Raw genomic sequence first — 70,962 nt, 5'->3', positions numbered from 1 at the left:
AGACACATGCCCCGTCGACTCATTGAAACTAGGTGCATGTGTCGACGTGCTAGGCGGCCTCATTCACATCGGCATCGGCAGCAGTGCCAAAGACGCTTGCTGCCCTATACTCGGAGGTTTGCTGGACTTGGACGCAGCCGTCTGCCTTTGCACCAGCATCAAGGCTAAGCTTCTAAACATTAACATCATCATCCCAATTGCTCTTCAAGTCCTCATCGACTGCGGCAAAACTCCGCCCTCCGGCTTCCAATGCTCCGCCTAAGCTGCCATCTCTTTGCACGAACTAACACACTCTTTTTCCCAAGAATCTTCACCTTGAGATGTTTGACGAAACCCTTTGCTGATCGACAGGTTTCCAGTCATTGGTGGAGAATTAATTCCAGAGCATGCAGAATGATCATTCTGAGAAGGGCTAATTTTCATGATCTTCGTTTGTAATTTTCAGTTCCAAAATGTTTGTTCAAGAACCATATGTGGAATAAATTTTTGCTCTTAATTATTGTGGAATGGATGAAAGGAGTTGGCTCTGTGCTGACACAGTTTGATTGTATAATAGGAACTACTCATCATGAAACAAATCCCTTTTTAGGTGACAATTTTAAATTTTGTGACAAAACATATATATTAAGTGATACTAATTTTGATTTTCTAGTAATATAATTATTAGTGAATAGAATTAATTATGCCATAATAGGTATATCAACAACTTATTGGCAAAATTTCAGTTTTTGTTCTGTAACTATAGATGTGTTGCACTTTTCGTTCTATATCTTTCAAATAAATATATTTAGTCTTGGAGAAAAATGCAATTTAGTCCTTTGTGATATTGCAAATATGCAAATTAGCTTCTATAAAAAAAATTAGCAATACAGCAATTTAGCCCCTTGTGTTTTTTAAATTTAAGCAATTTACCTCCCTAAATAGGGGGGGGGGGGGTAAATTGCTTCAATACAGGGGGATAAATTGCTATTGTTTTTTCATAGGGGATAATTCGCTCATTTATAATATGATAAGGGGTAAATTGCATTAAACCCTTTAGTCCTATAATTTTGATACTTTTGACACATTAATTTCTGCAATTATTGACAGAATAATTTTACTTCTATATGTATTTTACTAAAATACATTTAGTTCTATAATTTATAAAAATCAACACTTTTAGTCCTACTTTGCCAGCGAGTGACATATGGTACCGGAGAAAAAATACGTATTTTCATGCATTAATTACTAAACACTACCATACGTTTTAATTCATTATCTTTGCCCTAATTCATTATTTAAGATTAATTTCCCCAAACCTGCAAATTATTACACAATAACTAACATAAATTATAGAAACAAAATCATAGGCTAACCCCATAACTTTCACATGTGAGTGAATCTTCTTGGATTATCATTTGTCCAAAGTGTCCTCAGCCGACTAGGTCTTCCGCAGTTGAAATTGAAGAATTTTCAGACATTTTCGGTTACTTCGATCACTCACAGAACCTCCTTTTTTGGGTAAAAATGACACCTTTTAAGACGGATTAAATATGGGGTAGAAGTGAATTAGACAAATTTTGTCTCGATTAATGAAAGGGACAAGAATTGGTGGATTTGGGGTGAAAAATTAGGGTTTCAAAGTGGGAAGGGGAAGTTGGAATCTTAGTTTAAGAATGTGTGGGATTCTAGTGAATAAAATGCATTTTCTTGAATCTAGCTTATTACCGGACTGGGGAACCTCCTCCGAAAGAGGAGTCGAGAGCTTATTCGAAGAAGAAGCTCGAAGCTAACATCTTGAGGAGATCGGTCCGACCAGCGCTATTCTGACTGCAAGGAAGAATAGAGTGAGCTGGTCTACTGCTCTAATCTCGAGCTGCCTATTCCGAACAGAGAGAGGAATAGAATAGTAGCTCTACTGATCAATCCTCCATGAATTATGAGCTAGATGTTATGAGTTGTCCTTCTGAGTTCTTGAGTCCTTGAGTTATTGAGTTCCTTCTTTATGAGCTTTCTCTGTCCTACGAGAACACTATTCTATTTTCCACAACAAACAACCAGCATCTTCCTCGAGTGAGCATCACGCAATTTTTTTCAGCAATCCTTTTATTTTATTTTATCTTTTTTTTTTATCAAAAGTAGAACTAAAAGTGTCAGTTTTTATAAATAATTACTGGACAAAATGTGTTTTAATAAAAGACATACAGACTAAAGTTATTCTATTAATAGTTACAGGAATAAATGTCTCAAAAGTATCAAAATTACATAACTAAATGTATTTATTCAAAGGATAAAAGACAAAAGGTACAACATAGGCCTATTAAAACACATTTTTGGGAGAAGGCGTCTCCTCAATCATCTCGCAGAAAATTCGAAAAGGCATCCTTATCTCTAAAAGATACCTTTATTCGCAGCCGACTCCAACCGCTCCTGAGAATTGCGGGTTTTTAACCCCCAAGAGATAGCCCTCCACTAAATCCAGGGAATCCTCCACCGCTAGAGATCCTCCATCTTATCCATGGATGCCATTTATAAACACTTTGAGATCATGCTCCACCAAATTCGTAGTGTCTTCTCCAATCGGTTGACGGTTGCCCATAAATAGAGAGGTCTCTCAATTGGAGGAGGCCATGTTTTGGACTTGAGCTTATATATTACAACTTTTACATTTATACTACCACTTTAGTTGAAAAGAACATTGTAATTTCATAGTTAGTGATTTACTTCAATATCAATCTCTATTTTGTATACGAAAAATGAGGAATAATACTCCCAACTCACTCATTTACTCTCTTTTATTTTCTACTAACTTTATTTCACTATTTTCCACTCTTAGTGGACTCGAACACCATTTTATTTTTGTTCGCATCAGGTACATTCGTTTAACATTTATCTGTTTGATTTACAAGTTGCTATAATCCTATCAAACTTATAGCATATCAATATGGCCATTTTTTTTCCTTTTTTAATTTATTAAAAAACACAACAGTCATGATATGTATTTCGGCAAAATAGTAATTTTCATCCCATAAGATAGGGGTCTACACTTTCAATTCTTTGCTTTATGTGAATTTGAAAATTATTTAAAATTAATTTTTTTCGATACATTTAGTCCTACCCCCTAGCTTCCGTAAAAAAATAGACGCCGGCCACACATGACATGCATGTGGCCATTAGTGTTTGACCAAAAAAACCTTTGGGACCAAAAGTATCAAAACCCCCTGATCGTGCAAGTCCTTTTTTATCAATTGACTTATTAAATGAAACAAGTCTTTATTTAATCATCAAAAGATAGTCGCGACGTAAATGATCTTAAACAACATTATCGATCCATGTATCTGTAATTCTTTTCTCATTGAGTAAAATGGATCTTATAAGTCCCTGACAGAGTTAAAAGATAAAATAATTTACAAAAGGCATGATATCTAGATCTTTTTTAAGCTTGAAAAAATTAAAACAATGATGTGGTCAAGATTTTTACGAAGGGATAAAATTGAGAATTTTACCCGCGACATGATAACTCACTAGGTGAAAATACGATTTTCGACGGAGTTTTTTAGTAAGAGTTGTCACTATCAATGAATAATGGTTAGGTTTAAAAAATAATATTTTTGGTATTTATAGTAGTGTTGGGAGTTATATTGTGCGGTGGGTTGCATTTGTTTAACATGTGCCTCATATATGTTTAATTTATTTTTTACCCTCGTAGGTTAATATTTTTTTACTAATATACATCAAACAGTCAACGAAGAATGACTAAGAAGGAAAAAAACTTTTATTTGGTCCCACGGAATGGGGGGTCAACACTTTTGGTCGTGACATAACTATAATTATTTTTTTATGAAAGTTGGGCACCAGACAAAATATGCCGAGAAAATCCAATTTAGGACTTTCCAAAAGAATTCATAAAGCGAAGGACCAAAATTGTAGATCTCTGTGTTCTATGGGACTAGAAAAGCAATTTTACCTATATTTTTATATATTTTGTATTTTAAACTTTTTCATTCTTTATCTTTTTCATTATTATAGTCTTTCTTTTCTCTTATTTTTTTATATACGGCTAGATATATTTAAAAAATTGATCTATATATTTAATAAAATGAATTGTTTGGAAGTAATCTTCATCAATGGCATAAAAATACACCTGGCCCAAAGAGGTGGCCCAACTCACAATGCGGCCCATAGGGGCATAACCCTCAGCCCAAAAACCCAATAGTGGTCGTTGGAAGAAACGGACCAATATTCATGTAAAGCCCAGAAGAAATGATGACACGTAGACACCAACATCTTCTTGGCGGATGCCCACTAGACCACCCAGAGGAAGCCCAACAACACAACCACCCCGTTGAAAAATTCGAGTTCGAGCTTAATCCTCTCTGTTCATTAGTTCGGGAGTCGGCTCGCTATCTTTTTATATATATATATATATATATGTTTATTTTAAAGTTTTTTATATATTTAATTTCATACTCAATGCTTTATCAATTTTATATTCAAAATTGAATATATATTATAATTATTAATCAATTTCATATATTTTATATTGGATAATAATGAATTATGATACTTTTATTTATAGACTCAACTTTATACAAAAATAAATTTAATCAAAAACTTAGTAAATTATAATATTTTTTTTATAATTAAAAATATTATTTAATATGACACATATAAATTTTATATCATATTTCAGTATATATTTGTATTGTGTTATATTTTTTTTAATTGATAGGTAATTCACTTATAATTTTTTTTTATCAATTTTTGAGTTTTATATTTATAAAACTACTGAGTGTAACAGAGGGCCACTCCAAGTTTTACTTTTGATTTATTTCTAAGAAATTTAAAATGAAATTTGGTCTTGAAATGCTGGGTTTCGAAATTAGAGATGGAATACTTTCGTTACTAATATTTAGCCACTGGGCTTTCAGCCATATAGTGCGGCAATGAATTTTTCCGCCGCTATTTCATTTCACAGACGAAAATCATAATTTCAGATACAGGAATTTTCCATCTCTGATACCCCTATTTTCTAATAGTGAAGGGAAGCTTTGAAAATATCCTCAATTGTTTATATTTTGGAAGGGGGCAAATTGGGTAGGAATTAATATTATATTTTTCTACATTTAAACGGAATTTATATAAAATAAAGGAAATAAAGGGAAAAGTACACTGACCTTTCTTAATATTTAATATACTTACATGTAAATCTATTTATAGTTTGAAAAATTATATCTAGCACTATGGTGTTTGTTGCCATCTAACAAATAGATGCATCTGTCAGTAAAATTCATGGAATTTGCTGATTTTAGCAAAAAAAAATTGATGAAAATTCATGTCTTCTCGATTGACTTAATACAAAGTTATTACAGGTCAAACATATTCGTAGTTTGGGCAGAAAATATTTGTTTGACCTACATTAAGTCTGTAATAAGTCACGATTGTAAACGAAAATTGTATTCAATTTTTATGTTAAAATCAGCAAATTTCATGAATTTTATTGATAGATGCATCTATTCATTAGATGGAAACAGGCGTTAAGAGTGCTCGGTATAATTTCTCAGAACGTAGAAAATATATGTGTAATTTAACCAAATTTAGGATAAAGATAGTGAAATCATCCTAAAAAAATAAGCTAAAATTATATTTTCTAAGAAAGATCGAATATTGTCTTTATTCCCATAATAAGGGGAGTATTAGTTTGCAATGTGATAGTTTGAGAGCCGAAAAGTTTGAAATCGTTTTAAAAATAAAATTAACAAATCGAAAGAATCTGTTATTAAAAATTTGAAATTCATGTTATGAGATCCATCACGAAATCAATGAAATAAATTTTTATCTCAATTCCCAAGTTTTGAGAAATACTAACAGAATTTTACAGAAAATTTTAATATCTTTAACTATTATGGATAATTACTATTTCCACTCCTGAAATTTAGTGTAATTACACATGGGTTCTCATAATTTTAAAAAATTACATCTAGCATCCCTAAGTTTTGATTTCATCTAACAATAAGTCCCTTTATTTTGTTAAAATTCACCAAATTTGCTGATATTAATAAAAAGTCGGATAAAAATATATATTTACCTCCAATTGACTGATGGGAGTTGAGACCACTAAAAATAATCCCTACGAATACTTTTGTAGTAGTGGAAGTAGGGTTGAGTCACCAGGGATTGGCTTCAAATCGATTCCTTCAAAAATAGAAATAGTTGGGGGTAGGGCCGATTTTGATTTTAAAGAGTATAAACTAAATTAAATTAGAGAGCTAATAGGTTAGAAAAGGGAAATATAGGAGAAGACTTTTCCAATTAAGGTCGGATTCATGCTTGATTCTATTGGTTGATCATTGATGCAGATATAACACGTTTAAATAAATAAACAGTTATGGTTATTGGTAGGACCTAATAATGAACCTTCCTGATGATGAACAAGTGACCATATTATTCATAAAACAGATGTTTGTGATAAAAGTACAGAGAACAACATGAATACCTATTTTAACGAGAATAGTAAGCACGGATGAAGAATCAAGCAATCACCTTAACCTTAACCAGAAAATAAATCCTAACCTAACATGTTTATAGAAGAACACACTAAAAAGAAGTGGAATTCCATTAACAATTAGGTAATGTATTAAAGAGAATTCAAAAGATAGAATAGTTGATAGAATAATAGATGTCTCGTGGAGTTGAGATGTCCTCCTATTTATATTATAGGCACCTAACGAATCTAGACATTGGAGATGATTAGGTACATAATTGACTCTAAAAAGTTAATAAATCATTCTTTTACATAAACAAATATCCCAAATGATTGTTTCCAAGATCATAGAGCAATTATTCCTTTTTATTCAGCATAAATCGAATCTTTCTTTATTTTTATTTTTTTTTAATAGTTTGACCGGAGCATTAAGCATGGGCGCGTCTAATCGGATTAGCAAATCTGTCAGAATTTATTTCTTCCTTCGGTAAATGCCTTCAATTTCCAATTTCAGCTCAATTTTGCCATCTTTACTCATCATCATATCTTTTGAGTTGGAAATGTAATAAATTCATGTGATTAGGAATGTTTTAGCTTAAAAAAGAAGGTATAATCATCATCAAAATACTGTAAATTATGTACTCATCATTGACTTATTATTGATTTATTGTAGGATAAATAATTTTTTTATGATCAAATTACCATCATATGTCTTCACACGTTAATGCATGCGAAGAAGTATATTTTCACAATCCACGGATACTCTAAAAAATTGCCGATGCAGTGTTGGACACATGTCGGATACAGACACCTTGGACACGTATCAGACACGCAATCGGAAATTTTTTTAAAAAAAGGACATGACGTCGGACACGCAGACATGTTTTGGATTTCTTTTTATAATTTCAAAAGTCTTTGGGCTTTTTTTTTTCAATGAAAGAAGAATCTTGACTAATAAAACAATAAAAAGAATTAATTCACTCCTCCCAAACTAAAAGTTTAGAAGAAACTAATAAAAATTTAGGAGAGGGTTATGAAGATTAATTAATTTAAATATTAAAAATTTTTCATTGACTACTTTTTAAAATAAACTGATTATGTATATTTTTGAAGCTACATTTGATTAAAAATATAGATGTGAGCCATATTTATATTATATTTTATCTTGATATTGTCCTAATCTTTCTGTAGTTTTCGTGTTGTCGTGTCTGAGTCATATCTTGTTCGTATCCATGCATTATAGATTTCTACTGTAATAAGGGTAGTTTAGTCGAAAAAACTTTGTTTGACCTGCAATAAGTCAGTAATAATTCAATCAATAGAGAACATTAATTTCCATTCAGTTCTTTTCTGTTAATATCAATAAATTATGTGAATTTTCACTAACGGGGAGATTTATTTGTTTTACGGAAGCAAATCTAATAGGTACCAAACATAATTTTTCAAACCATATAAGATTTACATATAATTTCGTCAAATTTCAAGAAAAAGGAGAATAATATCCTTAACTATTATTTCAAAACTCCATATCCAAACAAATGGGTACTTAAAATTGTAAAACGGAGAAGTATAATATATAATTTGTAATATAATATTATGAATGAGTACAAATATAGTGAGAAGAATATTGAGGGTTTGCGGTCAAAATCTAGTGAAAATGTGTGTGGTGCCAAATCCCAAGTGGGGGGTGTCAGAAGCTCCACAGGGTAGATCTCTGCCCATAGCAAGTCAAGCTGATGCAGCAAAGTACACCTCCCACTCCTCTTTACATAACTCTTTCAACCCACAAAAATACCCTCCCCAAAATAAAAAATATATATTACCCCTAATCTTTACTAAATTTCATTTTAACCCCATAAATTTTATTTTTTACAATATGCAAGTACCTCAGGATTTATTCTGTCTATTTAAATCTCTGACTAAATACAAAATACTCTATAAATTATGGCACCAAATGTCCGTATTCTTATGCCAATAAATGATAATTATGTATAAAAATACGTTGATGTTACATATATAGTATTCAGCTTGAGGACTTTTGTAGTATATTTGTATGTATTTATGCTCGTTCATTAACATTTTAAGTTTGCTTTTAGGTTTCGCTACTTTTAGCTTAATCAACTGATATAATATATTAATATGTTATGTATATATATCAACAAATTCAGTGAACTTTGAGTAACGAAAAGACTTATTTGTTAGATAGATGTAATTTCTCAACTCACAAATGATTTATGTATAATTACATTAAATTTAAAAGGGACTGTAATTATTTCTTATTATATTTACTTTGTGATAGATTTGATAAAAAGAGAGGGTATGTTTGAAGCGGAGCAATAAGCATGAATATGGATAGTCACACTGTCATAGTAAAGTATATTAAACACCTTCACTCCGATTGGCCCTCTGTTGTTTTGTCACTCCTGTCCATTCTGCTCTGCACACACTCTCATACATTTCTCTCTCTCTTAGTCTTAGAGATATGGCCAAAGCTCCTCTGTTTCTACCTCTTGTCTTCTCCTTCATCTTCATCTCTACTCAATCAGCAATCTCTCTCATCCACCCTACTGATTTTGCCGCATTACGACTGATCAAGAACTCCCTCACCGACGTTCCCTCCTCCGCCCCCCGCTTCTTCTCCTCCTGGAACTTCTCCTCTGCTTCCGTCGACCCCTGCTCCTCCTTCGCCGGCGTCACCTGCTCCTCCTCTTCCTCCCGCGTCACCATCCTCACACTAGGCACTGGCCTGTCCGGCTCCCCTGGCCTCGCCGGCACCCTCTCTCCCGCAATTGCGCAGCTCTCCGAGCTCAACCAGCTCATTCTCTTCGCCGGCATTGTCACCGGGCCTATTCCGCCGCAGCTCTCCTCCCTCCGCAACCTCAAAGTCATCTCCCTCACCAACAACCGCTTGACGGGAGAAATCCCTGCCGGAATCTTCCGCCTGCCGAATCTCCACACCCTTGACCTCAGCCGCAACCAGCTCTCCGGCGCAATTCCGCCATCCATAGCCGGTTTGGGTCAGCTCAAAGTCCTGGTTTTAGCCTCCAATAAATTCTCCGGCCAAATTCCTCGCTTCTTCCCGAGCCAACTTCTGCACCTGGATCTCAGCGACAACTTCCTCTCCGGAACGCTGCCGCCGCAAATGCCGGCGCTGCTCCGTTACCTGTCTCTATCCAACAACCGCATGTGGGGCCCACTCAACGGCCTGGAATCGCTCTCCGAGCTGGCGTACCTGGACCTGAGCATGAACCAATTTGGTGGGCCCATCCCGAGATCCCTCTTCCGCCCCAGCATCACATCAATGCTCCTCCAACGGAACAATTTATCAGGCGGGGTCCCACAATCCCCGCCGTGGCCGCCCGCCGTGGGCTCCACCGTGGACCTCAGCCACAACTTCCTGACGGGGGAACTAACAACCGCGCTGATTGGGGCGGAGACGCTGTTCCTGAACAACAACCGCCTGACGGGCGGCGTTCCCGAGGAGTACGTGGAGAGCGTGGAGGCGGGCACCATGAAGACCCTGTACCTCCAGCATAATTACATCACGGGATTCCCGCTGGAGGTGGGGGCCGAGCTTCCAGACACGGCGGCGGTGTGCGTCTCCTACAATTGCATGGCGCCGCCGCCGCTGGGGCTGGCGGCGTGCCCGGCAAGCGCCGGGGACCAGCTTTCCAGGCCTGCTTACCAGTGCTCTACACTCCATAATAGTAGCGGGTCCAATTCCTTGGATTGATTATTGGTTGTCCACATAGTACTATACTTTTACATTTTTCTCCTCTTTTTTTTTTGTTTAATTAAAATTTCAACTTCTTGTATAATTTTTTTTGTAGTTATATAGAAAAAAGTTTGATTTAACATTTAATTGTCCTTTTATTTTTATTGTAATATGTACTAGTACGATTTTTATATTAAAAAGATCGGAATCTCATAGTTAAAAGATTACGATTCTAAATCTTATATATGTCTACTTTATTAAAAATTCTTATTTACTTATAAATTATTAATGTATTAAATCAGCCGTTTATATTTGAAACAATTGATATAATAATATTTGTTTTATATATACATAAACTTACTTTTTTGACTCTATTTTTTTCATATTCAAAAGTTGGTATAGTATATTTTTTGTTATTTTATTCAATATTATTAAAGTTTTGTAGAAAAAGAATGAGATTGGGATGGGATAATATATAGTATAATGTGGTTGCATCCATAAACATTAGCCCTTTACAGCACACAACAAGATTTGTTGCAATAATAAGACAAATTTTTGTGAGTTAATGGCTTAGAACATGCACCTTTCCTTCTCTCATTTAATTACAATAATGTATGTATATGTGCTGGCTAGAAATACAAGACTTTGTGCTTCTAACCTACCAATATAAGGATTTTTATTTTTATTTTAAAGTAAGAACGATCAATTATTATTAATTGAAATAAATTAATTATATTATTTTTAATATTAATATTTTACTATATATATATTTTTTTTGAATGGAATTTGGACTAGATTTCAAGTAAGACAACCTTGGTCATTCGGTAGTTTATAATAAAGATTGTCGTTGAGAAAGAGGGAAAAAGATCACTTCATATGGCGGCATGAGAGAGACGATACATAGAGATGAGGGGAAAAAAAATAGAATTGATGTAAGATGTATTATCTGTTCTGGGCATTTCTGTTGTTTTATCAAATTTTATTTTAGGGTAATTTACAACTACCTCCTCTAAAATTTGGCATAATTATAAACACCTCTATGTTGTTTAAGAAATTATAAATACCCACCTGATTTTAACATCCGTTTAATAACGAGCTCATTCTGTTAGTCTCCATCAAGTTTTCGTCCAATTCTTGTGATGAATTTATCAAAATATACTTTTGGATTATAAATTATTATTTTATATTCTCTATAGATTATTTTTTTACCCACTTTCAATTTTGTTTTATATTTTTTTCAAATACTTTCTTTTTATTATTTTTTAAGAAATATCAACAAGGGTAAAGTAGGATATCCACCTTCCCGTTTAGGGCTACATTATTTTTCATTTAAAGGGGGTTATTGTAATTTTTTAAACAATAATTATGTCAAATCTCAAAATATTTAGCTGTAATTTACCTTTTATGTTATTTTTTTTTCATTCTGTCGCAAGGAACGAGAATTTTTAAATACTTTTACACTTTTTTTTTTAATTTGGGTTGGTAATATTTTGCAACTTCAAGAAAATATTGGATCTGATTCTAAAAATAAGTTCATGAAGTGTTTGGATAAAATAAGAAGTTAAAGCTTATAAGATGTGAAAATATCTTATAAGGGTTACGGTGTTTATGGGCATGATATAATCAGAATCAAATAAATTATTATTTCTTGACATATTTTGATTTTTAAAAAATTTTAAAACACTTTTGTAAATAGTACACATTAGTTTAATTTCAAATAAAAATTTAATAGATAATCTTTTTATAATAATAAAAAAATAAATTATTGCCTAAATTTTTGAATAAAAATAATATATATTTACATTCATGCTAATCAAATAATAATATAGATATACAATTGATATTTTTTTTGTTAATGAAATGATTTTTTCTATGCCTTGAATTTATATTTTTCAATAAATATAACATCAATATGAATCTTATTTTTATTTAACTAAAATATATTAAATAATAAAGTATTTTCTCTTTTTCGAATGTTAGAAAAATTAAATAGTAAAAAATATTTTTTATATCCCAGAGAGAAAAAGAGAGTGTGTGTGCGCGCGCGTGTCTGTATGAATGACTATTATACTGTGTTTGGATTGATAAATTATAACAGTAAATTCACAAAAATTGTTTGCATAATTCTATGCGGCCAAGGGTTTGAGAATTTTCCATTCTTATTTTCAGTTACTGTATTGACACTGTAATGTAATTTAAATTCGTTTAATACAAAATAATTTTTTTAAAAAAATTCAAATTCCTCGTTCAAATTTAAATCCGATGATCCAAATGGACCCTTATGGGTTTTATTTTCTCAAAAAATTGGATGGAAGTACTAAATAAAGCATCAACATCACGTAAGTTTGACTGTTGTGTGGCACGATGTCCACTGTTTAGTATTTTCATACTCGATTCAGATTAAACAATTCTGTATTGAGTATTTTTGTATAAATTGATATGTAAAGTACGGATCAGTATCAATACAATACAATACAAATCTCGTTGGTATACATCATGAATTTACCCTATTTCATATTTTCATACTCGGTCTGTATATCTATACTAATATAAAACAGAAAGGTAATCTATACTAAAAAATGATAGTTAATGACACTGTTACACTAATTTTTAAATACGACAATTATACTCGTATTACAAATATGATTGAATGATCACTTCTTTTTTTTTCTTCTTCTTCTTTTTTTTCCCTTGAAATGCGATTTGTTAGTTTATATAATTTTATAAAATATTTTAATATAAATAAATTATTTATTATATGCACGTAGGGACGACTTGTCACAATGGCTAGCAATATATATATAAAAAAAAAATACTTTTTTCATTCACAGACTACGATTTATGATACTACTACACCATCTATTTTCAGTGTATCGATAATATTTTTAAAGTGATTTTTTTTTTTTGAAATTATGATGCTTTAATTTATATATATTTATTTATAATATAGTTTAAAAATATAAAAAATTATTTACGCCTAGCGAGTTAATAAGCGCATATATATACTACAATCATTTATGGGTGCACGCATTGCATCGGAGTGGTGCACATGCGTCGGTGGGTGCGGGTCCCACTCTCCGACTAGGATTTATTCGTTTTCAATAAGGGGTGATAAATAAATTTTAAGATCGCTCGAACCAAATGGAATCGAATCGTTTTTTATGGTTTATTTTTTTAATTTATTTATAATGTTTAGTTTTAACTGTGCTTCATTTTTTAGATGGGTCAAAATATGGATAATGTTTGTCTTGATTTGTTTAAAAAGTTTTGGTGGTGTTTTGAGATGTATTGAAACAGTGCCTTATTTGTTTTTTATCAAAATAAATTTACACTAATTATAGGCCCTACAACTAAATATATATATATATATATTCGTACATATATATAAATATGTATAAAAGAGATATGATTTGACAATGAACAGTAGTTTTTGTCTCCTACTAAACAACATCAAACATACCATACTTATTTTATATTATCTCCAAAAATAAATCTAAACATACACACTATTTCTAACACATACTTATTTATCTTTATTTTTCTCTCTATCTCCACAAAACATATCAAAATAAGTTAAAAATAAAACCAAACATAGCGAACACTTTTTGTTTTGTAATTTTGGATTTTTTTTATTTTTGATTTAATTGATAAGGATATTCTCATTTTTGGTCTAATAATGTACTTTTTCTTTATATTTTTATCGGAAATAAAATACGTGGTATTTAGAATCTTTACACTTTTTGTTCCATATATTATAGGATTATCACTTTTAGTCTTATAATTTTAAAAAATAGCACTTTTTTTGTCTCATGCACTTGACGGTCAGGTGGCCTTTTTCATTAAACATCTAACAGAAAGGCGTCATGGGACCAAAACTGTTATTTTTTTTTAAAATTATGAGAACAAAAGTGAGAATCACATAATCAATTGGGTCAAAAGTAGAAAGGCTCTAAGTTGGAGACGAAAAATGTTATTTCCCATATTCTTACATCCACAGGGAACTTTTCTTAATTTTTTTTATAGCTATGATTATATTATTTAATAATAAATTTGTATTGTAAAATAAATATTATAATTTTATACATATTATAAGATCCTTTTTAAAACATATAAAATGTTAGAATTGGTTCTAAAAATAAGTTGAAAATATTTGATAAAATAAGATTACGCAGTTTATAATATGTCAGTATGTTAATAATGATAATTTTTTATTTAACTGATTAAAAATAAAGAATTTTGTTAAAATTTTAGAAATAAACTCGAAATTTCTAAATATCCTTATAACATTATAATATCTTATTTTTTAATATTTAACAACAAATGCTCGATAACATCTTATAACCTTTAAGTATTTTACAAAACAATCTAAAGAACTTATAACTTCGAGCGTATGAACGAGCAATACGGATCTTTTATTTTTTAAAAAATAAGAATCATATAATCGTATGATATATCAGACATTGAAAGGGGATTTGATTAAATTTATTTAAAATATCTTATAAAATATTAAGTTTTATTTCCAAAATAAAGTTTTTAAAGTTTTCTGGACGAAATAAAATTATGAAGCTTATAAAATATTAGCAAGATAAATTTATAATTAGTTTTAATAAGTTTTTCGAAATCTTAAAAATAAATTAGGAATTTCTTATTATTTTTACAAAACCTTATAAACTATTAACATCTTATTTTTGGAGCTTATAAATTTTCTTTTCCGAAAAAAATATCAAATACTCTGAATATTTTATAATATATTTTTTAAAATTTCACTATAAAAAAATTGAGTTTTTGCTACACTATAAATGACCACAGTTTAAAAATATTAGCAAATTAATACTATTAACCACGGTTAAATAAAATCGAAGTAGAAACTTAAATATTTACCACAATTAATCAATATTCCCGATGGCGTTTAGCGATACCCAAAATATTTGTCATGATTTTCGCCACACTTACAGAAACAACGACTAATAATCATTGCGAAGCCGTGATTGATGATTTTTTTCTTTTGACTATAAAAATTAAATATAGTAAAAAATCATACTTTTTTTAGTATTTATAAGCTGACTTGAATACACTTTAAGTGTAACATTTATAACACCATAAAATTTAAATATGAAAAGAGATTAATGTGGTGCACATGGGAATTAGTGATCCGACCGTTGGGTTAATACTCGAATGGCACACACGTGCATTTTGACTTATAATTGTCCAAACCACTTTATGGTCAATAGCAATAAAGTTTCAATTCTTAAAATAAAAATTTTATTTTTTAAAAATATTAAAGTTATATTTTAAATTATTCTCTAAAACAATGATGATGCTGCTGAACAACTACATCATCTATGATGTGGTCGAGATTTTTACAAAGGGATAAAATTGAGAATTTTACCTACGGCACAATTATATACCAGGTGAACACGATTGTCGAGTGACGTCTTTTTACCAAAAAAATAGTCACTATCAATGAATAGTGCTTGGGTTTAAAAAAAATAATATTTTTGGTATTTATAGTAGCGTCGGGAGTTATATTCTGTGGTGGGTTGTATTTGTTTAACATATGCCTCATATATGTTAAATTATTTTTTTACTCTTTTAGATTAATATTTTTTTACCAATATACATCAATCAAAAAATTATGAAAATTAATTATTTAATATTTAATATCTATAACATACTCTTCTCTTACAAACTATATTCTTATTTGTTGTGGCGTGCGATGCAACGGGTGTCTCATTGTGCGAATATTATTTTTCTAGCTTCGTAACTTTTATAATTGTCCTTAGAAAGACATCTTGTTAGAGAGAGGAGATTTTAGACTTATAAGCCACTCAAGCTCTCTGTATGCAGTCAATATGATCAATATCTGATCCAAGAGGGTTGAGACGAACACATTACTTTGGTCCCATAAATAACGCCGAGATAATGTGTGCCTGTGACGAGATTGGTGCGCCGTCACGCCTCGTATTATGCATTCTAACTTTAAGGCCCTTATAAATTTGTCTTACAAATGCAATTTCTCGTCTGCAATCAACAGGAAATAAAGAGTAAAATTTATTCTGACATCGAGATTTTATTATTAATATCACTTTAATATATGAATAATTAGAAATGATTGAAAATATCATTTTAGTATCCGAGTTTCATCACTAATGTCACTTTGGAACCAAATTCATATCATTCTTATTATTTTTTCTATTATCTTTTTATGTAATGGCAATTTTACTTTTAAATATTAAATAAAAAATAATAAATACATCAAAGAAAGTTTGTATTAATTTCTATAGATATATTTAGTCTTTGTTTGAACCAATTCACTTTTATTTTCATATTTGGTTATCAAGATTATTATTTTTATTATTTTGATACTTCCACCATCTTTATTAATGAAATTAATAATATTTTTATCATTTTGATAATTTCTACCAATTGAAATTAATAATATTGATAAATAAAGTAAGTAAAAATAATAAATTAGTAAAACATTATTATCTACTATAATACTCAATTATAAGAAATAAAAGTCAAATGGCTCACACAAAGACAAAAACTGCATTGATTAATTTTAATTCAAACTTTTCTTTGGTATATTTATTATTTTTATTTGTTATCTGAGGACAAAATGATCATTACATAAAAAAGATAATACAAAAAAAAAAAAAGAATACCAGTCGGATACTAAACTAATATTAATAGTGAAACTCGAATACTATCAGTATGACATTAATAGTAAAACTCGGTACTAATTTTATCAATTGTAATTACTCGAGTACCAATATAATATTAATAACAAAACTCCAATATCAATACGAATTCTACTCTTAAAATAAATCATTTAATGCTTAAAATCATTTTTAGAGTAAGATGATCATTTTGAAATTAAATTCGATCATAACTAATTTTTGGTAAAAGAGAAACGAAATTTGTAACTTTTAATACAACTATATATTTTTTTTATTTTAATTGAATTGCCCATTACCCAAATTAAATAGTTTTTAAATTCCTTCATTAACCTTTAAATTTTAACTACAATTTGTATTAGCATCATTAATTATTAATCCAAAGGCCATAATATTTTTTCTAAATCAATTATCTTAAAATCAATTATACAACCACATGTCGACTGAGTGTAGATTAGAGTTCAGAATCTACAGTAATTTTTAGATAAATTCCATTACACTCCTTAAGGTTATGCTAAATTACGCAAAACACTCCCATATTTTACAAAATTATAGCACCCCCTGAAGGGTGTTAGTATAATCAATAATATTTTGGAAGGGGTGTTTGTGTAAGTTTTTGTATTTGAATAAAAGGTGTAGTTGTAGTTAGAACTATAACCTCAACAAGCGTAGCTGTAAATTTATAAAAAGTAGGAGGGTGCTTGTATAATTTAATATAATATCAGGGATGTCAATATAATTTACCCGTAACCTATTTATTAATTTAATTTGCAAGGTGTACCACATCAAAGGAAGTAAAAGTGTAAAGATGTCATTTTTTCCATTTTCAAGATTAGGGATTTTACTGGAAAAGGAAGAGTAGAGTGATGGAGAAGATGAGTCGTTGGTTGAATGCAGACAAGTGCTGCCCACTTGGGGTAGTAAGAAGGAAGGAATTGTAGTTATAGAAAGAACCATATACGATGTTGTCTTTTATCTCATATATACACACACCTAACGGTCCCAAAACATGATGGCTTCTCCTGTGTGGGGGCTGGGACCGTGATGCCTTCCCATTCACGGGTGCGCTAACAACCCTGCACATCTCAATCATAAACTGCTCCCACACTACCCTAATCATACGCCGAGACATTAACTTTTGGGCGCTCAAACGTTCCGATGAGTGGCAAATACTGTCAACGGCACACCATCAACATCCAACCGTAGGATGTGACGCCGGTTTAAGTTTTACTCGATTGAGAGTAATGTGTTGAGGTACAATACACTTATTCTATGGTAGATGAACAGTGATGGAACGTAAAGCTTGACCCGACATTATATACGAGTTCATTGGTTTTCCAAACGATCTAATTCAAATAGTTGATGGACGATATTTTATTGTAATATACGTGACGCTATCCCAGTAGAAACTAATCTTAAAAACTATACAAGTAGAGAAATTTTCCAGACAGGGTAAATCTTTAGGTCATATGTTTAACTTCTTTTCATATTTTCTACAAACATTTACGATATGTCAAAAAGACTTCATAGTATACAGTTTTAGGAGGGTGACAATCAAATGTTAAATACACAGCACCTAGCATGTATGGGTTGGATATAATCAAGGTTAATTACACTTACTCCCAACCTTTTCTTTAAAATTACACTTAAACCCCCTCAAAAAATTATCATTTTACACCTGAGCCCTTTTCGTTAGGATTTGAATAGAAAATACTGAAGTAAGCAAAAAAAATTACATAAATTTTTAATTTTGCCCTTCATTTAACATTCTCAAGTATATTTTTGCATTTTATAGAGATAAATGTAATATTTATATATATATATATATATATAAAAGAATGAAGCATCATTATATTTTTCCCTACATAAGTACAAAATTATTAAATAAAACATTAAATAAGGGATTGAAAATTTATGCAATTCTTTTTGCTCATGTCAGCATTTTTCATCCAAATTCTAACAAAGAAAATCAGGTGTAAACAAGGAATATTTGGATGGAGTATAAGTGTAATTTCAAAATTTCTTTGGTAAAAAGTGTAATTTTGCATTTTTAGATTTTTAGGGGGAGTCTAAGTATAATTCACCCTATAATCAAATCTAATTTTGACAAAAGGATTCCAATTCATACATGAACGGGTACGATCAACCTCAGACTAAGATTTCCATAACCCACGCACAACTTTTCATCGTCCACATCATTCTAACCGATAACAAACGTCACATTACCTGCTGTTGCTTAGTGGCAACTTCAGACAATTATACATAGCCCAGAACAAAATTTTGAACCTTAACTAAGCTTGAGGAAGACAACAAAGTTGGACCCCAATCTCCTAACGTAACGTGTTAGAAGTTGCATACACATAAGTTCATCGGCTTTTCAACAAACCTAAGTTTCTCAACCCGTCATATATTTCATGCTTGGGCATTAAACATTTAAGTGGTTTTAAGTTCACTTACTAGCCACCTGACCTTGAAACAAGGCACATTGCATGAGAAGCACCAACAGCAACTGAAACTACATTGTGATCCCCGAGCCCGTCATCCTCCAAGAGAAACTTAACCTCGATGGGTGATGACTGTACATCTCGAAGTCCAGGGACACCTAATTGACTATCTGCCGTATTCCCCCACATGTACAACTTCCCCTTGTCTGAAGAATTAAATAACAAAATTTGGTTATCTTCATATATCTGCGGGGCTGTATGGTAAACTGTTCAAGCAAAAAGAGAAAAATAACTTCACATGTGAAGGTTCTGCCTAGCCAAGGTCCACATACCCAACCTAAGACCAAATGGATGCTGTTCGGAACCCCCTAATATCAAACTTAATAATTCATAAATCATTTATATGCAAATGAAAATCGGGTTTTTTACCGGTTATAGCCGCTGATGATGAACCTCCACAAGCAATGTAAGAGATCCTCTCATTAGCTAAGGCCTCCACTGGTTCAGGAATTTTTCGACTATGAAGGGAAGAGTGGCCTAATTGACCATGTCCGCCATGACCCCATGAAAGAACTTCCCCTTTGTCTGACATAGAGCACAGTTAGATACATATAGATATTCTCTGATATCTGTAATGTGAACTACAGCACAATTAGATACATATAGATATTCTCTGATATCTGTAATGTGAACTACAGCACAGTTAGATACATATAGATATTCTCGACAGATTATACCTGTCAAAGCAAGAGAATGATATCCACCACTAGCTATTTGAACTATACGAACATCTTTGAGACTGGGAACAGGTTGAGGTTTCCAGCCACCAATTTTATCACCTCTACCAAGCTCATAGTTGGAGTTGGCTGTGGCAGAAACACATAGACAATACTAATAAGACTTGGAGCTTTGTTGATATTGGTTTCTTGTAACGCTCATTCTTATTCAGCAGTTTAACTTCTTCAACTTACAGCGTTGCAGTTCTGGTTAACTAGCATTAGAAGTTCCGATAATCTTGCCTTAATCATGATTTGTTATCTTGCTCTAACTAGAAAGGTCCAGCACCCAAGATTTTGGAGGTATTATTGGATGGAATATTTGATTGCAATGTTCTTAGAGCGCTATTTCATTTTCAAATTAACAAACATATTGCAATCTAGTTTGTCTATGATTCATAAGAGGCGTAAAGTTTCATCTTACTATATTTCAAAACGATCCTCGGGGTGAATTAGCTTATTTCTGAAATTTGAGATCATAAATAATGAATAACAGGGCATTTCTTACCACCCCAGTTCCAGAGTTGCCCCTCTTCAGACAACGCCATTGTAAAAAATCCCCCGCATGAAGCAGCAGCCACGGGTACAGGCAGTGCTTTTACTTCAGAAGGTGTGCTGTTACCACCTGCATGATCTGGGCCACAACCCGGGCCGAGGCCCAATCTACCATCCCCTTCATCTCTTCCCCAAATGTAAAGTTTGCCTTTATCAAAATATAATGTAAAAAATACAATGACAAACTAGTTAGAGAAATACAGCAATAAATTAAGTTGCTTCTGTATGTTCAAGCCAGGTATGACAAGAAAGTGGAATAAGGGAGTGTATATATACTATAGTTGAGAACAATTATCTCACAGTCAATACACAATAATAAGCACCAAATCTCAGATGATTTTGATACTAAGATAAACACAACTGAAATCATGCTACCATCTCCAGCAAAGCAAGTACCATTGAAACGTGTAAATCATCTATCTGTCAGTAATCAATTCCCCTCCATTAAGCAGTTTTCAAGTGGTATGCTAGTCCTACTGTATTCTTCATAATATCTACAGATTAAAACATATGGTTGGATTAGCAGAAAATATATTGACATGATACATGACCTTGAAGAAGTACCAAGTTCATTATGAAAGTCAGCTATGTCATTGAATAGCAAACAGAAGAATCAGTATGTTACTTTCCACTTTGACATAGTTTACGTACTCATTCTCCATAGATGGATTTTATTATATATTTTATTAAACCTTCATGTAAGATGTTACAATGTGGGCAATCAGCTTTAGGAACTTATAAAGAGACCTAAAAGCGGCTTCAAAACTTTTCCTATGTCAACTAATCCAAAAGGATAGAAAGATAATTTGTCTGCTTAAAGAAACAAAATATTGTAGCCAATAGATATCTAACCAGATTTGGTGATTGCAGCCGTATGGGTACCACTGGTTGCAATACAGCATATTTCTCCATCCCAAGATCCTTCTACCAATTTAGGTAACAGTTCTCTGTGATACACAGAATGTCCAAGAGCCCCAAATCCACCATAACCCCTGAAAACTTCATTTCGTAGAAAAGAAGTATCAAAATTTGCAAACAAAACCTTTATCCAAGTCAATGGCTAGAATATGCAATGCAAGTCTCAATGAGTTAATAACAAATATCAAATGCTACAAGGTAACTCTATTTGAGATCATGTAGAAGTAATGAAAGAAAGCATAATATGATTTAACTGCATACGGGTTTTAGTAAATTTGCCTCACCAACACTGACATATGGATTTTTTCATTCACTAATAAATTCTTATGCTTCCCATAATGATGCAAGTGCGTTGGCAAGAATGGAGCAGTTCCAAAATAAAGCAACATGATGCAACAATGCATGTCCGTGCATGCATACACATAAAGTGTTCACATTTAAGTAAACATAATTCTTGGTACAGACTTGATGTGAATTTGTATCTCATTCTACTCATTAGACCAAAGGAAACCAAGGGATTATGGAATTATGTTGCACCTCTCCTAGTGCTTGGTTGCACCTTACTTGAGCGAATTCTCCATTTTAATTACAAACAGTTATATCTCTTGTCTTGCCCAAACATACAAATCTAAAAGATGCAATAGAGAACTCAATACTTGAGTAACATGAACTTCTCATCCATAAAATCAAAAGAAGAATAATTCTACCACAAAAGAAAGCCTTCTACAGATGGTTCAACGGAAGTATATTGTCACGGACTCACGGGTATGGTGATTATGATTTAGCTGCTTATAAGAAGCTTAGTGGACGGAAAAATAATTTAAACATAGACGAAACCAGCTCTCAAAGCTTCAATTTCGTGAAAATCAGAAACTTTAACTCCATCTTAATATATTTCACAAAAGATTTAACATGGACTAGAATAACTGGAGGAAAGTATCACATATTTAACTGGGTGGGAAGTAAAAAAAAACTAGCAACTAAAGTTATGACAATTCTTCTAAGAGTTATACCACCTCACAACAACAACAAAGGACATTAGTAAACCAGACCAGCATAATGCTGTAAGAAACTACACCATGGAGAGTGTCAAAGAAACCCATATAAGTAGGGGCATGTACCTGAAACCTTATACTAGCAAGACATAAATCTCTGTAAATCAAGACCCACATACAAATGGATAACTAGATGAAAGAAACGCAATGGATATTCGTTTTTTGTGCTATCTTTTGTGGTGTTCAAAGCGACGGAGAATGCTCAAAGAGGCACTGACCAAGTGAAGACACGGCCGAGGACATCAAGCGCGACGGAATGGAGACCACCAAGAGCAATGCTCTTGAGCTTCGATTCCAGATTAGGGTTCAGAGTAGGTACAAAAACCGGGTTCTCATGCCCGAACCCGAGTCGTCCACCGTCCCCTTTGCCCCATATCCAGAGCTTCCCATCCACCACCAAACCCGAATGGAACAGCCCACACGAGATCCCAACCTCCACTTGGGCCTCACTGGAGCTCAACCTTTGGGAGAGACGACCAGGAATGGCGTGAGAGAGCGAAAAATTAAGTGGGACAGAGAGGGTGGCAACAGGCGCCGGATATATCCGAATTTCCTCGATTCCGCCGCCGAGCTGGCCGGAGGCGCCGCGGCCCCATGAGAATAGCTGAAGGATGATCGATTCCTTGCTGGTAGAGGTCTTGCTGGAGTGCTCCCAGAGAAGAGGGGGCGGCTTGGGTGCGGCGGTCGCGGATAGGTGGCGCCACCAACAAGGACAAGATATGGGGGTGAGAGTGCGGCGGAGGAGGAGGGCCATTGCCGGCTGAAACGGGTTCAAGAGGTTTTAGAAGTGCTCAAAGAATCAAATTTGGGGTTTAAGAAATAGGAAATTATCGACCGATTGACAAAACGAAAGAAAAATGCCCTAATAAGTATACATTTGCATTTGAGTCAAGAAATTAAAAAAAAGATTCAAACGAACCGCATCCAGAGGAAATAAGATGGGCCAAAATACCTTTATATATTTGGATTTGTTACCAGACATAATTTGAAAATAAGTCGAAATATGTTCAATATTTAAATTTATTACGAGACACTTTTATGTACGTATAGTTAGCTCATTCGACACATTTCTAAATGCAACCCTAACCCTCATTTCTAAATGAGTCTACGATCGCGGACCACTACCATTCAACTTCCTTTATGAAAACCAACATTTTCATACCACTTCCATCCTTTCTTATCTGAATTGCAGTATTTGGGCGTTCATTCAAATTACATTATTTTTTTTTGTGCTTATTAAAATATGTATTTGTTTTATTATTTCAACAAAGTTTACTTTAAATGTCATATAATTGCATGGAATAGTTTACAATTTATAATATTAAAATTATTTAAATAAATTCGTGGAATGTATTATTGAAATAGTCTATTTAAATTTAACAATTCAAATAGAACATCCAAAAATATTTTTACCATTACTAATGTGCATAAAATTATTTATTAAATATATATTTATTATTTTTGAAGCAAGGAAAAATTTGAATACGATTTTTCATACATATATATATATGTACACAATAGTATATATATTTCAGTCCACCTATAAACTTAAACAATATGTATAATTATAAGTATATATAAAAAAGATATGATCGGACAATAAAAAATAAATTTTGTCTCTCAAGATACAAAAATGAAAGATAAATAACTATGTATTTGATATATGTTTGAATTTATTTTTAGAGATAAATTTAAAATAATTTAAAATAAGTATTGTATGATTGATGTTGACTTTTGAGAGAAAAAAACTATTATTCATTATCAAATCATATATATTTTATATGTATTTATATATATGTGTGTGTATATTATTTTATTTATAGGTGGATTTAATTATATAGTATTCTTGTAATTATATTTATATGGCTTGCAATCAAAAAGTAAAACCATTTGAAGCATCGTCTGATTGAAAAAGGCAAGTGAGGACAAATGGGGTCGACCTAATAAGATGAAGAGATAGAGGAACCAATTCAACAAGAATGTTGGGTTTTACGAGGAACACACCAAGGCATGGAATGAATCTCACATGAGAAAGAAAAGATTCAAGGATGGTGACGAACGACATCATAAAAACAAGGGCCCTATTAAAGTAGATTGGCAAAGGTTAAATCACTACATTGAGGGGACACTACCGCCCGTTGAGCTTCCTCCTCAACTTTTCACCAATTGAGAATGTCGAGAAATAATGTTAAACAAGCATTGCGTGCAAGGCAACCCATGAGTTTTTTTTGTAGGGTCACTTTTCAGCTCAGTCGAGTGAATCTCTGACAGCCCATGCCCACGACATATATAGAAGACATTTGCAGTCTCGCAAATCTCTGATAGCCCGTGCCCACGGCTTACCACCAACATGCTCGGCCTTATACTTAATCCCTAATTTTTTTCTCTTTGATTTTTTTTTTAATTTTTTTTCCTTCATTTATTTATCACTTTTCCCTTAATTTCCATTTTTGAACAAACAATTGAAAATAAAAAAAAAAATCCCAAATCAAGTATACAATTCAACTCAGGGTTTCTCACATTGTTCTTTGCCCAAGATTTACGGCTCCATCTCCTTCACCGACCCTTACGGCGTTGTTGCCGCTCCACTACTCACCACCGCCCGTCAAACCGTTGCCTCTCTTCACCGCACCGAACTTCACTACCGTTGTGTTGCCGCCAGCCACTGCACCTACTTTTAGACTGCTCGACACCGACAACAACATTGGAAATCTGCGATCAATCGCCCTGGTCCCTCCATTGACTCCTGCCATTCTCCATCGCCTCCAAGCACACCACCACATTGCCGACGGAGCAACAACAGCAACACCACCTCCTCGGCGGCAACCGCCTCATCAATATTTTTTTCTCTGATATCTATTTTTATTTTTTCCTTGTTTCCCCCTTTTGTGTTTCTTTTCGTCCCCTCTACCCATTTTTCCTATTTTAGTTTATCTTTGTTCTTTTAGTTCTCTCCCACTAAAACATGATTTTCATTGTTTCAGATTATTATTTTATTTTTTTTCTAACAACTTCTTGGGTGTTTTACAGGAACATGATGGACATCCCACGACTTTCTCAGTCGCATTGTCATCTCTTCCCCGCCTGACAACGATGTGGTTGGGAACCTCCACTTTCACCCTCGGCATCATCATGTCAGTATTGTTTTCTTTTTCTCATTCCTATTCATGGGATATAGGACATTGAGGGCAATGTGATTCTTAATTTTGGCGGGAACTTTTATACTTTCATGATAATCTTGGTGTACACGATGTGATTTGATTTATTAATTGAAAAGGTGCACGTCGAATTTGTTCTGTTGAATCCCAATTTGACTCTCGTTGACATGATTAATGAATGCATTGTTAGGATTGCAAGATACAAACGACATGATAGGAAAGAATTCAAACTTTTTATACTTTTTTTATTGTCTTGATAATTATTTGAGTGACGAATGCTTGTGAGTAAAACACATGAGCCAATTTCTGTGAGCTTTTGGGCATATGAGCACATATCTTATTGCTCTCATATTTTATTTGGTTGTGTGATGTCGTCTCTGATTTGATTTTTTTAAAACTTGCTTGGTTATACATGTCGAGATTGCATTGTTGTTGGGAGTGGTGAAAGTGATAATAACATTAGGATTAACCCAATTCTTGTTGTTAAGCCCGTATAAAAGTCCACCCTTAGTAGGCCAATTAATCTTAAGCCTAATTTCATTGTCATTATAGCCAAGATACAAGCTTTGATGACCATATTTTTTTATTAGACCTTTGAACCCCAGTTTTAAAGGATTAAAATGACAGCTTGTGGACTGTTTTCTCCATCAGTGTTATGGTACAAATGTATAATCTCTACTCCGTCTGAAAAAAGAAAAAGAGAAAAACAAGGGACAAAAAGAAAAGAAAAACAGTTTGTGGAAGTTGAAGAAAAGAATAGAAGCGAAGAAAGAAGAAAACAAAGAAAAGATGGAGAAAAAGTTGTGATGCAGTATAAAAAAAAAAAAAGAAGAAAGTTATCAAAAGAAGAAAAAGGAGTTTCTAGTTAGCAGAGTATACACTTGAACAAAGAAAATTCGTAGAGTGGCAGACTATGCAAGCAAAGTCGCCTAATTCCTTTAACCCAAAAGAACCCTTCGTGTTTCTATATTTTTTCTTTCTTCTAACCCATACCTAAGGCCCCATTACAATCCAGAAAAGACCCTTTGATTCCTGCACCTAACTGACTATTAAACAGCGGAGATGTGATATAAGAACAAGCATATGATAAAATTTTGCCACGGCATGACTTGAGAGTTGTTGTTCACCCATAAACACTTTGAGCGTATTGAGTGAATCTTAAGCAAGGTGTTAACTTACTTTGCATTTTGGTTCTGAAACGATTGTTGAGACAATTGATTCATTGTGTGGTTTGTGTGAATTTGTACTATGAAGTCTATTATTACTTGCACCTTAATAGTAAGTTCATTTTGAAATGTTGAAGTAAGTCGAATTGGGGTGGAATGCAATGAAATAGCTTTTTTTTCTAAAAGGGGTGATTGAATTAAATTGTTATATGCTTGAGGACAAGTATGACTTAAGTGTGTGGGAAATTGATTAAGACAAATTATATGATGTCTTTTTCTATTGATACCCCTATATTCTTGTGATATGATGCTAGTTCTTGGGTGTATTTGTGACATTTTAGGTGCTTTTGTAGAAGGAATGAGAGTTGCAAGAAAATAGTTAAAAGATAGAGAAAGGAAATATTCCAGTAGCAGCGCTGCCAAAATAACCGGTGACCCATGAGTTATTAGAAGTCTGTGAGACAGAAACTGATTTCACTGTTACCTGTGCCTACGGGTTATTAGACGTGCAGTAAACTGAGATTGAAGATTCCTAAATTGAGTGCTGTTTGGAAACTTGTTGTAGAGCTAGTTATTTCCTTATAGAATATTTTGAGAAATTTGGTAGGAATAATACTAAAACGGAAAGAAAAGAAAGGTAAATGGAAGGCATGATTTATTGTTCCTCCTACCATATTGGAAACTAGCATAAAAGGAAGAAAGGAGGCAAGAAAAAGACATCTTTTGGCTGAAAAATTTTGAAGAACAAGAGGAGAAGACGAGAAGATGAGTGGAGGAGCAAGGCAAGAAGATGCCAGAGTGACAGATCATTCACGCCCAGCTTTCGACTCCATGAATTTTTCTATATTTTTCTCTTGTGCTTTTGCCTCGAGATAGGATGAACTAACTTAATTTTTTCTAAGGCTTTTGGGAGCCTAATTGAGACAATATTCTAAGTATTTTTATCGGATTAATCTACAGCTTTGTTTTCATATATCTGCAAATTATTGTGCTTGTTCTTATAATTTGAGAGTTTGATAATATCTTGAGTTTATTTAATTATGTTGATGAGATGGAGGGGATTTGGCATAGTGCATAGAGTAATTTATAATGTGAACTGAATGATATGTTGACACACATAGGTATGATTCATCCGGTTGCATAGGTTGTTCACAGATCATAAGGTATAATTGTCACGAGTTTTAGATTGGAGAGATCCACTATTTCCTTGATAATAATAGATTTGGTATAGCTCGAGAGAGTTTATCGAATTAACTTGGGAAGAACCTCGGTATATGAAAACACTTGCATGCTAGATTAATTTATTAAATTTCGCATTCATTGAATCAATTAGGTGGACCTATAGCCTTAGCATCTTTTTCATTATCAAATCTTCTCCAACACTTTCGTTTATTTTGTTCTCTTTAGTAGTTATTTTTCATAATCATAATCCATCAGTTGATCCTCGATCATCCAAATAATCGTAGATTAGTCATAGTTTCGATAATTATTTTATTTAAATTATCGTGGAATCGATATTTATTATACTACTTGATAGCTAGTGCACTTGCTAGTGACCTATACATATTTTGGCAATCACGACTTAGCTTCACACAAGCTAGTCAACCTTCTTCCCTACACACTCGGCCATCATGTATGATGTACGAAAGTAGGGACAAAAATCAACAAATATGTAGGAAATGTAAGATCTGACACGCAATCAAGCAACAAAATAATTTACAATCGAAGCCAACCTTATATTTTATTGCCTTCAATCAAAATACAAGAAAATAGCTTGCACACTAGGGAATTCGTCCAACCCCCACTCTCCAAAAACGTATAAGCCAGTCAAAGCAATACAAAAATACATAAGAATACAGTTGACACCCTAAACTGTTAGGGAAAACTGACTAGAACTGCTGCCCACTATGGAAAACTGCCCATGACCGTCTCCTACAGCCTTACATAGCATCATCCCCACTTAGCCATGTAGATGGGCGGTTACCACCCATTAACCGCCTCATCGCATACCTCTTGCTTCAGCTCACGCAGCCAACCACTAAGCTTTGGCCGTTGTCGATAGTCGTTCTGCCTTGCCGACCGTGGACCACCACCCACCGAGTGCGTTCTGCGCCAAACGTCTGCCAGCCTGTTGAGAGCCACCCGCATCTGTGTGCTCCCGCGCGCACTTTCCTACCGACCGTCCCCGCAAATGTGCACATGCTCGCCCATGTGAGCACATGCCTATGAACGCTGCTTGCCCTCTGCCCAAAACGTCCAACACATTGTCAAGACTCAAGCTTGCATTGCTCACAATCTGCCGACACTGACTACCAATGTCCAGGCCTACACGTCTACCCACTGTGCAGCCTGCCAAGCCCGTCACCCGACCATTCCTCAACTTAGCAGCAATGTACTATGTTTTGTTTACCAGTCCCATGTCATGGCACCAATACAAGCCAACAGTCCCATCACTGCGAATATGCCTCGTGCCGACGTCCGTCAACACTCGTAATCGAGTCCAATGCGCATGCCTGCCACATTAGACCAAACTTTTTCTCAGGAATCTTATAGTAAGGAACTAGGAATTGGGGTTATTGCGAGGGATGTAATGGGAAGTGCTTGGGCTGGATATCTCAATAGTTGGCTAGGCAAGTGACCAGTGAATTGGCAGAAGCAATGGCGGCTCCAGAGGCCGTCCTCCTTGCTGAAAGACGAGGTTGGCAATCCATTCTTGTTGAAGGTAATTGTGCTGCGCTTATACAAAATTCTCGATAGGGATCTTTCACTTGTTGGCCCAGTCAGTTCGAACACCTTCTACTTAGTAGTTGATCTTTTTTCTTGCCACTTTAGTTTTGTTAGGTGTGTTTGTAATTCTTTAGCTCATGTTTTTGGCCAAAATAACTATTAGCTCTGCTGAAGGTAACTCTGACACCCCATCAACAATTGCCCATCTTCCTCCTTTAAACTCTGTAGAATTTGTCCTGGTAATTTTGTTGAAGACACATAGTAATTAAAATAGATGTACATTAATAAATTGATGGATTCAAAGTTATTAAACTAGATTTTATTGGTTAAAATCAATTAGTTAAAAAACACAAATTACATCCAATTAGTAAAAGGGAAAAATGCAGCGCACCCCCCGTGATATGGGCAATGTGCATGATACCCCATGTGATATAAAAAATACCAAATTACCTCCCTGTGAAAATTTTATTGGAGCAATTGAACCCCTGCGAGTGGAAGGTGTAGCGCACGCGCCAATGTTGCGACTGGGGGGCCATATTTATGTTTTTTTTGACAATTTTGCCCCTCTTTCATCAAATGAAAGAGATAGTGCAAAATACCCCCCTGTGTTAGTGTAACGAGCAAATTACCCCCGTGCATTTTTTTCCAAATAAAAGTGCAGCAGCTTCCACTTGTTTCTCACGTTTTTTTCTCCAAAAACAAAGAAAATGTCAAGGTCATCTACCTCATTCCGTATTTTAACTTTTTTGGCATTCTTGTGACTGGATTCCTCATGCTTTAATTTCAAAAATAAAAGTTCAAAATGTACAGAAAAAATAAAAATACTAAATAAAATTGACAAAAACATAAAATTGGATTCCATTAGAAAGGATTGAAACTTAATGTTTTTTTTTACTGCCACATTACAAAAGGAACTGAGTGTCATATTATAGACAGTTTTTTTTCACATTTACAAAAGGAATATGCCATTTATCCAAAAAAAATGCCATTTACAAGATGAAGATGCAATCTAAAATACTGTTGTTGTCTTATCTTTTGTCTCTCTTTCATCTTGTCCAAAACTTGTGAAATAGTTGCCTTCTTGTTGTATCTCCTAGTTGCAGGTATTGAAGAAGCTGCTGGAGTATCATTCCCCAACAATGATGCATTTCTAGGGCCTTGATAGCCTACCTGCTGCTGCATTAAATTTGGATTTAGAAAATATTTGTTGCAGTTGGGTTGGTTTAAAAGTATTTTCATAAAGAAGAACATACCTGGGTTGCAAAGCCTGGTGCAGGTGCAGGTGGTTGTACTACACTGCTGCTTTTTCTCTTTCTTTTTGATGTAGCCTGCAAATTATAATAAAAAATGAGTTTAAAAAAAAGATGAAGGGATAAAACAGAAAGAGCATAATTCACTGAACATGCTTAATGTTACCTTTTTACTTGGTTGCTCTTGCCTTAAAGGGGGGGGGGGTTTGAGATCATGTGTTTAGGATGTTTTATAACTAAGTTTAGGATGTTTTATAAATTTTCCACCCCACCAAAAATTTATATCATGTGTTTGAAACATCTGCATATAAATAAAATAAACTACAAAAAAATAATGCTTCAGCAAGAAGTAAAACCATAACACAAGGGGTACAAATACACATAACAATAAAAGCACAGTAACTTCCCAACTATAAAAAACAATCAATAATGCTTCGGCAAGAAGCAAAACCCTGACACAGGGTGTTTTTCATGCACATAAGAATAAAAACAGTATATATAGAAAAGCCTACCTTAACTGCTTTCAAATCAGATGCTTTGTCAGCTTTTCCCCTCACAAAAAGCCTCCCATACTACCTTAGCTAGGTCATGTCATGGAAACAAACAGAAATCTTTCGTCAGAAGCCAACAGACATACATGATCTACTAAGCTGGAGTTGCCACACCACTCCCCAAATGAAATTACACAAACATAATAAATAATTCAAAAATATAAATACCAAATATGCAAGTGCAAGCAATTCAGGAGTACTTCCTCCAAACATTCTGTTACTAGTATCAATGCAACTTTATCTTTGAACCAATTGCTTAATATTAGACATTATGTAATTTTTGTCCCAATTAAACTGGTTCTTTCAGGCAAAAGCACTTGCAGAGAAGAATATGCATGATCTACTTGACCAGAAAGAGCAGGCATAAACATATGTAATAACCCTTATAGAAAATTTGAATTAATGATTGCCAAAATCCCCATAGATTTGTATTCTTGAAACTGAGATCAAGATCAATTACTGACAAAATTAAAATTTCATTACTATTTTACCACAATACACACAAATATGAAAACAAGTGCTGGAAACCACTAACTGCCACACAGAACCATTCCCAGATTTTTTTAAAGAATATGAAAAGGAGGAAACATGACCATCCTGCAGAGACTCCTATAACCAACTTGAGCAAAAACCGCAACTACAATGGCCCCTTTAAACTATCTCCCTTTTCATCAATTTTCTCATCTTTGTTACCACCAAGTACTTTTCAAGTACCAGAATTCTATAGGGAAAAAACATCTTTGTTACCACCAAGTACTTCAAGTACCAGAAGTCTATAGAAAAAAAATTTAAACACACACGAAATATCATCAGGGAACTCCATGGAGAAATGAAAGGAATATAACAGCCTACCAAAAAGAAACTGAGCAAACAGTGTAGAAAGGGACACTAAAAGTGCAAACTTACCAACCTTAAGGAATAGTATCCTTGCTAGAATCTTAAGATATCAAATAAGATCGAGACTAACCTCGTACGGTGTCACAGTTGCGAGTGACAGCATTTGGCGGGGATAAAGGGAAAGGGAAACTGTTCGCCGGCGGAAATCGAAGCTCCAAATAGCGAAAATCAGAGCTCGAAATAGCAAAAAACGATGTTGCAGCCTCGGGCAACAGCGTTTGAGTGGATTTCGCCGGCGGCAGTGGTGGATTTGAGTGAATTTCGTGTTCTCTCAGTCGCCTCTCAGTTGCCTCTGTCGTCTCTCTCTGTCTCTCGCCAGAAACAAAATAAAACCCTAAGTTTAACTAACAGTTAGCATTTTCAAATATAAGGAGGGGTATTTTCGTGTTTTACCCTTCATACCAATGTTTAATTCATATAGGGAGGCAGTGTGCTACAATATTTAATTGACAGGGGGGTATTTTACGTTTTTTTTAATATATAGGGGTAATTTGCTCTTTATCAATAACACACGGGGTATTTTGCTTTTAACCCATTAGTAAAATTGGTAAGAAAAATATTATTTTATTTCATTTAATGTATGATCTGCCTTTTTGTCCAGATCCCTTTTCAATTCCAACGGCTACTTTCTGTCCTCTTCCCCCCACCCCAACTCGCACCACATAAATCTCTGTTTTTCAACAAAGGAAGAAACCCACAACAATTTCCTCTTCTCCACAGCCAAATCTCCAGCCATGTCTCCAATCTCCAGCGATGGAGCTCCACTTCCACTGGCAATGGTGATCGAGTATCTCGAATCGTCCATGTCAACAGAGCTCCTCGGCAAGTTCCCAGACAATTCTGCCTTCGATTTCAACTACTCCCAGAGCTCCATCTGGTCCCCCCTGCTGCCCCGGCCACCGCGTGACTCCGACGCCGGCGGCCTTGATCTCTCCAGGAAGCTGTCGTTTGGTGACGGTGGTGGGGTGGGGTTCCTGGAAAATACCAAGAAAGTTGCTGCCAGGATCAAGCGGAAATTCACCGACGCCGTGCTTCAGAATATCAGCAGATGCCGGAAGATGAAGAGGAGAAAGAGAAAGTCCTTCGGCTTTTCTCCGGTCCCATCTTCTTCCCGACGGTTGTCTTCCTCTTCCCCGAGTCCAAAGGTACTAATTTTGCTCTTTTCTTTTCAGTCAGGAATTTGATCAAACAGACATGCTGTTACACTTATCTGCTGATTGTTGTGCAATGAGTCATTGCTAGTTTCAGTTGAAAGGTGTTTGATTGAGTTTTTTTTATATATTATTTCTTGTTGTTTGAGCTAATATTAAATTTTGATTTTCGATGAATTTATTTAGGTATTAAAAGATTAATTGGGCTATTCAGGAAAACTCGATGACATCTACAATTTACACTTTCTTTTATTAAAAACCTTTTGTAATATAATTTGAAATATAAGTTATTTAAAATATTTAATTATAAGACATTTAAAAATTTATAAAATGTTTGCTGAATTTTTTAAAGAAAGAGTTTAAATTGATTAATAAAATGTCGGAAAACTATTTTGGGAAAAGTAAAGAATTCCTAATTTATTTTTAAACCTTAACAGACTCATTTCAATTATAATTACAAATTTATCATTGCTAATATCTCATTGATTCCATTATCTTAATCTAAAAAATATACGTACCAACTTTTAAGATCTTTTAAATAAGTTAACCAAGACATCCTTCAGGGGATGTATAAGAATTTAGAATCGAGCTGAATCAAACACATTATTCTCCAAGCTTATTTGATTCATTCTCTGAGCTTAAAAATTGTGTTTGAAATTGGTTCGATTAGGCTAAATTGCATATATGGTCCCACAAAAGAAGGGTCGGCACTTTTTTTTGGTCCCATGATTTTTGAGAACTCGTTTTTTATCCCAAAACGTTAAGAAAAGTTGCAAAGTTGGTCCCTTTTAGCAACTTTCCGTTAATTTTTAATGGAAAGTCGTAAATTCCTGTTAGTTTGTTAACTAATTTATTTTTTTGGCCTTGTTGCACATTGGGTGATGAATTGGAGGGTAATCTACCGCCAAAATGAGTCCCCTCTCTCTCTTTCTTGTACTTTCTTTATTTTTATGTTTTTTTAATAACAATTTGTAATGTATGAAAATAAGAATGTTCCAACTTATTTTTCTTATAATAAAATATTGTGATGTTGCCTGAAAAAAAAGTACAGAAAATATAAATTGGTGCAAAAAAAAAGAGTATTTATGTTTCCAATATTATCGACAAAATAGAAAAAAATGTACAATACACAAAGCGACATGGAAAATACAATAAAATGTAACTGTTGCTTTTGTGCATTTAGCATTTTGCTCTATTTTGTCGATAATATTGAAAATGATATATACTCTTTTTTTGCACCCAATTTATATTTTCTACAATTTCATTTTAGGCACAACATCACAACATTTTATTATAAGAAAATAGGTTGAGATATTCCTATTTTCTTTCATTAAAAATTATTTTAAAAAAAATACAAAAATAATGAAATTACAAAAAGGGAGAGATGGGTCTTATTTTGGCAATAGGTTTCCTCATTTCATCACTCCACTTGCAACAAAGTCAAAAAATTGAGTTAGTTGACAAACTAATACAATTTGTAACTTTCCGTTAAAAATTAACGGAAAGTTGCTAACGGGACCAACTTTGCAACTTTTCTTAATGTTTTGGGACAAAAAATGAGTTCCCGTAAATATAGGACCAAAAAGGGGCATCGGCCCTTCTTTGTGGGACCAAATATGCAATTTAGTCGGTATGATTATATTAAATGAAACTTTAATTAAATCGAAAACGAGACAATCTCAAGTAGTTTAATATTTTGAAATATATTTTATTATTTCTTCACTAATCGAGTCACACGAGGTTTTACAAACTGTTTAAAGATCTTACAAGTTGATAAGACACAATATGTTGATAAGTGATTGTGGGTAGCTCCAACGGGTCTTGTGTGCAGGCATGGGCTAAAGTGATGAAAGCAGCTGCTAAGCATTTCAAGAAAAAGAAAAACAAGAAGAAAGACTCAAATCTTCATTTGGATGATCTCTCCAACCATTTCACAGATGGGAACTTGTGATGCAATCTCCATCCCCCATTTCTGTGAAGTTTGAGTTGTTTGGTCTGCCGATCATCGTATGTTGTCAGGAATTCCAGTTCTTGGTTGTTTGATCTGCCGATCACCGTATGTTGTCAGGAATTCCAGTTATTGATTCTTTCTGCTTTATGATAACTCTTCATGCATACTTCTGTTCTTGCCATAACTCCTAAATCTATCTGACATCAATGTGATGTTGGTTCTATTGAAATCTATAGATGCATGGACACGGAAACTGCGATACTGAAAGTCGAAAAAATTTGGGATACGATACAGTATTGATACGAGTATAAAATTAAAGTGTAGAATATTTGACACCATAAAATAAAGAATGAAAATTAATATTATAATAATATGAACATGTCTTAAGTCCAAATTCTTAGTTCCAAGTACATGACTTTAAAAATATACATAATTAATTTATATATGAAGTAAGAGCAATGAACTATTATTAATTGAATTAAATTGATTACAATTATTTTTGTGAGATATCAATATCTAACAAAAATCATTACAATAATCATACTTTGATCAATAATATTAAATAAATTAAATCTAACCAATACCTACTATTCAATAGACACAACATCCCATCCATAAAGTGGGATTCAGACCCATGACCTCTAAGGTCAAAAGGTTTAAACTTCGCCAACTAAGTTAGGCCTTGTTGTCACCTGATTCATTTATTATTATAAGCAAATGGAGCTTGAAATGTACATCGATTCAATCTTTTCTTTCTGTGTTCTAATGAAGAAGAAAGATTTAAAAAAATGAGAAACAAAGAGGTTTAATGCAATTTATCTTCGTATGATATTGCGAACGAGTAAATTACCCCTATGAAAATATAATAGTGATTTACTCCCTTATATTTTTCAAAATGAAACAATTTACCCCCTTATACAGGGAGGCAAATTGTTTCATTTTAAAAAATACTTCCTATATTGTATATATTTTCTCTTTTTTGTTTTCGACATACAAATATAGTGTCTGGCATATGATATTGCATGAGGTGATTTATTGAAGTATTGGAATCCATCAAAGGGCTAATTGTGTGTTCTTGCTATATATCATAATCATTACTGAGGAAAGCTTTGAGCCTTTGTTCAGTTTCGTTTCCATTCTCAGTATTCAGTTCTTTCAGATAGTGAAAAGTGAAAAGTTAAAATATATTTGTTTATATATATCCTTATTGGAATTAATTTTACCATCATCTTCATTTCAATCATTACTTCTGTCTATACCTACATACACTTTTAGAGCTTTTTGAATCAATACCATGAATAAATTAACAAAGTTTTTTTTTTTTTTTTTTATAATGTATTGATATTGATGTGTTCAAAAAATATATAGGTTTAATAAATATGAATTATTGTTCAAAACTTGAGTCGAAGTGAATGCAAATCCTGAAGGGACTTGCAAAAAAGGCGTTAGCACTCCAACGCTTAAATTAGTATTGGATTCGAGATCAAATAAAGCAAAAAGTAAGTGAATTTAATTAAAAATCGAAATATGGAGAATAAAGTTGGTAAAAAGTGTAAGAGCGTGTGATAATATGCCTAGAGATAGTTTAGAAAGTAAGAGATGTGTCCAGAAAGTGAGAGGGGCATCTAGAGAGTGAAAAAGGTGTCCTCCGTATAGAGGAGTTATTTATATTTATCAGGGGAATGCCCCCATCCATTGGGGGTGTATCCCACTCCTAAGAATCTTGCAAAATTGGTTGGGATGGTTGAGATAAGGGATAAATCATCCTTATTCGTAGTTAGGAGTGTTTTAGTAGGAGTTCTCATTGTCTTTGAAGACTTGTCGTCTGCAAGGAGTCCCAGCCGCCAAGGAGGTCCTCCTTGCCAGGACTGATGTGGTCCTCCTTGCCAGGCTGATGTGTCCTCCTTTTGGGCCGAATATTTTGTCGGACTTTAATCATGGTCCGAGCCGTGGGATGTCCTGGGCCTCCTTCCTTCTACCTGGAACTTGGGCTGTTTGGGGCTGCCTAATTAGACTGTGGGCTGGGGCCAACCTTAGCCTCCTTGGAGCATTATGGGGGTGGATATCCTGGGCCTCCCCAGGGGTACCGTGGGCCTTCCGTTTCTTTCTTCTTTGGGCTATTTAGGCCTATTTGGGCCGGCTTATTTTATGCACATCAGTAGCCTCCCACTCTAATAAGTGGAGATTTTGATACTTATTAAAATATACGTCTTTAGAGGTGAGGTCCGAAGAAGGAACATATTTCTTCGAATTCCTGCAAAGAATGTTAGTAGCATAGGCATGCTTAAAAATAATAATAAAGGAAAAAAAAACTTACTTCGTGCCTGCATGGAGCAAAACTTTTTATAAAGGTGCCTCCACGACAAATGGCTTAAAGGGTGCCTTTTGAGCCTACTCTGGTATAGGACTTTATTTTTTTTGCAAGAGGATATATATATATATATATATATATATATATATATTACGAATGGGTCTTACATGGAGCAAAATTATTGTGCCTCCTTGGAGGAGGGCTTATTTAAGGGAGGCCTCCTTGGATAGGACTTAAGGACCTCACCGAAGGAAGAATAAGGTATCCGCCAGAAGTGGGGCTTAGATGCCTCTGCAAAGGAGGACTTAGGACAAAGCTTACAAGTTCCCCAAAGAAGAACCTAAGTGCCTGTCAGAACCTTGGGTGCCTCCACGGAGTAGGGCCTCTGTGCCTGTATGGAAGACAGGATGTTTTATGAGCAGGTGCGTGCTTGGGGGTAGGGCTTTAATTTGAGAAGGATGCCTCCCTCGTGAAATCTCTACAAGAAGGCACATGTTAGCACATCGAAGGTGGTAAAATAAACCTCCAAGATTATTAAGTTAAAATATCACAGATATTCCCTGAGGGAAGCTTATATGTGAAGATTTAATCGCTGAGGGAGATGCCTGCCTAGGGGCAAGGCTTATTCCGTAAGGATTCTTACTTGGGGGCAAGCAAAAAGTAAGTGAATTTAATTAATAATCGCGATATGGTGAATAAAGTTGGTGAAAAGTGTAAGAAACATGATAATATGCTTAGAGATAGTTTAGAGAGTAAGAGAGGTGTCTAGAGAGTGAGAAATGTGTCCTCCGTAATGAGGAGTAAACCTATATTTATAGGGCGAGCGCTCCAATCTGCTGGGGCTGTATCTCAGTCCTGAGAATCTTGCGAAAATTGGTTTGTATGGTTGAAATAAGGAATACATCATCCTTATCCGTAGTTAAAATGCTTTAGTAGGAGTCCTAATTGTCCACGACATCCCTCGTCTGCAAGGAGTTCCAGCCGCTAGGGAGGTTCTCCTTGCTAGGGCTAATGTGGTCCAAGGTGGCTGCTGACACTGGATTGATGAGGTGTCACGTAGAGAGTGGGCTGCCAAATGTGTGGGCCTTTTGGATCGAATGTTTTGTCGGACTTTAATCATGGTCTGAGTCGGAAGATGTCTTGAGCCTAGTTGGTGCCTGCATGGATCAAGGCTTTTTATGAAGGTGCCTCTATGGAGGAGGGCTTAAAGACTGCCTTTTGTACCTAATGTGGTGTAAGGCTTTATTTTTCTGCAAAAGACTGTTAGTAATAATGACATATATATATTACGAATAGGTCTTCATGGAGAAAAATTATTGTGCCTCCTCGAAGGAGAGCTTATTTGAGGGGGGGGGCCTCCTTAAAACAGGATTTAAAGACCTCATCAAAGGAAGAATAAGGTGTCCTCCAGAAGCAGGGTTTAAATGCCTCTACTGAGGAAGCTTAGGTCCTGCACGGTACAGAGCTTACAAGTCTCCTAGAGAAGGACATAAATGCTTGCCTGAAGGAGAGCTGGGGTGCCTCCACAGAGGAAGGCATGCGCTTGTGTGGAAGACAAGACTTTTTATGGGTGGGTGCCTGTCTAGGGGTAGGGCTTTAATCTAAGAAGTTTGAGAAGGATGCCTCCCTTGTGAAATCTCTACAGTAAGATACATGTTAACTTATTGAATGTGGTAAAATAAATCTTCAAGATTATTAAGTTAAAATATTACAAACACCCCTGAGGGAAGCTTGTATGTGAAGATTTATTGGCTGGGGAGATGCCTGTCTAGGGGCAAGGCTTATTCCATGAAGGATGCCTACATAGGGGTAAGGCTTTATTCTGTGGAGGATGCCTGCTAGGGGACATGCTTCTTGTCTAAGGGGGCAAATTTGGGGCGGTTTTTGGAACTTTTTTTTTTTTTTGCTTCCGAACAGTTTCCGAAACACAGAACTTATTTGGTGCGGAATTTGAAATGGTTTTGGAACAGATAGAAATCCGTCCTTACAGTCGGCGTTACAAAAATTTAGGAACGGTTTAAAAAAAACTATTCCAAATTGGGACGGTAACTGTACTGGTCCTTGTAAACCGTTCCAAATATCGAATTTGTCAAAAATTATTTTAATTTTGGAATTGGAATGGTTAGGGACGGTTTTAGGAGCGGATAATTTATTTTTATCGATGAATTTTTGGAACAGATATTGTAATACTCGTGCAGAAATTTTGGAATTATTTTTTTTAATTGGGATTAATTTAGGAACGATTTTTTGAACTGTATATTACAACAGATTTAGGAACGGGTTAGTGAATTAGGAACATGTTTGTAGAAATATTTTAGTAATGGTATTAGGAACGATTCTGAATAATTTGGAACACATTTTAGATACTGATTAGTAATTGTACTTGGAATAGTTATCTATTAATTTGGAACACCTATTTGAAATGGTTTTACCAATTGTATTTAGAACGGTTTATCCAATTTAGGAACACTTTGTTGGGATGGTCTTTGTCGCGGTTTCTGGAACTGGTTTTACTAAAATTTGCCACGTCATTTATGCCCAAAGGGCCTGCTTTGGCTAGGAAGCGATCCAAGTGATCTTAGGATCTCCTGTTCCATCATACTCTCGAGCTTGATACCGGGGTTGGATGGTTTTGGCTAAGACGTTGATGCCAAAGGGCTGCATCACGGGGGTGCAACTTCGAGAGAGATTGCTTGCATGTCTCCCCATCCTCCTAGGATTTGCAACCGTGGAAGGATTGTGGGTTTGCTCTTTCCGATAAGCTTTCTATTTCTCTTGCTTGTGCATCCCGAGGAGGAGGTGGAGGTTGATTGTTGTTTTCTGATCAGGAAGCCCAGTTGTTTGCCTCCTCCTCATGGTGCATATCCTCTTTAGCGACCTCAGGCCTCTGTCCCAATTCTCAGTAGCTAAAGCAGCATCTTTGGCTTTGCTGGTATGGTGAAGGCTCAACGATGTATTGGGTCATTGCCCCGTGAAGTAGCTTGAGTACAAGTGTCCTCGGCTATTGGTGAAGTGCTTCATATGTCATTTGAATCCATAGTTGAAGGGGCAGAACATCAAATCCTTCTTGCTCCCGGTCTCCTTGGGCGCCAACTTGCTTGTCTAAAATGTTCTTGGCAAGGAGTCTCTTGTTGGTTGACAACAGAAAATGCTCTTATTGTAAAGAGGTCTATTTTTTCATACATTTATTTTTAAATAATTTTATTCCGAGTGATTTTATGTTTTAAGTATTTTATTGTTTTATATTAATTTCATATAAGTAGTATTTTAATTTGTTAATATAATGTGTTGCTAATAATTTTGTGTTTGTTCATATTTATAATATAAAGTAAATATCTACGCTATAATTACTTTTTCATGTGTGATGTGCATAAAAATGGACTGGCCAAAAGAGACCCAAGTGGTTCAAAAAGAAGAAAGAAATTAGAAGCCCACAACACTCCACGAAAACCCAGCTTATGAGAGGCCCGTAACACCCTATGAGGCCCAATGGGACCTAGCAAGCGGCCCTAACGAGTATCCTCAGAGAACAAATTGGCAAAGGGAGGCTCAGCAGGCCCTCAGGGACATGTAACTCCCTCAGAGAGAAGGACTCAAAACTAACATATTCCAACAACCTCCCCAGAATTTAGGAAAAATTCCCCAACTACACCTCAAATCCAAAGGAAATCAACACACACCAAAATGAGAGAGATCAATCTTATCCAACAATTATGAGGCCACGATCCCCCCAAATTAGTGACCTCCTCCTAACATTGTTGTTGTTTATAAATAGGGACATCCCCCAACAGGAGAAGGAGATACAAGGTCAAAAGATGCACGTCTAGAAGGAGAATTGACCTTTATACATTTATCCACACACGACTAGATCTATACAATCTTATTCACACGACCAGAAGGACCTCCTCCAGAAAGGACACGACATGAGGGACATCCTTCTCACCTTTTTTGCTACTATATCTTGTAATTCTTCGTACTTAGAGCTTTGATTCCATATCAATCTCTCTTGTACACCCAAACTCAAGCAATAACACTCTCTTCTTTACTTATTTCACCATTTTTACCTTCTAAAACTTGTTTCATCACTTCCCACCACAAGTGGGTCGAGCACCTCGCATCATTTATTTGGTACATGCATATTTTGAACCCATCATTGGCACCGTCTGTGAGAACATTGATGTAAGATTTGAGATCCATGGAAGCTACCAACAAGGGAGCTAACACCTCTTTCGGAAGGATGGTCTCCATCATGCTGGAGGACCTCTCACTGATGATTACTACCCCATTCAAGGCCCAACTTTAGCAGCCCCACCATTTTCTTTACTTAATTCTAATGTCTACTAATCCACTTTTCAATGTGCAGCGCCCCTTGAGACAAGACGTCCCCGAAAGAGCAGGAGAGCATCCCCCCTCAGCGAATAATCTTCACATACAAGCTTCCTTGGGGGAGTATCCTTAATATTTCAACTTAATAATCTTGGAGGTCTATTTGCACCTTCGTTGTGCTAATATGTGTCTTCTTGTAGGGATTTCACGATGGATACTTCTCCAAACCTCTAGCCAAAAATCCCCCCCTCCCTCGAGGGAGCATCATTCAACATAACGCCATGTCTTCCATACAGGCACAGAGACACTCCTCTGTGGAGGCACCCCGCCTCCTTCGAGCAGGCAATTAGGTCCTTCTCTAGGGGACTTGTAAGCTCTTCCCCATGCAGGCACTTAAGCCCTCATTCGCATAGGCATCTAAGCCCTACTTCCGACGGACACCTTATTCTTCCTCCGATGAGGTCCCTAACTCCTGCTCAAAGTAAGCTCCCTCAAATAAGCCCTCCAAGGAGGAGGCACAATAATCCCGCTCTGTGCAAGACCTATTCATAATATATTTACATCTTTATTATTAACATTCTATTGTAGAAAAATAAAATCCTACACCGGAGTAGGCATAAAAAGCACTCCTTAAGGCCTCCTCGATGGAGACACTTTCATAAAAAGTCGTGCTTCGTGGAGACATGAAGTAATTCTTCTTTCTGAGCAGGCCTATGCTACTAACATTCTTTGCAAGAATTCACAAAAAAAAAAAAAAAAACCTCTTTTCAGGCCAGTCTCTTATCTCAAAGATACCTAGTCTAATAAGTATAAAAAATCTCCACATATTACAGTGTGGGGTTACTGATGCGCATAAGAATAGGATGGCCCAAAGAGGACCAAATGGTCCAAAAAGAATAAAGAAACGAGAGGCCCATGACGCTATAAGGAAACCCAGGTCATGAGAGACTTGTTACACCCTATGAGGCTCAAAGGGACCTGGCAGGAAGCCTTAGCAGGTATCCCCGAAAACACAGATTGGCAAAGGGAGACCCAGCAGGCTCTCAGGAACATGTGGCTCATCTAGAGAGAAGGAATTCGAACCCTAATAGACTCCAACAGCCTCCCCCGAATTTGGGGGTTATCCTACTATAAAAAAATCATTTTATTGAAACGACTTTAGTAATGACTTTTTTTTTTTTTTTGGTAATGACTTTTTTATTTGTAACGGAAAGGCCTACCGCGACCAAACGAGCGTTACAAAATATTTTTAACGGTTTTGCAAAATATCATTGCAATTTGTAACAATCATTGAAAAGGCCTCTGGTGGGCTGTTACAAACCTGGTGACATGAAAAAATATAAATTCTGAACTGCTTTTATAATGGCTCTATTGAATTTGATTTAATTGTTATTGTAACGGCCTTTGCCACTGCTTTTGTAACCGCCTTTTTCACTGCTTTTGTAACGATTTTTGGAAGGGCTTTTTGCAAAATTTGTAACTGTTTTCCGCACAGCCTTTGTAACGGCCTAACGATTTTATATATTCTTGGTGTATTACAAAAGTCGGTACAAATGTAGTTACAAAAACTATTATTTATTTTAATTAATATATTTTAATATTTATTTTTGTAAAATTAACTAATAAAGTTATATAAAAAACACATAATATAACAAAAATAATAATAATTTAATTACAAAAATAAAAATATTATTACAAAATTATATTTTTATAAAATACAAAACAAAATCCTAATCCAAATTATTATCTCCAACGGCCACGTGTTCATTGTCGTCTCCGTCAGGTGCGGGGATCAGCTACAGGCTGAGGCGCTAGATGATTGGGCCAGTTCGGGTTGATGCTTCTGATGTAGTGCTCGAGTGCCAACACTCGGGGGAGGCGGAGCACCAATCGTCATTATCTAATTTCAAAATTTTTAAATCTCATTATTGATAAAATTTTACAAACTTTAACATATAAAAACACATAATTGCATTGTAGTCCATAATTTTGTCATAATTTTATTAAAACTCCTATTTTGCAAAAATTACATTAAGGTCTTCTAATTTCCTAAAATTACATTGTAGTCCATAAATTTTTAATAATTCTATTAAATTTCTTATTTTTCAAAAATTGCTTGAAGGTCCTCTAACTTCCTAAAAATTTTATTTTTGTGCATATTTTTCCTAAAATGAGACTAAAACCCAACAATTATCCTAGTTGATTGTCATTTTATTTTCTGAAATTTTCAGAAATTCACAATAATTTCTGAAAATAATTTTAAAAAATAGAAATTAGCTATCATAAATAGTTATCTACCATTGTTAGAAATTTAAAAATAATAAAAAAATGAAAAAAAAATTCATTTGGGTGATTTATACAATGAATTATACACGAATTTCAAAATTCGAATTAATCATGGAATTAATCAATTACACAAAAAAATTACAATAATTTCATCAATAATTAACAAAACAGTAATTCACACACAGAAATTAAAAAAAAAAAACAAATTTACAAAATTCCATGATTAAGAAACATTAATTCACAGAAAATTAACAAAATTAAGAGAAAATTCACATCATTAAGAAACATAAATATTCACACACAAAACATTAAAGAAACAGTTTATATTCACAAAAATTAATGAATAAAAAATTAATTAACAAAATTGCATTTAACAAAAAATTATTTACAATAATTTAGTTAACAATTTTATATTTCTAAAATTATTCAAATTAACAAAACATTAATCAATTGAATTTTTTTGAAAATTAAAAAAGCATTCATAAACCTATCACCCATTAACAAATTTTTGCAAACTAATAAACCGGGGGAGGGGGTGGGGGAATCGGGGGCTGGGTGGGGGTACCTGGACTGCGGCGAGTGGGCGGGGACAGCGGCGGAGACGAGCTGTGCTGATGTGTGTGTGAGAGAGAGAGAGAGGAAAAGAACAAATCTATAAGTGTTTATATATTTTTAATTTTTGGAACGGCAAAAAACCGTTATAAAGGGAGTTAAAATATTTGAAAAATCATTACAAAAGCCGCCCAACAAGATGCTCAATTTCACCTGCTATTGCCGGATCATTTTCATTTTTAATTAGAAGAAGGTAATTTACCAAAGGTACCGAATGAGCTATCCCCTCATTCTTTCACCAGTTGCCTTAGTCTTTTGTTAGCGGCTTTAAACTGTGGGCATGTGCGATCTGCCGTCTGCTATAAGCTCCTCCGCATGAAGGGTAATAGTTCCCGTTGCACATTTTATGTAAGTCCGCTTTCTTTGAAAAGAATTAAAGCTGAAAGCGCCGACGTTACAAAGATTTGGTCTTGTAAAAAGTCGTTACAAAATGTGAATACGAAGTCATTCTGTTAAAAGCAGTTACAAAAGTTGTTGTAAAGTGAATTCCAAAATAAATTATTTTTAATGAAATTGTCTGAAAAAAATAAATTGTTGTTTTCGACGATTTAATGCTGTGGAAACGTATCATTGTACTGGAACAATATAATTAAAATATATTAAAAAAATAAAAAATTTTATTTGACATTGATACATATATGCAGTATGCAATAAATTTGTATATTCATAAATGTTAGTATTACATTGATGTAACTATTATCTTACAGTGTTGAACTGCATGGGTTAATCAGGTCGTCAAAATTAAGATCCAGCCGTCAGATATGATCACACTTATGAAAGAATCCATTTGGCCAAGTTGTAGTCTTATTGAGTATATGGATTTTAATATATCGTTCCTAGAAGGTAATAGCAAAGTTCAGTGATTTAAAATCACACCGTCTGATAGATTTCATTGACACATTCTTGTACACATTTAAATTTGGTATGAATCGAGTTCTTAAATGTAAGGATATCGTATTTTTCAATCTGAATTTTTGAAATGGCTGATTTTCTGTAACTGCTTTTGTAATGGCCGGTGTAATTTACATTTGTAATGGCCTTTATAACAACATTTGTAACGGCCAATCGAATTTAAAATTCCCACCATTGTTTTTAATTTCGTTTCAGAAATATTAATTTGTAACGGCTTTTGTAATAGCCAAATAATTTGGTTGTTACAAGTACCATTTCCTGCCATTTTTGCCGCCTTCCTTTGGAACAACTATTGTAGCAGTTTCTTATTAATTTGGTTGTTCTGAAGATTAAATTATTTTATACCGTCTCTTGTAACAGCCTTTGAAACTCTTCATATTATGTTATTTTGTAGTGGCTTTTGTAATGGCCTCTAATAAAAAATCCGTTTCAATTGTCATGGTTTTTGTAATACTGTTTTTTTGTATATTTTTCCTCGCTTTTTCCGACTGCCATTGTAACGACTCCTTATTTTACCTAAAAGCCGTTACAAAAATTATAGCAAATTAGTAACGATCAATAAATTGTAATGGTTTTACGCACACCGTATATTTGTAACGACTTTAGTAACAGTTATGGCCGTTACAAAATAATATATTTTTATCACCCCCTCAATGACGTCAACACGTCCAATTCGTTACAAAATCGTTACCCACACGGCCGTTACAAGAAAGCCATTACAAATTCCGCCTTTTTTATAGTATCCCCCAACTACCCCTCAAATCTGAAGGGGATCGACCAACACTAGATTTGAGAGATATCAATCTTATCCAACAATTATGAGGCCATGATCCCCCCAAAATCTGTGACCACCTCCAACAAACCTTGTTGTTGTTTATAAATAGGGACTTCCCTCAGCAGAAGAAAAAAAATACAAGATCAAAATATGCAAGACCAGAAGGAGACTTGACCTTCATACATTCATCTACACACGACCAGATCCACACAATTATATTCACACAACCAGAAGGATCTGCTCCAGAAAGGACACGACAGGAAGGGACATCCTTCTCACTTTTTTTGCTACCATATTAGCTTAAAATAACCTAATAATTCGTACTTAGAGCTTTGATTCTGTATCAATCTCTATTGTATACCCAAACTCAAGCAATAACGCACTTCTTTACTTATTTCACCATCTTTATCTGGCACTTGTTTCATCAGTTCCTACTTTCAAGTAGCCCGAGCACCTTGCATCATTTATTCAATACATGTGTTTTTTGAACACATCAATGTGGGATACAATATAGGTCAAAAGTGACATTTTTTATTTTAGAGGGACTTTTTTTTTTATTCAATTTATCATTTAAATATTCTCTATTTATGTTATCACATCGGAAATATTCTTCCACGTATATTTCTAATATGATTATTGTATTTCATTAGTATAATAATCGGCACATGTAGTTCCCACGAACATATAAAAAAGAATTATGGTGTGAGATGATAGAAAAAAAAATTGTGAAAAGAAACTAATTGTTATTGTAACTTATAATAAACATGGAAAGTAAGAGAAACATTGAGTAATGGATTTCAGGAGACAAAATATAATTGTAAGATTATTAAAAAACATTGTTGATACAACCTCAGTTAGTTTTCTTAAAGCGCCAAGCAAAGGAAGTGGGTCCTATTTAGTAACCTAGTAGGTCTGGTCTTATTGGTCCATGAACAATGTGCCAAGCCCATTATTTCTATACTAACGTGGCAAACCCAAAACTAGTACAATGCGGCAGAATGACTCATCAAATAGTCAGGATTCCATGTCATACATATTTCTAACATTTTGGGACATATCGTACTGAAAAGTTATTAACAAACTCCCACTAGATTTGCAACGACTAACCTATCAATAATAGGTAAACAGATTCAGCAGCTCCGGTTGACTGGGCATGACTCACTTAAATGGTCATATCTCTGTCGAGATAAATCCAAATCTCAATTAGCTTTCAAACGGTGTATTACTTGTAGCAACTAACATCAAATTTTTTTTTTCAGTCAGCCTATAAATAAATGTCGTGTGCAGTCATAATGGTAACTTATGTCACAAATTCTCACACTCTTTATAGTTATAGAATAAAAAATATAATTTTTCTGATAAATAATTTTACGTTTTAAAATATATTATAAAAAATATTATTTTTAAACAAACAAATCATAACATAAATGAAAAAAATAAAAAAATAATTTAAAGGTATTATGGATATAACAAAAAAAAATGTAGTAGTCCAACGTTTGTGAGCAAAAAGTGACTTTTTTTTTAATACTAACTGTTATGGCACGCGTTTCTTGCGTGCATATAATAAATAAATATTTACGCTTTAAAATATATTATACATAAGAATTATAAGATATGTAAACCAACACATCATATTTAAAAATAATAAATAAAATAAAATTAATTTAGAAATATTATCGACCAAAAAAAAATTGGTGTGAGTGAATCATATTAGTATAGTTAAATAGTATAGATCATATCAATGATGAGAATAAGAATTTAAGTGGGGGTGGTTGAAAATACATTAGGATATTTTTGATAATTTAAAAACATAGTGTCACGGTGTAAATAATCATCATTTGTACGTAAAAATATCCTTTTTCTTTTAATATAATATCAAAGTATAGATTAGTATAGACTTAAAAAATATATATTATTCTAAATAAAAATTTAAATTATACTTACAACCTCTTTAAAAATTCATCTTTACACCTGTTACCTTTTTATTAGGGTTTGGACGAAAACGCTGACAGTAACAAAAAAAGTTTACATATATTCTTAATTTTGCTTCTCATATAACATTTTATGTATATTTTTGTACTTATAAATAAATAAATATAACATATATATAGAGAGAGAGAACGATGTTAACATCGTTACAATTTTTCTGTTATAAGTACAAAATTATTATATGAGAATCTCAAATGAGAGATAAATTTGAAAATTTATGCAAACTTTTTGCTAATGTCAGCATTTTTCGTCGAAACCCTAACGAAAGGGGGTCAAGTGTAAATAGTGAAATTTCGAAGAGAGTTTAAGTATAATTTTAAATTTTTTTTGAGGAAAAGTATAATTTCGCACTTTTTTGGGGGTTTAAATGTAATTAATTCTTATTAGAAAAACATCATCAAGAACTTCTTTATATATATATAAGCATAAATGATTTGTCATACCCCATTACTACTAGATCGAAACATAGGGATGCTGGCGGAGGCGGAGGCGGAGGCGGAGTCTGAAGCTCATCTGCAGCTGGTTCTCATCCCATGGCCGGTGATGGGCCACGTTCAAATCGTGGAGTTCGCCAAGCTCATCATCACCCGTCAATACCTTCTCCTTCCTGGTAAGTTTCCGACAATAAACCAACTTATTACATAATATTTTTCTTTTTTTTTTTCTGAATTTTTCAATAGAAATTTTGCACTAATTATCCAAACTAAATTAGCACTTACTTGCACAAAAAAAGGCGAGTCGTGTGATAGTCATATTTTTCTATAATTAATTATTTTTTTATATTATAGATTTCTTTTATTTATTGCGGAAATTATTATTAGCTTTTTTTAGATTTGGTATAACTACAAATACTCCCTTATTATTTGAAAAAAATATTAATACCCCATAATTTTAACAGCTGTTTTATAATTAACTCAACCCATTATTCTCGATCCATTAGGTTGTCATCCACTTTTGTGATGAAATGATCAAAATATTATTGTATATTGTGAATTATAATTTTATTTATTTTCTTACGAATTTTTTGGAACTTTTTCTTGCACTAAGTGGACGGTTTTTCAAATTTTTCCACCCACATCATATATTTTGTTTACATATTTTCTATTTTTTAAATATAATAACAATAAAATTGATAATTCCAGACATCTATTCAAGAATTACATAATTTCATCAAGTATTAGAGAATATTGATAATTTTTAAAACAACAAAAGGTATTTGTGATAATGTCAACATTTAGAAGAGTCCATCGTAATTTATCCATATTTATATCATAATTTAATTATCATATGGTTGTTTCTTGGATATAAAGGAGGTTTAGAGAGAAGTTTTTGCTATCTATAAAGGTAGGGAAAAGCATTATTTTAGTCCGCTAAATATGCCTAATTTTAATTTTAGTCCGATAATTATGTCCATTTTTGTTTAGGTCCAGTAACTTATAAAATTATTTACTTTTAGTCCTCTAGCAGATTTTCGGACAATTTTACCCCTATGAGTGCATATGGACTAAAACTGCCTTTCAAAAATTGCATAGGGGTAAAATTGTTCGAAAATCTGTCAGAGGACTAAAAGTAAGCACTTTCGTAAGTTACTGGACCTAAACAAAAATGGGCATAGTTATCGGACTAAAATTAAAATTAGGCATACTTAGCGGACTAAAATAATATTTTTCCCATAAAGGTACGAAAGATATATATTGTTAAATTATAATATAATAATATAAAAAATGAGATCATGATATTGTTAAATATGATCTTGACATAATTTTCTTATTATGTCTTTAGAACCATATTCTTCATTAATAATAAAGTTAGATTAGGTTAGATTTGTATTCTTTTTATTGAATTTATTTGAAATATTCTCTAATTTAATTTAATCATTTTAACCCCATTAGTGTCGGATATTATAAATAAAGGGTCAGACAATTATCTCGACATCTCTTGAAATTAAATTTAATTACACAAATACCCCATAATTTTTATAAAATTATAAATATACCCCCTTAGGGGGTGTCGATGTATTTCTCTTCAAAGGATTGTGTTTGTAACCTTTTGGCTTTCCGGGAGGTATAGATTACAATTACAATCTATGCACGTGTCATTCTAATTTTACAAGAAGCACGAAATGTTTGTATAATTAGACATGACTTTACAGGTAAATCACAATAGGCTCATTTGAAGTTTGTCATAATTACAAATACCTTCTCATTATTTAAAAAATTATAAGTACCTTATTGAAAATACAGATACATTAAGCAATATCCCTTGTGACAACTCATTGTAGGGGGGTACTTGTTATGATATTTGTAGATATTTATAATTTTTTAAGTAATAAGTGAGTATTTGCAATTATGATAAATTTTAAGGAGTTTGTTGTAATTTATGCTAACTTTAAGGATAGAGGTACAATTTGTCCATATTTTTGCACATGTTTGTTTGGGATTGGGCCCCCAAAATAATGACATTGGGATCTATGCTGTTTCTGAATAGAAGTATTGAATTCCGGCGAATCCAATGCCAGCACGATTTCAGCAAAGAGTGAAGGCACTGGGTCCCACACGGCTTTTTTTATTTTTATTTTTTAATTAAGATCCCACGGCTTTCAAGACTATTTATGGAGTTTTTATTTATAAATTAAAAATTGTGGCATGTAATTTTTATATTTATATAATAAAGATTTTTTTGCTTTTTAAAATTATTATTATAAATAAAAATAAAATAAAAAAATTAATATGTTATATTAAAAAAAGGAAAAAAGAAAGAAAAAAATTAATTTATCAATTAATATAAAATTTGAAAGTTAAATTAGTTAGTTTTCTTATTGGTTGAAGGGTATTTTTGGCTTTATAAAAAAATGGTGTAGCGGTGTCATTAACCACCATTTGTGAGTGTAAAGAGTCTTCTTTTTGTACTAGTTGTTGTGGCACGTCGTTACTACGTGCATACAATAAAAAAAATTTCATGCTTTAAAATATATTACAAACAAAAAAATATATAAATCAGTGTATTACATTAATAAAAAGAAAAAAAAATAATTTATCAATTAATGTCAATTTTGAAAAGTTGAATAAATTAATTATTTTGTCAACCATAGTGGTTATTTTCAGAATCTTCACTTTCATAATTAAATAATAAGGTAAATTATAATTTTTTTTCCAAAAATTTGATATAATTATAAATACTTTGAATATTTAATAAAGTTTATATAATTCTTGAATATAAATTGTTTTTGAATCGAATTATTTTTTTAAACTATTCTAAACTTCCTCGTTCTCTAGAGTGTATTCATTTTTTTTTAAAAAAATTATTTTTGAATCGAATTATTTTGACGATTTTTTAAAATAATATTTTAAATTATCACTTTTGAAATCAAAATAAAAAATGGGATTTCAGACTGTTTGACGATTTTACCGATTTATGAAGAAAATAAGATGTTAAAAAAAATGGGTTTTCGGACAGTTTGACGATTTTAACAATTTATGAAGAAAAGAAGTCGTTAAAGACTAGTAAAAAGCTAATAAAATGTAATTGGAATAATTAGAGTCAAATACACAACAATTTAAAAAACATACATAGAAATTGAGTCTTTAAGTAACAAAATGTAACAAGTTTCAAATAATTAAAGCTAAATACACAATAGTTTAAGATATTATACTAGTAAAAGTTTTTAAAAACATCTTGAAAATCAAGTTCCAACTACAATGACATCTGATATACGAAATAATTCTGTAGTAGAAATAAAAAACTTAATGTTAGCACAAGAAATATATATATATATAGGGTGAATAGCAATTTACCCCTGTGAGGTTGAAAATGAGCACATTACCCCCTTATGAAAAAACATAACAATTTACTCTCTTGTACTTTTTAAAATAAAGTAATTTATCTCTTTATATAGGGAGGTAAAGTGCTTCATTTTAAAAAATATGAGGTAAATTGTTGTATCTTAAAAAATATATGGAGGTAAAATCGTTATTTATTTTTTTATATGGGGATAATTTGTTCATTTGTAATATTACAAAGGAATTGCTTGCATTATATATATATATATATATATATATATATATATATTATCAATAGTACGAATTAATCTTATATGCCATTGAGGCGACGAATGAGAGAACAGAGAATAGGGGTTGAGAAAAACAGACAAGAGAGGGGGGAGGGGGGAGAGAAAAGAGAGAGAAGATGAAGAAAAATGAGAGAGAAAGATGAGGAAGGGCGAAATTCTTACATTATGTTTGGATTAATGTTTTGAATGTTTTTGTTTTGGTGTTTTGGACATATAGAGAGAAAAACAAAGATAAATAAATATGTGTTTTGAGATAGATGGTATGTTTGGATTTGTGTTTTGATATAATATAAAATAGTATAAAATAAGTGGTGTAGATTTAATGTTGGGATTTTGGGAGACAGGAGTTACTATTCATTGTCAAATCATGTCTTTGAATAAAAATATATGTGTATGTATATAATATTTTATTTGTTAGTGAAATATAATATATATATTTATGTTAAGAGAAGAATAAAAAATAATAAAAAAAGTAATAAAAAAATTTAAATTACAATTACACATCTAGTGGAGGTGTGCAAAACACAAAACCAGACATAACCTTATGGACTTGGTTTATTATTTTAAAACTTAAACATATTTGTTTGTATAAAGCCTAAATTTAAATTTTATAAAAATGGGCTTTGCAAGATGAATTTTTTATAATATATGAACTTTGACTTTTATAATTTGAATATGAAATTATTTTAAACAATTAATATATTTTATTAAATTATTATATATATAATTCAAAATTTTAATTATATATTGATCAGTGGTGTAGTTCTGATGTAATAGTTTTTTAGTTATAAATCAGAATGAAATCAATATGTGTAGTACGTTTACATTAAAATTTTAAAATTATGATTTAAAAAATAAATCTTAGAAAATATTTCGATTCAATTTGATTCGAACGGTTTGAGACAGGATATAAAATTGGGATTTTAAAAATGTTTTTAACATACTGTTTTTATTAAAAATATATTTCTTCATTAAAATTAAAAAATAAAAATGTGTAGATGTATTTAATTGTTTTGTTTTGTTTTCTAAAATAAATCTATAGTCATAATCCCATTTCTAATTTTCGTATATAGGTAAAACCCTTTCGATCACCGTGCTCCTCATGAAGCTTCCCGACTACATCGACACCGTGAGCAGCTCCTTCGCCGATTTACTCTCCACTGGCCCCGCCACCTGTCGTCTCAACTTCTTCCACCTCCCCCCGACCAATCCAGCCCCCGAATGGAGCTCCAGAACCCGCGGATACTTCATCCACAACCTCGTATTAAGCCAAAAATTAAACGTTGCAAATTTCCTCCAATCACGCAAGGCGGCCGTAGCCGGCCTAGTAGTCGACATGTTGTGCACCACCATGATCGATGTCGCGGAGGAGTTGGGGGTTCCCTCCTACGTGTTTTTCACTTCTCCGGCGAGTTTCCTCGGCGCAATGCTGCATTGCCAGACCCTCCATGATGAAATAAACCAGGACGTGGCCGAGCTGAGGAATGCAGAGTCTGAGGTTTTGGTCCCGAGTTTTGCCAAACCCGTCCCGCCGGAAGTCCTGTCTTTGGTCCTGGTGGACAAGCATTTGTGGCTGGACAGGTTCCTTCACTACGCTCGTGATTATAGGAAAGCTAAGGGCATAATCATCAACACATTCATTGAGCTGGAACCTCATGCGCTCAACTCTTTTTCAGTACTAGACTCAGCATATGGCTCCAAACAGGTCCCTCCGATTTACCCAGTCGGCCCGATTCTGAACCAGGGGCCGTCTCTCAATTCCCATGAAGGCGCATCAGGAATTCTCAAATGGTTGGACGACCAACCTTCATGTTCAGTGGTACTCGTGTGCTTCGGGAGCCAGGGGAGTTTGAACGAAGACCAAGTGCGAGAGCTGGCAACTGGGCTGGAGAAGAGCGGAAGCCGTTTCCTCTGGTCCCTCCGCCGACAATCACCAAAGGACAAAGGAGCAAGTTTCCCGAGCGAGTACACCAGATATGAAGACGTCTTGCCTGAGGGATTCCTCGAAAGGACTGCCAAAACCGGGAAGGTCGTGGGGTGGGTACCCCAGCTGGACGTGCTGTCGCATCCAGCAGTGGGGGGATTCGTCTCGCACTGCGGATGGAACTCAGTGCTGGAGAGCCTGTGGTGCGGGGTGCCCATTGCGACGTGGCCTCTGCATGCAGAGCAGCAGATGAACGCCTTCCAGCTGGTGAGGGAGTTGGGGTTGGCGGTGGAGATTACACTGAGCTATCACGAGAGGAGCGAGAATGGGACGGTGGTGGCGGCCGGAGAAATAGAAAGGGGAATTAGGGAAGTGATGGAGGGTGGGAGTGAGGTGAGGAAGAGAGTGAAGGAGATGAAGGAAAAGAGCAGGATGAGTGTGGTTGAAGGTGGATCTTCTTACCTTTCTTTCAAGAAACTTATTGACCATATGATGACCAATATCTCTAGTAATAATTAATTAAATTCGATTTGTACGAAAAAGTTTTACTAAAATCAAATGTGACTTCGATTTTAGACTCGTTTATAGTGTGATGATTAAGTTATATCTTTTATTTACTTGGAATTTATTATTTTTAATATTCAAATGTAGATAGTTTATTAATTTTATTAATATTCATATATATATATAATATTATATTTAAAATCAAGTATATATAAGTGTCAAATTAAAAAATCAGTTCGGGCTCATCATATAGGAACCGAGCTCGAACTGGAGACATACAACTCAACATATAGCTCAAGCTCGCCAAAAAAGATCGAGCTTAACTCGTATACACCCCTAAATGAGATAGTGAGAAAGGTTTGAAAATAATTGAATGATCTTTTATTATATTTTTGTGCCACATACACTGATGTGATACTCATATATATATATATATATATATATATATTGTATACGACTCTACTTTAATTATAATTAAATTTAATATTTAATTCAAACAAAAATTGGTATGACACCAAAATAAAGTGAAAGATCCACACTGTTGAAAAAATTCTAGAGATTCTTCACCAACTAATAAGTCGTGCATGGTGATTCCGATCAGATTCTGTGGCGTGCTGGCGCAGGCGTGCCAATTGTAGCTGCATTGGGTCACCTATTATCCCCGTCAGGGCCCAAGGTAGGCTAGTATTCACTACTCTTGAGTCCCTCCAAAATTCCCAGATACACCTTCCTACTTTGGTTGGCTATTCTCGACTGTCCACACTGGACAAGCCGTGGCTTTCTTACTTGGGCAACTCCTGTATCTTATGCGGCGATGACTCTTTGAAGACGCACAACTACCTATTCTTCCAATATCGCTATTCCTGGTACTACCTGGATGAGATTCGACGTCATATACGGGTTTCTTGGCCTAACCGTTCTTGGTCTACTGATGTTACATGGGCTTCGACGCGATGGAGAGGGAGACACATCGTTGATGCAGCCTATAGAGCATTACTTGCTTCTCTGATCTATCACATTTAGATGGAGCGCAACCGACGTCGGTTCGAGAACGTGCGCCGCGATGCAAGTACCCTTACTAGTACTATTCTTCATGATTTTCGAACAGAAGATTATTAGTGCTGAATTACTATTTTCTGTTAGCTCATGTGGTCTATATCGCCTATGGCGGATCCCTTAGCTTGTCGAGGTGAAAGCTCACAATGTCTCATGATTGTAATGTACTTCTGTACTTCTTGTTTATGAAATTTATCTTTACCGAAAAAAAGTGTGGAGCATTCGATATATGTGCATAATCTTTAGTAATTATTTAACAATTAAAAATTTATATAATTTATATTATTTAATTTTACAAAAATAATATATGTATAAAATAATAAGTTAATATAAATATTTTTTGACTTATAAAAATAATTGATAAACAAAGATACTAAATCTTGTCGGAGAAATAAAAAAAACTTATGAGGGGTTATAAAAGAAAACAAGAAAACTTCCAAAACTTAGTTGTGGATAGGCCATGATAAAATGGAGAACTCAAAAAGACAGATCATAATTAAGTGAGATATTAAAAGAATACTCTTTTTTTTTGGGTGAATATTAAAAGAATACTCTTATTTGTACTGTATATTGAGAGAGAGAATAATAAGGGATGTTAGAGTTTTTAAATAATTTGAGTAATTTATCACCAATAAAATTTATAATTTCACATATTAATATTTTAAACTTTTTATTTTTTATTTTTCATTTTATTGGATATTATATTTCATAGAAAAATATAAATTAAATTTATGATTAATTAAAAAATATATTTTTTGGCAGCCATGCTAGGTTGTTTATTGTGCATAAATGAACAACTTTATTACATAGTAAAAACATTATTGAATTAAACATTCAGTTTTTCCATTAGTATTCAATATTTAAAAATATAAATGGTAAATATTTAAAAAATTAAATATGAGATATATTAATTAAAATAAAGTTTATTATTTTCTAAGGAAAAATTAATATTATCAAAAGACAAATGCAAAAACTAAACAAAAATAATAGTTTTTTAACACATATGGATGGAACGGTCTTTAACCAATTAACTTTATTTTAGGAGTAATTTTTTTTGCAAATAATAGCTTTTATCTGTTATATATATTTTTACAAACATATCCACTTCTGATTCCATTACAACTTTCAACTTTCTCTACTAAAATTATTTCTCAAAAAGTAGAAGTTTTTGCAAACACTCAAGTACTGAAATAGCTTTAGGAGCTTCGGCAACCCTAAAACCACAAGACCTCTCCTTGGTGCATTAACCATCCATCAACTACTACTTTTGGAGGTTACATTACACAAATGTCATTTCATATATAATAATTTTGTACTTATAAAAGAAAAAATATAATGTTATTAACCTCACTCCATATATATATGTGCACATATACATTAGAGGTGGTGTTAGTGTAATTTAAGAACTTTTTTGGGAGAAAGTATAATTTTACATTTTCAGATGGGGTTTAAATGTAATTAGCCCTAATCTATATAGAGCATCTTAGGGGTTGTACGCAAACCCCATCATAGTATTTGGATTTGTGTTTTGGAGATAGAGAGAGAAAAATAAAGATAAGTAAGTGTATGTTGAAGATAGATGGTATGTTTGAATTTGTGTTTTGAGGTAATTTAAAATATTTTAAAATAAGTGGTGTAGGTTTGATGTTTGAGTTTGAGAGACAAAAATCACTGTTCATTGTCAAATCATATATCTTATATATATATTTTTATATTAAATACGTATATATATAATATATTATATGTTTAATGTTGTACTTTTGGGAGACAAAAATTACTTTTTATTATCAAATCATGTCTTTTTTATATTTTATATATAAGTGTATAAATATATATTATATAGAAAGTTGAAGAACAAAAAAACACACAAATAAGCTGTAAAAACATAAAAATAAACATTGAGTATGTTTTATCTTGTCTCGGAAAATGCGAAAACATGAATCCAAACATAGTGCATTATTCCGAATTCATTTTTCTGTTTCAAACTCCGATCCATGTTCTACTTCATTCAACCGTCACATGTATAAAAAAATTTTAAAATAAAATACATGATGTCATGTTTATACACATAATATGTGTGTGTTAAATAAAATAGAAAATAAAATAATTCCACATTTCTCTTGTAATATTTTATATTTTTAAGGGGGTAAATGTAATTATAATAAATATTATTCTTGAATAATTATTATTGGATAAAAAATAGTCATTTATAAATCGAAAACTTTCTTTTCACGTTCTATATTTATAAGGTAAAGTCAACACCGTTGTTGCATTTAACTATTAAAGTGTTTGTTAATTTTTTTAGAAAAAGAGTTTATAAGTTGTAAAAATAAAATGTTAAGAGCTTATAATTCTTTAAAAATAAAGTAAGGAATTGCTAATTTATTTTTAAAATCTTAACAATTTTTTTCAAATTAATTACAGATTTATCGTCACTAACATCTTATAAGCTTCCATAATTTTATTTGTCCAACAGCTTAGGACTTATTTTTGAAAGGCAAAATTACATTTTTTATCCTCTAATTTTAGGCCATTAACACTTTTGGTCCTGTAACTTCTCAATTTACAAATTTAGTTTTTTTCTTTTTAACAAACTTAGTCCCTAGCATATCATATTTGGCCCTTTTTTTTTTGACAAACTTAGTTATGTATTGATAATTTTGGTCTTTTTTCACGCTGTAATAGATTTCATTTTTGGTCCCATAATTATAACTTGTTAGGATCTAAATTATTAATACAAGACTAAATTTGTCAGAAAAAGACCAAATATGAGATGTTTGGGACTATGTTCGTAAAAAATGGACTAAATATATAAATATAGTAAGTGACAGGACAAAAATACTAATGACCTAAAGTTACAGGACCAAAAATCTAATTTTGCCTTTTCAAAATATGATCTTATAACTCTAAAAATATTTGAGAAGATGTATGAGTTTATAAAATCTTTTAAATAAGCATAATTAAACACCCTCCTAAAATTTATCTGCATGCCCAAAATAAAATACTGATCAGAGAGTACTTACAGATTATTCAGCAATATGGAACTCTCATGGCAGCAAAGAAAGTTATCAATTTTTATCAACTTAATTAACAAGTATTTTTCGATTATTTTTACTCATTAATTACTTAATTCTTAATCGTTAAAAAATTGAACTATTAGTTACTTTTTTCTTTCTTATACTTAAATGGGTAATTTGCATAACACCCTCTGTATTTTGTTGAAATAGCAATAAATCTCTCTATGTTAATTTTATAGGCAAACTAACCCTTTGTGTTTATAAAATAGAGCAATAAACCTCTCTCCATTACAAAATAATGGAGTGTATAACACTCACCTATTGTGAGAGTGGACCTCATTTTTTAGCCTTTTTCAAAATTACTTTAAGTGTATATAAATTATAAATTTCAAAACTCAAATTAAAATTTATATGCAATATAAAAATAACTTAAAATAATTATATATTATTAAATCAATTAAGTTTAATTTAAATATATTTTATTTATTTATAAATTATACTGATTAAATATCAAAATAGCAAAAAATTAAGGGTAATAGATCAGTAGAGCTGTTATTCTATTCCTCTCTCTGTTCGGAATAGGCAGCTCGGACTTGGTCTTGGCTTACAGATAGGCTTGCAGCCGGGTCTCAGCCACTCTCCTCAAGATGTTAGCTTCGAGCTGCTTCTACGAATCAGCTCTCGCCTCCTCTTTCGAAGGAGGTTCCCCGGTTGGAAAAAAGACCGATTAAAGAGAAAGACCTGAGGGCATTCTCTTTAAGACAACAACTTGCTGAAGCCTTCTCTATTCCCATATCAATTATTTTAAGTTATATTATTTATTACAAATTATATTTAAATTATTTAATATATAAAATTTCAAAAAATTAAATTATTTTTACTTTATTTTTTAAAAAATAGATATTTTATTTGTTTACCTTGTTCTCCATCATTGCGTTGTAGTGGATGGAGACAGAGGTCGCCCTTCTTCTCTGGGAGATGGATCTGGCTACCGCCCCTTCAAAAGGGGGTGGCGAGGACAGCAGAAAGGGGCGATGCGAGGTCCCCCTTTTGTGAGTGGGTGACGGCGACGTCGCCCAGTCACCGATACAGATACATATATATACATTATATTTTATATATATTATATACAATTGTATTATATTTTATATATAAATATATATAAATAAAAAGATATATTTAATTAAATTACTTATGATTTGGACCATTCATTTTTTTGTAATTGAAGATCAATGATTGTTATAAAAAGGGTATAATGGTCAATTCAACAAAAAATTAAGTTCGTTAGGACTTACCTAACGGAATTTGAGGGTATTCAACATTTTGAATAACATAGGAAGTTTTTTTGCCTATTTTTTTTAACATAGAGAATTTCAGCTAAATTTTGAAAACAAAAAGGAGTTTTACGCAATTTATCCTACTTAAAATATATTTCTTCCGACTCCTAAAGATTTGAAATTGAATTTGAGATGCAGAATATTAAAAAGAAAACAAAAAGAACCTTGTTGTATTTATATAATATAAGGGTAATCTTATCTAAATATTTAGTCGTAGAGGGTTAAGAATTACACTTATTAATTTAAGTGGTGAATGTTACATCCGAAATAATTAAAGGGGTAAACTGTATTATATCTAAATTGTTTTTTCTATAAAAAAAAAAGAAAAATATAAATTGAAAAATATAACAATAATTTGCAATAAAAGATTAGAAGCGCAAACATTTGCGTTTGTCTAAATTTGTTTTGGTTTTCAATTTTTAAAAAGAATTAAAAAGAAAAAATTAAAATCGTTTCATGCCCACTTGGCTAAGAGAGACATACAACCAGCACCTAAAAGAAGAGAAGCATTGGCCCCCAATTGAAGCTTTAAATTGGTTTGCATTTTGTGACTCATAAAATCAGCAGAAAGGAGATCAACTAAGGCCATGTAGATCAATATTCCTGCCGATGCCGAGTTGAACACCCCTTCCACGATCAGCGCTGTCGGGCTCGTCTCACTGTAGATGTTGCTTAGTCCGATGCCAACGGCTATGCCTGTCGGGGTCGTAAGGGAGAAGAAAATCGCCATTAATGTTATTGCTGCCGCATCAAACTTGGCCTGTATACATATTTATACTTAGTAAAATTTTGTATTTGTGGCATGTAATTGTACTGATGATCATGCATATCGATAAAAGACACGAATCTCCAAGTGTCGGGATTTTGTGATTTTTAAAGAATAACATAAAAAGACATCTCAGTATGAGTATGATATAATAATACCTGTGTAATGCAACCTCCAAGACCAATGCCTTCGAAGAGCTGATGGAAGGTCAATGCACCAATGAGAGGTCTTATGGTTTTAGGACTGTCCGAAGCTCCTAAAGCAATGCCAATTATTACTGAGTGGACTATGATTCCCAGCTCCAAAACCTTCCACCAATAATATCAACACTGTCATAATCCTGAATTCTACTTATAAGATTACTATGATATAATTAAATCATCCAATATCATATAAAGATTATATAAACCATCAAATCACCCTCTGAAAAAAAAAAAAAAAAAAAGTTACCACCGTGATCTTATTTGTCATATAGAAGTATAATTTTATACTTAAAAATTAGTAGGGTAGTGTCACTAATCATCATTTGTGAGTGTAGAGAATTTTTATTTTTTATATATTAGTTGATGTGACACGCTGTTCCTGTGTATATATAATAAATAATTTTTCACCTTTAGAATATATTATGAATAAGAGTAAAAGATATAAACTAGTACATTACATTAATAAAAAGAAAGAAAGAAAAAAAATAATTTACCATTCAATATAAATTTTGATAAATTGAATAATTTAGTTATTTTATCAAGAATAATATTTTTTACTTCATAAAATATTAGTGGGGCAGTGTCATTAACCGCCGTTTGTAAATGTCGAAGGACTTTTCTTTTTATACTAGTCATTGTGGCACGTCGTTCCTACATTCATATAATAAATAAATTTTTACACTTTAAAATATACTTTAAATAAGAAAAAATATGTAAATCAATACATTACATAATAAAAAGAAAGAAAGAAAGAAATAATGATTGTCAATTAACATAAATTTTAAAAAGTTGAATAAGTTATATATTTTATCAATAACGGCAATTTTGACCTCACAAAAAAATGGCACGATAGTGTCGTTAATCGTTATTTATGAGTGTGGAATGACTTTTCTTTTTATATTAGTAGAGATATAAATTAATACTAGGGATAATTACACTTTCCTTCCCTGAGATTTGGTATAATTACACGAAGACCTCAGTTGGTTTGAGAAATTACATCCAGCACCCTTGAGGTTTGCTTCCGTCTAACAAATAAGTCCCTTCGTTAGTCATAATTCACTAAATTTGCTGATATTAATAGAAAAACTGAATGAAAATAAATATTTACCATCGATTGACTTATTAATGATTTATTGTAGGTCAAATAATTTTCTTTGAACTAAACTACCATTATAACAGTGAAATATAACGCGTGAAGACATATGAGGGTAATTTGGTCATAAAAAGATTTATTTGACCTGTAATAAGTCAGTAATAAGTCAATCGAGGGGTAAATATAGATTTTTTTCCAATTTGTTTGCTAACATCAATAAATTTGGTGAAATTTATCTAATAGAGGGACTTATTTTTTAGATGGAAGTAAATTTTAGGGATACTAAATATAATTTCTCAAACTATATAAGGTTTATGTGTAATTATACCAAATTTCAAAAAAAAGAATTGTTATTATCTCTTAATATTAATATAGATAGATAATCCCAAATGAGGGAAAAAAGGAAAAAAAAAAAAAAAACACTACTTTTGAACTGGTTCAATTTTCTTTCAAGGAACGTAAATACCTGAGAGATGACACGATGACGAAGCAGTTCAGTCTCCCCCGACTCCAACGACACCGCCCCATGCGTAGCATGCGTGTGAACCGGCACCATCCCTTCTTCCTCCTCCTCCTTCTTACAGTTCTTCTTCTCCGCCTGCCGTTGGTAATGCGCCGTCGCATACGTATCCACCATCAATGTCCCGATCGCCGCCACCATAGCAACGAACCCCGCGAACGGGAAATCCTCCCACGGCTTCTCCCCGAGACATGGCGATGTCAGGCTCTCAAACGCATCCGGCAAAACATGAATAAAACCCGTCGACAGAATCACTCCCGCGGCAAACGCCTTCAAGATGAAGAACAAGTTCCTCTCCGGGCTCAGCGCCGCCACCGTCCTGCCCAGCACCGGGAGGCAGACCCCGACGGCGCTGGCGGCCAGGATCGCCACAATGGCAGCGAGCTTGTACTTCAAAGCCCCAGCCCTGTTCCGATCTTCCTCTCCTTTGAGCTCGCAGGTGCATTCTGCCAACACAACCGCCGGAAGGAGAATGATGGAAGCCCAGAAGAAAGTTTTCATTCTAACAGAAGAGGAAATTCCCATTAAATCGAAATCTTGTTGTGGGATTTTACGATCAAGAATGGGTTTGATTTTAAAGGGGTGATTTTAGGAAAACATAGGAGGGATGAAAATGTCGACATATTTGAGAGTTTTAAGGAAACGGGAACATCGTCGTGATCAAAGAACCAAAGACCTTAGTGGAATCGCACTGCAAAATTTGCTTGTGATTTTAGTGCAAAACTGAATTAATATTAAGTGAGAAAAAGAAACATATTAATTCGATTTTATTTATTAAATTTTAGTGAAAAGAATAGTTGAAATTTGATGCATGTATGTCCGTATTTAGAATTGTAATATCCAATTTATATTTTGATAGTTATTTAATTACAATCATATATTTTATGCGTGTTACTTGAGAATAATGAAATACAAAGTATGAGTTTTAATATAACCTATGAAATTTAGCAAAAATACATAGCTAATTTGCTCGTCAAATTCGGGTCCGTTGCACTGTGCATAATTGATTATGAGATAATTAATTTTACAAAAATTAATATTAAAAAATGGATTACGATGTTTAATTTGTTTTTAATAAATAAATTTCAATACCAACCTCATAATTAAGGTAATAAAGGAATTAAAAAAATTTTAATTTCATTCTCCGTTGCTAGGAACATCAACTACTAAGCACCATATTATATTAAAGTTATGATTGGTATATAGGAATGGAGTGATAATAAAATCGATAATTTTATATATGTGATTGGTATAAGTAACAAAAAGAATTGATGATTTCATAGAAATTCCTATTTCCTAATTAGGAAAGGAATTAATGATTCTATCCTAACACGTGAATTATTTATTTCTTGAAAAATATTAATATCTTTATTAATATTACTAAGCATAAAATATTCTTTAATAGCATATATACCACATACTGTTATATTCTACATTTTTTATATTGACGCTAAAGTATGTAAGTAATAAATATTTATTAAAATTATTTAAATATATGAAAACATTCAATAATATATATTATAAATTTATAATTAATTTAAGATTTCAAAATAATATTTCTTAAGTAATAAGACGTTGCTAATTAGTTGGTGTTTTTTTATTTTATTATTTATAAAATATATAAATAAGTAATTTTTAAAAAAGATTAATTTAATTTTTTTTTTCATTTCTTTGATATACAAAAAAGATATATCAAAATCATTCTATTCCTACTTTTATTCCATTAGTAAGTTTATTCTTTATAGCCCAAGACACATACGATGTGAGCCTCATCAACAAATGACCAGTCAACCAAATTTTTCTTCAATTGCAAACTTTTGTATCATAGAGTGCTAAAATCTAAGCCAATTGCTTAGACATTCACGGGAATAAATTGCCAAGAAAATATCAAGAATTAAGAAGGAAATTTCATTCTATTTGCGTAGAAAGTTATCTACAGAACATGTGTCTGCAATCCCATTTATACACAGCAAGAAGTGGTTAACAACTAACCAACTGTTTCTCGTGAAGAAGAGGTCAAAAACGGATAGTAAGAGTCTCACTAGCCAAAATAACGACTTTATAAGTAAAAGAAAAAGACGTGTCCATATGCTGCAGCCTTCTTTCCTTCTTCTTCACTCTGCTCTGAGTCCTTTCAACTCTGTGCAGCTGTTTGATCTTTTCTTCCTTTCAGTTCATGAATTCCAGCAGCCCCCTCGCAAGCTGGAATTGAGTCTCCAGTAACCAATCCCAGCTTGGAGTATAGGTAAGAGAAGGTGTTCCTTGTCAACACCTTTGTGAATAAGTCTGCCGTTTGTTCTTTGGAAGCAAGGTACATAGGCTGAATTAGTCATTCTTTGAACTTATCCCTCACAATGTGACAGTCTATCTCAATATGTTTTGTCCGTTCGTGGAAAAATGGGTTTTCAGTTATATGAAGCGCAGCTTTGTTATCACAATAAAAGGGTTAAAACTTGTATCTGTAGTTCCTTAAGCAGATTATTCACCCATACGATTTCGCACACAGTAGCAGCCATGCTCCTATATTCTGCCTCAGCTGAGGATCTAGAAACAGTAGTTTGTTTCTTTGATTTTCATGAAATAGGGCTAGTACCCACGAAGATGCAATATCCAGTGATTGATCTCCTTGTCCTTTTGCAAGTTGCCTAATCTGCATCAGAAAAGGCTGTGAGATTAAGCTTATTATTTGCTGAGTAAAACAAACCTGATGTGGGGTTCCCTTTCAAATATCTGATCAGGTAAGTTGCAGCATGCCAATGTTCTTCACAAGGCTCTTGAACAAATTGGCTCAATTGTTGTGTGGCAAAACAAATATCCGGTCTTGTGAACTCAAGGTACAACAATCTTCCTATGAGCCTTCTGTATCTGCTTGCTTCTTTCAAGGGCTTCCCTGATTCTAGGGGAAAATTTAGCCCAGGAGACAAAGGTGTTAAAGTTGATTTCCCTTCTTCCAAGCCAACATCTCTTATGATGTCCTGAATGTATTTATTTTGTGACACCATCAGCCCCTTTTGTGATCTGTGAAGCTCAAGACCAAAGAAGTATTGTGCTTCCCCAAGGTCTTTTATAGTAAAGAGATTGTCTAAATATCTCTTCACATCTTCTATTAGGTCTCTTGTTGCTGCAGTAATGAGAACATCATCTATTCCATCTATTTTAAAAGGCAGATGACAGACAGTGTCCTTGCTAGGGTGTCCTAACCTATTATGCCATATGCTAGCTTGTTTGCTTTCCCTTTTTTGATGGCTCAGGTCTTCAACACAATTTTGGAAATGAGCCACATGCTTGGGAGTTTCTTGCTTCCTGCAATACTGATCATGTTTAAGGAGGTATAGCTTTCCTCTCTTATTACCTATAGCAATGACCTTTTTAGTCACAAGGTCCTGCACAAAGCATTGAAAATTGGTAAAGAGTACACTCGTATTACCTGTCTCACATAATGCATTAATATACAGAAGGTTATGTTTAAAATCGGGTATGTAAAGCACATTCTTGAGCATCAATTTATCAGAAACTCTTATGTCTCCTATCTGTTTTATCTGATACATATTCCCATCAGGCAATTTAACAAAATTCATAGTGTTAGGCTTCCTCATATTGTGAAACAGGTCTGGATTCATGGATATGTGAGCTGAAGCACCGCTGTCCATGATCCAGTTTTCTTCAGAAACAGATAAATTTTTATAAAAGAGAGTACCTGTAAAGTTGACAGAGTTTTCTGCATATGTACTGTTGGAATAGTTCTGGGAAAAGTCTGAGCTATGTAAAGCTCTTTTTACCTCAGCCTTGATTAATTCTGACAGGTGGCTTTCATTGTGAGGTGGGCCTTGGTTGTTTCTTTTTCCTTCTTCCATATATGCATTGAATGATCTGTTGAACATAGGCTTGTTTCCTCCTTTTCTTTTCTTTATGAGGTCATCATACCAGTCAGGATAGCCATTAAGTTCAAAAAAGCCCTCTCTCAAGTGCTCTGTTTTCTTTCAGTAAGTGCAGTATGTCTGTTTCTTTTCAGTGGCAATCCTTTTCTTGATTGGATTTTTGAATGCATTATGCTTTCTTGTGTCCATGGTCTGGACAGCCATGACCTCCTCTTTGTCAAGCTTAAGATTCCTCGAATTAACTTCTCTTTGTTTCTCAACCTGCAAGATCATATAATATGCTTTCCCTATTGAGGGCAATGGATCCATCAGTAAAATTTGATTACGAACATGGTCATATGCATCATTTAAACCCATTAGAAACTGAATTAGCTGGGTAAAAGAAATCTTCTCTGCAAATTTTGTTCCAGCTCCGCAGGAACACACAGGTACTGGATTCAAGCTTGTCATTTCATCCCATAGTTTCTGGAGCTTGAAGAAGTAAGCGGCTAAAGTTTTGTTTTCTTGTGAAACAGTACTGACTTCTCTTTGTATTTGATATAAAAGGGGTCCGTTGCTCTGACCAAATTTTGCCTCAAGATAAAGCCAAAGACTTCTTGAAGAGGTTGTGTATAAGAAAGCCTCTGCTATATCTTTTGATATAGAGTTTAGGATCCAAGATACTACCATACAGTCTGTCTTTCTCCATTGCTTGATTTCATTGATGTCTGATTCAGGTCTGAGGCAACTTCCATCTATGAAACCTTTTTTTCATCTTGCGCCAAGAGCAAATCTAATTGATCTGACCCATGTGAAGTAATTACTTCCATCAAAGGGTGTTGTAACTAGGCTTATGCCTGGATTATCCCCTCCTTGTAGCCTCATGTTTTCTGAGAAGTTCTGTTGTTTTGTCTCATCCTGTTTTCCTCCTTCTAAAGGTTTCTTGTCAGCCATAGTAATCCCTCTATCTTTTGGAATGAATATGGATCTTTTTTGCTCTAATACCATGCTAAAATCTAAGCCAATTGCTTAGACATTCACGGGAAAAAACTGCCAAGAAAATATCAAGAATCAAGAAGGAAATTTCATTCTATTTGTGTAGAAAGTTATCTACAGAACATGGGTTTGCAGTCCCATTTATACACAGCAAGAAGTGGTTAACAACTAACCAACTGTTTCTTGTGAAAAAGAGGTCAAAAACGGATAGTAAGAGTCACACTAACCAAAATAGCGATTTTATAAGTAAAAGAAAAAGACGTGTCCATATGCTGCAGCCTTCTTTCCTTCTTCTTCACTCTGCTCTGAATCCTTTCAATTCAGTGCAGCTGTTTGATCTTTTCTTTGATATACAAAAGAGATATATCAAAATCATTAGTAAGTTTATTCTTTATAGCCCAAGACACATACGATGTGAGCCTCATCAACAAACGACCAGTCAACCAAATTTTCCTTCAATTGCAAACTTCTGTATCATAGAGAGCAAGTCAGGGACGACACACACTGTATTGCATATACGAATAAATTGGTTTAAATATATTTTTGTTCATATAATTTCGGTACTTTAGTATTTTTATTCTTTATTTTATAGTTATAAAATAGTTTTATAACTTTTTGATATTTCATAATTTTGGTATCGGCAATATGACTTTATTCAATCAAGTTTTGTAAAATTCGGTATCGAAAGAGCCAAAATTATAAGGCACACGTGATTTCTTTCGTCAATATGTAAAATTCAGCATCGAAGGATAAACACTACAAAAAGAGGCGGGATTTAGGAACGGTTTTCTCTTTTTTTTTTTTTGTATTTGGAACGATTTGCAAGACACCGAACTTATTTGGAGCGGTTTTTGGAACGATTGAAAATTCGTCCATACAAATGGCGTTATAAAAATTTAGGAACGCATCAGGCAAAACTATTCCTATGTGGGATGGGAATTGTAACAATATTACAAAAACGTTCCTAATATTGATTTTGTCAAAAAAAAAATTTAATTGGAATGGTTTTGATGTAATTTGGAATGGCTACATTATTTTTGTCGGTACTTCTGAAACGGTCTTTATAATACTTGTGCCTGAATTTTGAAACTATTTTTAGTTGTATCCTTTCGTCCGCTTTATTTCATACAAACTCCATCCCCTGTTCCAGATCGTCGGGCGTTGGATGACAAGTTCTGAAAACTTCTCCAAAATGCTGATAAATAAGTCCCCGAATCCCTTCTTCATCTTCAACTAAACAACCATCATCACTCTTCAGTCTTTTGATGTGGTTCACTCTCTTATGCTCAATCGTTGCAGCGTGGAAGAATGAGGTGTTTTTATCCCCTAGGTTCAGCCAGTGTTTCTTCCCTTGTTGCTTCCAATATAATTCCTTCCAATATCAGTCAGAATTATTCCATTTTAGCTTCTCCTGGGATAGCTCCTTTTCTAAGGATAATTAGTCTCTCTTCGAGTTTTTAATCCTTTTTCCAATACTATTCTCTCTGGAACAAGTATTCAATTTTTTCAAGTTTGCCCAGCATATGAATAGTCTGGTTAAGAAATTGTCATTGCTTGTTCCTATTGTGTTAGTAGGCCATCTTCTTGTAATGACTTTATTGCAATCTTCTTGTCCAACACGTGCCGCTTTGAACCTGAATGGTTTGTTAACTTGGTGTGACTAAACTTTTGGAGGCTCCATTCAGACTAATAGAGGAGAGATGTTAAACCTGAGCATTTGGAAAAAGTTTCATCCACTGATCACTAGCACAAGCTCTACAAAATTATGTTTAGGCTCGCATGGTGGTTGCACCATGTAAATGGATGTCCTTCGAATCCAAGGTCAAGCAGACCATTCTTTTCTAAAGCTGTCTTGAAATCCTTCATCTGCCAGGGAGGCCGTGTGTTGCCTCCTTCCTTTTCTAAGTTGTCTAGAATTTCATTGAAATCTCCTATACAAAACCATGGGCGACATGATTTTGCATACAGTTGGGAGAGCAACGCCAAATTTTCTTTTTGTCGGCTGCTTTCGGTTCACCATCAATTCCAAACAATCTCCAAACTGGTGACTGATTGTCATATTTAATTGAGGCGTCGATATGGTTCTTCGAGTATGATTGAATGGTGGCATTAATTTGTTTTCTCCACATCAAAGTCAGCCCCCACTCTTGCCAATGGACTCAACACATAAACCATGGATATTTAACGACCATTTAATACCATCGATTCTTCTAGCGTTGCACTTAATTTCTTTAAAAAAAAAAGTAAGTCGGGTTTTAGAGATCGGATCATCTCCCTAAGGACTTGAATTGTCCAATGGGCCCCAAACCCCTAATAGTTCCAAAATAGAGTAATTATTGGTTTCGGCTGGGTTGCTCTACAGTCCTTGCCGCTGAGTTGAAAAAGCTATGTTTAGGGAGTTCCTCGTCCACCATTCTGTGAGTAACATTAGCAATAATATCCAACAATGTAGGGTTAGCATCTAAAGATTTTCTTTTTGTTGACTGAAAGGATACGCCTGATAAGGTGATGGGAAGGTATTGTGATGTTGAGTCTGGGTTGGTGTGATTTCTCTTTCCTTGTGACTAGAGTATTGCTCTGGAATTGGAAAGGGTATTATCAACATCAGTTATGGGGTTAAAAGGCAAGCAGGCGGGGATCTTTTCTGGGAAGGTAAGGGTGTTTGGTATAGTAGGGGAGTAGTAGTTTAAGCCAGGTATTTGGAAAAAACGAGTTGGGGTATCCTCTACTTGATTGATTGGAGCGAAGGGGGCCCTCTGGTGTTTGTCGGATTGGTTGTGGTTTTGGCTATTCGGGTTCGGGAAGACAATGTGAAGCTGGTGATTCTCAGGTACAACATGGATAGGCTTGGTGAGTTTGACACCACTATGACTTTGAATCATGTTCCCCTAAGGTGAATTTGAGGTGTTGTTGAAAGAGTGATGTGAGGAAGACGCCTCTGAGAAATTACCAAAT

General features: G+C 33.6%; 7 protein-coding genes and 1 long non-coding RNA gene across 9 annotated transcripts in view; 5 read left to right on the top strand and 3 right to left on the bottom strand.

Annotated features, from left to right (window-relative positions):
- The window catches only part of LOC105167445 (uncharacterized), a 1,233-nt gene extending 737 nt beyond the window's left edge, over positions 1-496 (top strand). Inside the window, exon 1 of the mRNA XM_011087164.3 lies at positions 1-496. This exon is cut by the window's left edge and continues 737 nt beyond it. Coding sequence (XP_011085466.1) covers positions 1-262 — 262 coding nt within the window. The 3' untranslated portion in view covers positions 263-496.
- Positions 497-8,782: 8,286 nt separating this feature from the next.
- On the top strand, positions 8,783-10,420 carry LOC105167444 (Leucine-rich repeat (LRR) family protein). The gene has a single exon (XM_011087163.3). The coding sequence runs from the start codon at positions 8,946-8,948 to the stop codon at positions 10,194-10,196; it is 1,251 nt and encodes a 416-aa protein (XP_011085465.2). The 5' UTR covers positions 8,783-8,945; the 3' UTR covers positions 10,197-10,420.
- Positions 10,421-18,992: 8,572 nt separating this feature from the next.
- Positions 18,993-23,503, bottom strand: RUG3 (Regulator of chromosome condensation (RCC1) family protein). Of its 2 annotated transcripts, XM_011087161.3 has the most exons (6): positions 22,822-23,496; positions 21,483-21,622; positions 20,584-20,778; positions 20,037-20,165; positions 19,729-19,884; positions 18,993-19,505 (listed from the first exon to the last, which is right to left on the bottom strand). In XM_011087161.3, exons 1-6 carry the CDS (start codon positions 23,355-23,357, stop codon positions 19,312-19,314), a joined length of 1,350 nt encoding a protein of 449 aa, XP_011085463.1. In that variant the 5' UTR covers positions 23,358-23,496; the 3' UTR covers positions 18,993-19,311. The 2 variants fall into 2 exon arrangements, with proteins under 2 accessions (XP_011085463.1, XP_020552160.1); XM_020696501.2 differs by lacking the exon at positions 20,037-20,165 and having other exon boundaries at positions 22,822-23,503.
- A 1,242-nt stretch (positions 23,504-24,745) lies between these two features.
- Positions 24,746-27,900, top strand: LOC110012392 (uncharacterized). The gene is made up of 2 exons (XR_002287542.2): positions 24,746-25,737; positions 27,269-27,900. It is a non-coding gene; the product is annotated as an uncharacterized LOC110012392 (long non-coding RNA).
- Positions 27,901-32,987: 5,087 nt separating this feature from the next.
- LOC105167442 (uncharacterized) lies at positions 32,988-35,620 on the top strand. Its single transcript, XM_011087160.3, has 2 exons — positions 32,988-33,497; positions 35,335-35,620. Exons 1-2 carry the CDS (start codon positions 33,087-33,089, stop codon positions 35,452-35,454), a joined length of 531 nt encoding a protein of 176 aa, XP_011085462.1. The 5' UTR covers positions 32,988-33,086; the 3' UTR covers positions 35,455-35,620.
- A 13,480-nt stretch (positions 35,621-49,100) lies between these two features.
- On the top strand, positions 49,101-55,275 carry LOC105167577 (anthocyanidin 3-O-glucosyltransferase 2). The gene is made up of 2 exons (XM_011087351.3): positions 49,101-49,275; positions 53,808-55,275. The coding sequence occupies exons 1-2, from the start codon at positions 49,137-49,139 to the stop codon at positions 55,175-55,177; spliced, it is 1,509 nt and encodes a 502-aa protein (XP_011085653.1). The 5' UTR covers positions 49,101-49,136; the 3' UTR covers positions 55,178-55,275.
- A 5,751-nt stretch (positions 55,276-61,026) lies between these two features.
- Positions 61,027-63,758, bottom strand: LOC105167441 (zinc transporter 5). The gene is made up of 3 exons (XM_011087159.3): positions 63,101-63,758; positions 61,497-61,646; positions 61,027-61,332 (listed from the first exon to the last, which is right to left on the bottom strand). Exons 1-3 carry the CDS (start codon positions 63,677-63,679, stop codon positions 61,027-61,029), a joined length of 1,035 nt encoding a protein of 344 aa, XP_011085461.1. The 5' UTR covers positions 63,680-63,758.
- A 3,376-nt stretch (positions 63,759-67,134) lies between these two features.
- On the bottom strand, positions 67,135-67,965 carry LOC148787098 (uncharacterized). The gene is made up of 2 exons (XM_088883182.1): positions 67,836-67,965; positions 67,135-67,664 (listed from the first exon to the last, which is right to left on the bottom strand). Exons 1-2 carry the CDS (start codon positions 67,963-67,965, stop codon positions 67,135-67,137), a joined length of 660 nt encoding a protein of 219 aa, XP_088739308.1.
- Between the last annotated feature and the right edge of the window lie 2,997 nt (positions 67,966-70,962).

This window comes from Sesamum indicum, linkage group LG8, assembly GCF_026168435.1.
Source record: "Sesamum indicum cultivar Baizhima isolate 11 linkage group LG8, ASM2616843v1, whole genome shotgun sequence".
Taxonomy (NCBI): Eukaryota; Viridiplantae; Streptophyta; class Magnoliopsida; order Lamiales; family Pedaliaceae; genus Sesamum; species Sesamum indicum.
Note: the sequence above shows the minus strand (reverse complement) of the source record. Positions and strands in the feature narration are given on the sequence as shown.

Excerpts from the sequence above, each read along its gene's own strand:
- RUG3 (XM_011087161.3), bottom strand. The coding sequence starts at position 23,357 with ATGGCCCTCCTCCTCCGCCGCACTCTCACCCCCATATCTTGTCCTTGT. Across the intron at positions 20,779-21,482 it reads GGCTGCAATCACCAAATCTG|GCAAACTTTACATTTGGGGA; the intron begins GTTAGATATCTA and ends ATTTTGATAAAG. Across the intron at positions 19,506-19,728 it reads ATCATCAGCGGCTATAACCG|ACAAGGGGAAGTTGTACATG; the intron begins GTAAAAAACCCG and ends TTAATTCTTCAG.
- LOC105167444 (XM_011087163.3), top strand. The coding sequence starts at position 8,946 with ATGGCCAAAGCTCCTCTGTTTCTACCTCTTGTCTTCTCCTTCATCTTC.
- LOC105167577 (XM_011087351.3), top strand. The coding sequence starts at position 49,137 with ATGCTGGCGGAGGCGGAGGCGGAGGCGGAGTCTGAAGCTCATCTGCAG. Across the intron at positions 49,276-53,807 it reads TCAATACCTTCTCCTTCCTG|GTAAAACCCTTTCGATCACC; the intron begins GTAAGTTTCCGA and ends TTTCGTATATAG.
- LOC105167441 (XM_011087159.3), bottom strand. The coding sequence starts at position 63,679 with ATGGGAATTTCCTCTTCTGTTAGAATGAAAACTTTCTTCTGGGCTTCC. Across the intron at positions 61,647-63,100 it reads GTCATCGTGTCATCTCTCAG|GTTTTGGAGCTGGGAATCAT; the intron begins GTATTTACGTTC and ends TATTGGTGGAAG. Across the intron at positions 61,333-61,496 it reads TTGGAGGTTGCATTACACAG|GCCAAGTTTGATGCGGCAGC; the intron begins GTATTATTATAT and ends ATATGTATACAG.
- LOC148787098 (XM_088883182.1), bottom strand. The coding sequence starts at position 67,965 with ATGGCTGACAAGAAACCTTTAGAAGGAGGAAAACAGGATGAGACAAAA. Across the intron at positions 67,665-67,835 it reads TACAACACCCTTTGATGGAA|ATATAGCAGAGGCTTTCTTA; the intron begins GTAATTACTTCA and ends CTATATCAAAAG.
- LOC105167442 (XM_011087160.3), top strand. The coding sequence starts at position 33,087 with ATGTCTCCAATCTCCAGCGATGGAGCTCCACTTCCACTGGCAATGGTG. Across the intron at positions 33,498-35,334 it reads CCTCTTCCCCGAGTCCAAAG|GCATGGGCTAAAGTGATGAA; the intron begins GTACTAATTTTG and ends TCTTGTGTGCAG.